General features: G+C 64.1%; 9 protein-coding genes across 13 annotated transcripts; 6 read left to right on the top strand and 3 right to left on the bottom strand.

Moving 5' to 3' along the window:
- Positions 1–1343: 1343 nt before the first annotated feature.
- Positions 1344–8455, top strand: RASIP1 (Ras interacting protein 1). Its single transcript, XM_068999255.1, is given in 14 exon segments — positions 1344–1402; positions 1822–1958; positions 2189–2629; positions 2631–2797; positions 3185–3285; positions 3287–3550; positions 3659–4429; positions 4688–4725; positions 5174–5325; positions 5483–5592; positions 5982–6222; positions 6632–6804; positions 7102–7249; positions 7917–8455. Coding segments are annotated over 13 exon segments (2907 nt in total). The 5' UTR covers positions 1344–1402; positions 1822–1824; the 3' UTR covers positions 8084–8455.
- Positions 8456–8642: 187 nt separating this feature from the next.
- IZUMO1 (izumo sperm-oocyte fusion 1) lies at positions 8643–11982 on the bottom strand. Its single transcript, XM_068999260.1, has 9 exons — positions 11715–11982; positions 11203–11277; positions 10774–10860; positions 10468–10488; positions 10299–10379; positions 9871–9971; positions 9538–9751; positions 9107–9242; positions 8643–8706 (listed from the first exon to the last, which is right to left on the bottom strand). The coding sequence occupies exons 1-9, from the start codon at positions 11980–11982 to the stop codon at positions 8643–8645; spliced, it is 1047 nt and encodes a 348-aa protein (XP_068855361.1).
- A 1107-nt stretch (positions 11983–13089) lies between these two features.
- Positions 13090–16158, top strand: ISOC2 (isochorismatase domain containing 2). Of its 5 annotated transcripts, none has more exons than XM_068999247.1 (7): positions 13090–13135; positions 13396–13416; positions 13480–13638; positions 13966–14172; positions 14627–14697; positions 15113–15230; positions 15909–16158. In XM_068999247.1, exons 3-7 carry the CDS (start codon positions 13507–13509, stop codon positions 15987–15989), a joined length of 609 nt encoding a protein of 202 aa, XP_068855348.1. In that variant the 5' UTR covers positions 13090–13135; positions 13396–13416; positions 13480–13506; the 3' UTR covers positions 15990–16158. The 5 variants fall into 5 exon arrangements, with proteins under 5 accessions (XP_068855348.1, XP_068855347.1, XP_068855351.1 ...); XM_068999248.1 differs by lacking the exon at positions 13090–13135 and adding an exon at positions 13272–13364; XM_068999246.1 differs by lacking the exon at positions 13396–13416 and having other exon boundaries at positions 13459–13638.
- Positions 16159–17052: 894 nt separating this feature from the next.
- On the top strand, positions 17053–24127 carry SHISA7 (shisa family member 7). The gene is given in 13 exon segments (XM_068999259.1): positions 17053–17102; positions 19464–19934; positions 21113–21154; positions 21156–21253; positions 21720–21776; positions 22100–22110; positions 22112–22165; positions 22167–22230; positions 22909–22961; positions 22963–23010; positions 23012–23159; positions 23162–23343; positions 24044–24127. Coding segments are annotated over 13 exon segments (1362 nt in total).
- Positions 24128–25144: 1017 nt separating this feature from the next.
- Positions 25145–28857, top strand: UBE2S (ubiquitin conjugating enzyme E2 S). The gene is given in 6 exon segments (XM_068999253.1): positions 25145–25333; positions 26001–26024; positions 26527–26674; positions 27227–27417; positions 28037–28161; positions 28163–28857. Coding segments are annotated over 6 exon segments (663 nt in total). The 5' UTR covers positions 25145–25330; the 3' UTR covers positions 28335–28857.
- Positions 28858–29936: 1079 nt separating this feature from the next.
- On the top strand, positions 29937–33481 carry LOC138101482 (visinin). Its single transcript, XM_068999256.1, has 4 exons — positions 29937–30019; positions 31161–31604; positions 32645–32756; positions 33382–33481. The coding sequence occupies exons 2-4, from the start codon at positions 31224–31226 to the stop codon at positions 33465–33467; spliced, it is 579 nt and encodes a 192-aa protein (XP_068855357.1). The 5' UTR covers positions 29937–30019; positions 31161–31223; the 3' UTR covers positions 33468–33481.
- Positions 33482–34213: 732 nt separating this feature from the next.
- On the bottom strand, positions 34214–40283 carry RPL18 (ribosomal protein L18). Its single transcript, XM_068999265.1, has 7 exons — positions 40213–40283; positions 39923–40009; positions 37767–37874; positions 36039–36137; positions 35523–35646; positions 34808–34877; positions 34214–34344 (listed from the first exon to the last, which is right to left on the bottom strand). The coding sequence occupies exons 1-7, from the start codon at positions 40213–40215 to the stop codon at positions 34269–34271; spliced, it is 567 nt and encodes a 188-aa protein (XP_068855366.1). The 5' UTR covers positions 40216–40283; the 3' UTR covers positions 34214–34268.
- A 1119-nt stretch (positions 40284–41402) lies between these two features.
- DBP (D-box binding PAR bZIP transcription factor) lies at positions 41403–46993 on the bottom strand. The gene is made up of 4 exons (XM_068999258.1): positions 46966–46993; positions 44665–44868; positions 43761–44044; positions 41403–42686 (listed from the first exon to the last, which is right to left on the bottom strand). The coding sequence occupies exons 2-4, from the start codon at positions 44864–44866 to the stop codon at positions 42471–42473; spliced, it is 702 nt and encodes a 233-aa protein (XP_068855359.1). The 5' UTR covers positions 44867–44868; positions 46966–46993; the 3' UTR covers positions 41403–42470.
- A 1076-nt stretch (positions 46994–48069) lies between these two features.
- LOC138101475 (zinc finger protein 865-like) lies at positions 48070–51316 on the top strand (the record flags this gene model as incomplete). The annotated part of the gene is given in 13 exon segments (XM_068999244.1): positions 48070–48095; positions 48222–48382; positions 48474–48554; positions 48557–48751; positions 48754–48863; positions 48865–49913; positions 49970–50211; positions 50214–50290; positions 50292–50376; positions 50379–50531; positions 50534–50793; positions 50795–50935; positions 50937–51316. Coding segments are annotated over 12 exon segments (2918 nt in total), but the record flags the coding sequence as incomplete, so codon positions are not given.
- Between the last annotated feature and the right edge of the window lie 1100 nt (positions 51317–52416).

The following is a 52416-nucleotide window of genomic DNA, read 5'->3' as shown; positions in this document are numbered from 1 at the left end:
GGGCCGATTTTGGGGTTTTGGGTGGGGGGGGGCTTTAGGACCGCGGTGGAGCCGCTGAGAAGAAGGCGTGGCCACAACAGAGGGGCGTGGCCGTGGAAAGCGGCGCGAGCGGCGCGTTAGGGCGGGGCTTGTTAAGCTCCGCCTCCGGGGCGTGGCCAAACAAAAGATCGGGTTTTGATTGGCTGCTTTTCTTCCCGCCCAAATCCTGCCGGCCCCGCCCCTCCCCGCTCTTCCCGTTGCTCTGCCCCGGCGAGGCGGGAAAGGCTCGGCCAATGGGAGAGCGGGGCGGGGCAGAGGGGGCGGGGCCTGGCTCTGAGGGAGGGGGACGCGGGGGGGGGATCGTGAGGGGCCGGGGTCACCCTGAGGGGCCTGGGCTCTCTTTGGGGGTTCTGGGGTCACCCTGAGGGGCCATGGAGGGGTCTGGGCTCTCTTTGGGGGGTCTGGGGTCACCCTGAGGGGCCATGGAGGGGTCTGGGCTCTCTTTGGGGGGGGTCTGGGGTCACCCCGAGGGGCCATGGAGGGGTCTGGGCTCTCTTTGGGGGGTCTGGGGTCACCCCGAGGGGCCATGGAGGGGTCTGGGCTCTCTTTGGGGGGGGTCTGGGGTCACCCCGAGGGGCCATGGAGGGGTCTGGGTTCTCTTTGGGGGGTCTGGGGTCACCCCAAGAGGCCATGGAGGGGTCTGGGCTCTCCTTGGGGGGTCTGGGGTCACCCCGAGGGGCCATGGAGGGGTCTGGGCTCTCTTTGGGGGGGGTCTGGGGTCACCCCGAGGGGCCATGGAGGGGTCTGGGTTCTCTTTGGGGGGTCTGGGGTCACCCCAAGAGGCCATGGAGGGGTCTGGGCTCTCCTTGGGGGGTCTGGGGTCACCCCGAGGGGCCATGGAGGGGTCTGGGCTCTCCTTGGGGGTTCTGCGGTCACCCTGAGGGGCCATGGAGGGGTCTGGGCTCTCTTTGGGGGGGGTCTGGGGTCAGCCCAAGAGGCCATGGAGGGGTCTGGGAACTCTTTGGGCGGTTCTGGGGTCACCCTGAGGGGTCAGTGAGGGGTTCTGGGGTCTCTTTGAGGGGTTCCAAGAACCCCTTGGGTGGGTCTGGGGTTACCCTTGTGGCCTTGGGGGAAGGGGGTCCAGCACCCCTCCGGCCCCCCCCCCCAGCCTCATTTGAGTCCCGGGGGTCCCAGGACCCCCCAACTTGGGGTTGTGGGGCACCCCTTCCCCTCCCCCCCCATCCTGGTGCCTCCATCCCTTCCCCTCCCCCCGCCCTTCCCGGCCCCCCCCGATTTCCTGACCCGGCTCGGCCCTTCCTGCCCCCCCCCCCCGCCGGGAAACCGGGAATTGGGGAATTCTCCGGGAACTCGGGAATTCTTTGGAAATTCGGCACCGCCGAGGCCTCGGGGAGCCAGGAGCGGGGTGAGGGGCGGCTTTTTGGGGAGTCTTTGGGGGTAAAGGGTGGAAAAAAGGGGATTTGGGGGGAAAAATGGAGGGAAAAAGGGGATTTGGGGTGGGAAAAGTGGGATTGGGGAGGAAGCGTGGGAAATGGGGTGTTTGGGGGGTTCGCGGGAGGAGTTTGAGGGGTCCTGGAGGACAAAAGGCTGGGGAAAAGGGATTTTGGGGGGAAAAAGGTGAGAAAAGGGGGATTTTGCGGGGAAACGGGGGGTTGGAGGGTCCCGGCTGGGGTGTGAGGGGTCCTGGGGGAAAAAAGGGTGCAAAAAGGGAGATTCCGGGGGGGTAAAAGTTGGGATTTGTCGGTTCGCGGGGGTGTCCTTGGAACTTGGGGTCTCGGAAGGGATTTTTCCCAAAATCCCGGTTTCTTCTCCCCCGTTTCGCAGACGATGCTTCCCGAGGAGCGCAAGGAGGGCTCGCCCCGCTTCGGGAAGCTCCATTTCCCCGTGGGGCTCTGGATCAATTCCCCCAAAAAACGCCTGGCCAAGATGAGCCGCCGCTGGCCCAGCGCCGGCTCCGTCCGGTGTGACCCCAAAAATCCCCGGAACCCCCTCAAAATCCTCCCCTGCACCCCCAAATTCCACCCCCCCCCCCCCCAAATCCACCTGTTTGGGGTTTCTCCCCGTCCTTTTCCCCCCATTTCCCCCCTTTTTTTCCCCCTATTTCCCCCATTATTTCCCCCCATTCCCGTCCCCCCAAAATCCCATCTTCCCCCCATTATTTCCCCCCCCTAATTCCCATTTCCACCCCCAGATCCACCTCCTCGGACACGCCCAGCCGCGCCAGCGACCCCTCGGACCCCCGCCCCGCCGCCCCCGCGCCCCCCAAGCCCAAACCCCCCCGCCACAAGCGCCTGTCCCACCTCTTCCACCGCACCAGTGCCACCAGTGCCACCAGTGCCGCCCCCCAGAGCGGCCGCTGGGCCAGCGAGAAGAAACTCGCCGAGCTCCACGACCCCTCGGGTGACATTTTAGTGTCCCCAAACCCCCAGCAACCCCCCAGCATCCTAAAAATCTTCGGGGGGGCCATTTCCAGGGGGGCCAACTACAAGAGCGTCCTGGCCACCCCCCGCTCCAGCGCCCGCCAGCTCGTCCGCGAGGCGCTCGAGCGCTACGGGCTCAATCCCGACGATTTCGGGCAATTCGCCCTCTGCGACGTGGTGGGGCGACCCGGAGGTGGCACTGCCACCAGCGCGGGGGGGGTGGCAGGGCGAGCACCTGCGCGAGGTGGGCGACTGGGAGCGGCCGCTGGTGCTGCAGGAGCTGTGGAAGCCCAAGGCCGGGTGGTCGCGGCGCTTCGAGATCCGCCGCAGGCAGGAGCTGGACAGAGCTGGGGACCCCGGGGACGATGGAGACACGGCGGGTGAGTGGGGACAGCCCCCAAAGTGGCGCCCTGGGGGTGGCAGAGAGGCTGGCGACAACCCTGGAGCGGCGGGAGTGGCCCTTGGGGTTGTTGTGTCGCCAGCCCCGGAGCCGCGGGAGTGCCCCCGCAGACCCTCGGCAATGTCCCCTGGGTGGGTGACCCCGGTATTGTCCCCCCCAGACCCCTGGGAATGTCCCCTGCCCGTTATTGTCCCCTCCCCCCAGACCTCTCAAAATGTCCCCTGGGGGGCGGCGGTGTCACCCCCTTAGCCACCCCAAACCCCCTCCCCACATTCCCACGCTGCCACCACCGCGCGCCCCCCTCCCCAAAACGCCACCAACGCCACCACCCCTGTCCCCTTTTTGTCCCTTTGTGTCCCCCCCCCAGGGCTGCCCCCCCAACCCCGCCGCCTCCACCGGAACCGTTCCCGGGCGGCCTCGGGGGGTCCCGCGCCCCCTGCCCCCCGCGACCCCCGCGACCCCCGGGACCCCCCCCCCGGCCATGCGCCGCAGCATCAGCGACATGAACCTGAGCACGCGACGGCGACAGCGCAAGGCCCTGAGCCTGGCGGGGGGGGGAGGGGACAGCACCGGGACCCCACCCGCGGGACCCCCGGGACCCTCGGGGACCCCCCCGGACACCGGGACCCCCCCCGGGGACGGGAGTCCCAGCCTGGAGCTGCTGTCGCAGTGTCTGATCCAGCCCCCCCGGGACCGCCCCTATTTCCTGCTGCTGCGGGGTTACGGGAAAGAGGTGAGGAAAAAACCCCAAAAATGACCCCAAAAGTGACCCGAAAAATGACCCATTCAAATCCCGGCGAAATCAGCCCCAAACCCTAAACCCCCTTTTTTCCCCTCCCAGGACTTCGTCCTCTACATCATGACCCGACCCCAACACATCTTCGGCCGCCCCGAAAAACCGGGGGTGGGGGGGAACCCAGAAACCCCTCCCGCGACCCCAGAAAACCCCGAAACCCCACAAAAGTCGGATTTGGGGCCGTTCTCGGTGGTCGACACCTTCCTGAGCGCCCCCGACATCCTCCCCCGCCACTGTCTCGTGCAGGCGACCCCTGGCTGGGGAGGGAGCGACCCCAATGGGGACCCCCCCTCTGCCACCGTGCGACCTTTTAGGGGCGCTGCCGCCACCCTAAACGGGTCCCCCTTGCTCCGCAGAGCCGCCCTAAATCCCGGCGACCTTTTAGGGTTGGGGGAGCACGTCCTGCTCCTCTACAAAGACCCCCGAATTGGGGAGGGGTCGCGACCCCCGTGGATGCCCCCTCCCCGCGCGTCCCTTGGCGTTTTGGGGGTTTTGGGGTGCGCAGGGTGCGGGAGGAGCCCCCAAGAGAGGCGGGACGTGCTTAGGGCGGCGCTGGAAACCCCAAAAGCCGAGCTCCGCTACCGACCCCAAGACGAGGGGACGCTGCTCAGGGAAATCCTAAACGTGGATTTGGGGGGGGATTTAGGGGAGGGGTCCACGGGGGGAGATTTGGGGGATTCCGGGGAGGATTTAGGGGGTCTGGCCCCCGCGTTCCTTTTGGGGTTGTGCTTGGAACACGCGGCTCGAGAGTTCCCGGCGGGGCATTTCCCGGAGCTGCTGGGGAGAGTGGCCGGGATGCTGCGGGAGACGGTCTGGGTGAGTGGGGGGACATTTGGGGACGTTTGGGGACATCGGGGGGGATTGGGGGAATTTGGGGGGAAAGGGGAGAATTGGGGGATTTTTGGGATATTTGGGATATGGGGAGAGTGGCTGGGATGCTGCGGGAGACGGTCTGGGTGAGCAGTTGAGGACATTGGGGGACATTGGGGATACTGGGGCCGTACTGGGACTGAACTGGGAGGGATGCTGGGATCATTCTGGGGCGCTGAGGGGTCTCTGGGTCTGTCCTGGCAGGAGAAGATCAAGGAAATCGGGGACCGGCAGCCAGAGAGGTGAGAGACCCCAAAACCTCCCCAAAACTAAAAAAAAAAACCAAACCAAAACCCAGAGGGGGGTATTGGGGGTCTCTGAGAGGTTTTTTGGGGAGGTTTTGGAGTCTCTGGGGGTTTGAGGGGGTCTTTGGGGAGAGTTGGGGGGTTTTTGGGGTCTCTGGGAGGGTTTTGGGGGGTCTCTGGGGGGGTTGGGGGGTTTTTGGGGTCTCTGGGAGGGTTTTTGGGGTCTCTGGGGGGGTTGGGGGGTTTTTGGGGTCTCTGGGAGGGTTTTGGGGGTCTCTGGGGGGGTTGGGGGGTTTGGGGGGTCTCTGGGAGGGTTTTGGGGGGGTTTTGGGGGGTTTTTGGGGTCTCTGGGAGGATTTTGGGGGGTCTCTGGGGGGGCTTGGGGGGGGGTTGGGGTCTCTCACCTCTCCAGCTGGTTTGGAGCTGATTTTGGGGTCCCCCCCAGCCCCCCGGACGGGGACCCCCCCCCTGCCCTGGACCTGGCCGGGGTCACCTCGGACCTGCGGCCGCTCCTGCTCTGGTTGGCCAACGCCGTGGAGCTGCTGAACCTGGCCCAGGGCCACGTGCTGGCCATGGAGAGGGAGCTGGACATCGAAGGTGGCACTGGGATGGACTGGGATGGACTGGGAGGGCTCCTGGGGTCGTTATGGGGTCAACCTGGGTGAATTTTTGGGCAATTCCCATGGGATTTAGGGTTTTATCCCGGATTTTGGGGGTTGATCCCGCATTTTGGGGTGAATCCTGTGGGATTTAGGGCCGTGCCCGGAGCTGGAGCGGGACCTGGAGAGTTGTGATGAGGCTTTGGGGGTGCTGGATGAGGTCATCATGTCCACGTTCCAGCAGAGCGTCTATTACCTGACCAAGGTGACCCCAAAACCCACCTGGGCACCCCAAAATTCACCAGGGTACTCCAAAATCCACCTGGGTACACTTCCAAACCCCTTTAAATCCCCCAAACCCCCCAAATCCCTCCCAAACCTCCCCAAAGCCACTCAGTGACCCCTTAAACCCCTCTGAGACACCTAAAATCATCCCCAATTCCTCCCAAATCCCCCCAAACCCTTCCGAGAGCTCCCAAATCACCCCAGAGCCCCTCAAATCCCCCAAATCTCCCCCAAATACCCCCCAAACCCCTTTACAACTCCCCCAAACCAACCCAAATCCCCTCTAATCCCACTCAAATCCCCCCAAACGCCTCTGAGAGCCCCCAAATCCCCCCAGACCTCTCTCTAACCCCAAACCCTTCCCCCCAGACCCTCTACTCGGCCCTGCCGGCCCTGCTGGACACCAACCCCTTTGTGGGGCCGGGGGAGCCGCGGGCGGGGCCGGATTTGGGGGGGGTCCCCGAGGGGCTGCGGCCGCCCCTGGCCGTGTTCGGGGCCGTGCTGGGACTCACCCGGGACTGTCACCTGCACCCCGACCTGGTGTCCCAAACCTTCGGGTACCTGTTCTTCTTCTGCAACGCCTCGCTCTTCAATGCCCTCATGGAGAAAGGTGCGGGATTTCGGGGAGTTTTGAGGGGTTTAGAGGGGATTTGGGGTGGTTTTGGGGGGGGGAAGGGGGGATTTGGGGGAGATCTGGGGGGAATTTGGGGGGGATTTTCGAGGGTTTGGGGGAGTTATAAAGGGGTTTGGGGGAATTCGGGGGGGATTTAGAGAGGTTTAGGGGGATTTGGGGTGGTTTGGGGGAGTCGTAAAGGGGTTTAGGAGGGATTTGGGGGGATTTAGGGAAGGATTTGGGGTGGTTTGGGTGTGATTTTGGGGGGTTTGGGGGGATTTGAGTGGGATAATCACCAATAAATCACCAAAAAAATCCTAAAAAAAAAAAATCACAAAAAATCCGAAAAAAATCTAAAAAAATCCCCCAATCCCCAAACCATTCCCGATTTCCCCCAAACCCGCAGGCAGCGCCGGCCCCTTTTTCCAGTGGTGGGTGGGGGTCCGGCTCCGCACCAATCTGGACCTGGTGCTGGACGGGCTGGGGGCGCTCGGGCTCGGGGACATCGCCGGCGACTTCTTCAGGAAGCTCTCGGCCACCGCCAACCTCCTGTGCACCCCGAGAGGCTGCCTCGAGCAGGTGGGGACACCTGGGGACAGCTGGCGGGGGTGGGACACACCTGGGGACAGCTGGGGACATGGGGGGACACCTGGGGACACACCTGGAGACACCTGGGGACATGGGGGGACACACCTGGGGACACCTGGGGACATGGGGGGACACCTGGGGACACTCCTGGGGACACCTGGGGACACCTCGGCGTGCGACGCCGGCGGGGTCAGCCCCCCGCGGGTGGCTCGGTGCCGGGCGGGGCTGTCCGAGCCGCGTCCCCTCCATGTCCTGCCATGTCCCCGATGTCCCCTCCGTGTCCCCAAGGCCACCTGGTCGCGGCTCCGCGCCGAGTTCCCGGCGCTGTCGCCGGCGCAGCTGCACCACGTACTCCGCCACTACCGCCTGGGGCGGGGCCGCGCCCCTCCCCCGGCCTGGAGCCCCCCCCCCGAGGAGAGCGCCGAGGCCACCGACGGTGCGTGAGACCCCCGGCTCCCCCCCGTCACCTCGGTGTCCCCTCGGTGTCCCCAGTGTCCCCAATGTCTCCCGGGCGCGGCGCCTTTAAGAGCGTCTCAAGCCACGCCCCCTCCCCTGACCCCCCCCCCCCTGCAAACCCCCCCCCCAATGTCCCCCCCCGTGTCCCTCTGACTCCCCCGATGTCCCCCAAGTGTCCCCTCGTGTCCCTCTGTCACCCCCCCGGTGTTCCCAATGTCCCCTCCAGGTGACAGCTTTGAGAGCTTCTCAAGCCACGCCCCCTTCTCTTGACCCCGCCCCCAGCTCCCCGACCCCCCCCGATGTCCCCAAATGTCCCCCTCGTGTCCCCTTGACCCCCCGATGTCCCCTTGTGTCCCCCTGACCCCCCCGATGTCCCCAAATGTCCCCCTCGTGTCCCCCTGACCCCCCGATGTCCCCTCATGTCCCTCTGACCCCCCCCGATGTCCCCAAATGTCCCCCTCGTGTCCCCCTGACCCCCCCGATGTCCCCAAATGTCCCCCTCGTGTTCCCCTCACCCCCCCCGATGTCCCCCTCGTGTCCCCCTGACACCCCCGATGTCTCGCAGACCCCCTGGGTGTCCCCAATGTCCCCCAAACTCCCCAAATCCCCCTCCCAATGTCCCCAAATGTCCCCAATGTCCCCCCCAGGTGACATTTTCGAGAGTTTCTCCGAGCACCCCCCGCTCCTGCTGCCCACCCGGGGGTTCCGCCTGCGCCTGGGGGGGGTCCCGGTGGGGGCGGGGGGGCTCCTGCGCCCCCTCCTCAAAATCCGCCGCCGCCTCTGGGAGCTCGAGGGGGGAGGGGCGGATCCCTGAGACCCCCCTCCCAAATTCCAAAAATTCCTAAAATCCCCCCAAATCCGCCCCTGAGACCCCCCCAATTCCCCAAGTTCCCCCCCAAATCCCTCAAAATCCCCCAAATCCTCACCTGCCCCCTACCAAATCCCTCAAAATCCCCCAAATCCCCCCAAATTCCTAAAATGCCCCCCAATCCGCCCTGGGACGCCCCCCAAAATCCACCCGGGAGCCCCCAAAATCCCCCAAATTCTCTGGGACCCCCCCCCCAAATTCCCCAAAGTCCTCCCTGGGACCCACCAAATCCCCCCAAAATCCCCCCGGAGGTTCGGGCGGTCCCCAATGTTGGGGAGGGGTCTCTGCGTGTGTCCTCCTCCCCCAAATAAAGGTGTGACGGTGACATCGGTGTGCGACCCCCGGGGGGGTTTTGGGGGGCCCTGGGGGGGATTTTGGGGAGTCTGCGGGGTCCGGGGGGGACTTTTGGGGCGGTTTTAGTGGCAGGAACCCCCCCCATTCCCCCCAGATTCCCCCAAGTCCCCCCGGGGCCCCTCCCCAAATCACCCGAGGCGCAGCGGGGGGGTCACGACTCCTTTATTTCGGGAGGATTTGGGTGATTTTGGGGGGCCCCTCGCCGGAAGCAGAACCTGAAGGAGGGGCCAGAGAGGGGGCCGGGCTTAGGCAAACAAGACGTGCCCTCAAATGGGCGTGGTCTGATTGCCCGCCCCCCAAAATCCGCTCAGGACCCCCCAAAATCCCCTCAGGACCACCTAAAATCCCTTCAGGGCCTCCCAAAATCCTCCCAGGACCCCTCAGAATCCCCCCCTCGACCCCCAAAATCCTCCCAGGACCCCCCAAAATCCCCCCCTCGACCCCCAAAATCCTCCCAGGACCCCCCCAAAATCCCCTCAGGACCACCTAAAATCCTCCCAGGACCCCCCAAAATCCCCCCCTCGACCCCCAAAATCCTCCCAGGACCCCCCAAAATCCCCCCCCTGGACGCCCAAAAATCCTCCCAGGACCCCCCAAAATCCCCCCCGGCCTTACCAAGCGATGCCCGCGGCCACCAGCACTGTTGCGATAGTCGTGACGGCGATGGCGGCGATAGCGGCCGGGGGGAGCCCCCCGGGAGGGGTCCCGGGGTGGGGCGAGGCCTCCCCGGGGACCCTCGGGCGGGGCAGAACTGCGGGAGGGGAGGGCGGCGTTAATTTTGGGGGGTCCCAGGGGATTTTGGGGGGGTCCCGGGGGGATTTTGGGAAGAGCCCCCCGGGGTATTTTTGGGGATATTTTGGGCGTCCCGCGGGTACTTTGGCGGGGGGGAGGAAATATTTCGGAGGGTTTTGAGGTGATTTTGGGGAGGGACCCCTGGGGGTAATTGTGGGGGTTATGGGCGGATTTTTGGGGAGGGGTCCCGGGGGTATTTAGGGGATATTTGGGGGGGGTCCCGCGGGTATTTGGGGAGGGGTCGCGGTGCCCACCGGTGACGTTGAAGCGCAGCTCCGAGCCCAGCTGGCCCCCGGGGCCGCGCATCTCGCACCGGTAGCCCCCGCCCGCGGCCGCCGCCGCCTCCTTCCACACCAGCACCGGCTCGGGGCCGCTCCGCAGGAGCCGCTCGGGGGCCCGCGGGACCCCCCCCCGAATTTGGGGAGAGGGCTCGGGGCGCTCCGGACCCGCCTCGGTGGGTGGCAGGCCCTGGTAGGGGGAAAAAAAGAAGGGGTCGCGTTCGTTCGAATTTTGGGGGTTTTGGGAGGGGGGGATTGAGGGGATTCTGGGGGTCCCGGCCGGAATTTGGGGAGGGGTCTCGGGGTTACCCGATAGAAGGTGTAGGTCTTGGCCCCGTGGGACCCCCCGTGCCAGGGCAGGGCGCAGTCCAGGACCAGATCCTGTCCCTCCTCCACCCACAGCTGCCTCTCTAGAGGGGGTAAAAAAGGGGTGAGACCCCTCCCCAAATTCCCCCCGAGACCCCCCAAAAATCCCTCCAGAACCCCCGAAAAATCCTCCCGAGACCTCCCAAAAATCCCCCCAGACCCCCTCCAAAATCGCCCGCAAATCCCCAATAAAAACCGAATTAAACCCCAATTAAATCCCTAAAATGACCCAAATAAAACCCCAATAAAACCCCAATAAAAACCCAAATAAAACCCCAATTACTCCCAATAAATGACCCGATAAAACCCCGGTCAAACCCAAATCAAACCCCAATCAAACCCCTACAAACGACCCCAAAAGCCCCCCGTACCCCCGCAATCGACCCCCCTGTTGCAGGCAAAGTGGGTGAGGTTGCAGAAGATGCACTCGATCCACAGCACTTCCATCCGCCCTGGGGGGAGATTTTGGGGTCACCGGGGGTGCCGGACCCCAAAAATCCCCCAACCCCCCTCCCCCCACAACCCTCCGACCCCGCTTACCGCATTTATTGGGGCAATAAACTGCGGAAAAAGGGAAAAATGGGGTTAAACGGGAAGAGTTTGGGGTTTGGGGAGGGATTTGGGGCTCGGGGGGTCCCGGGGGATTTTGGGGGGGTCCCAGTGGGGATTTTGGGGAGGAATTTGAGGGAGGAATTTGAGGGGGGGAGTTCCAAGGGGGATTTTGGGGAGGAATTAGGGGGAATTCGGGAGGGGTTTAAGGGGGGAATTTAGGGGAGGAATTTTTTGGGGGATTTAGGGGGGATTTTAGGGGTGTCCCGAGGGGATTTTGGGGGTCCCGGAGCCCACCCTGGCTCTGGAAGCGCCTCATGAGCCGCTCGAAGTCGTCCTTGATCTCACGCATGGCCCAGAGCAGCTCCTGGTAAAGCTGCTGGTCTGGGGGAGGAATTGGGGGGATTTGGGGGGATTTTGGGGGGTCGAGGAGGACCCCCCCGAGGCTGGGATTAGGAATTAACGCCCCAATTAACGGCGTTGGGTCTGGAATCAATGAGACCAAAAAATCCCAATAAACCACCCCAAAAACCCCAATAAACCACCCCAAAAATCCCCATAAATGACCCAATAAAAACCAATTAAACCCCAAAAATTACCCAATTAAATCCCAATTAAACCCCAACAAAAGCCCAATTAAATCCCAATAAAACCCCAATTAACCCCATTGGTCCCGGGGGGTTTTTGGAGTGGATTTTGGGGTCCTCCCCGCGGTTTTGTGGTCACCTTGGATGTCCTGGGCCATGACCCGGGCCAGTGTCCGGCGGAAATGGGTCGAGGCCTCGTCCAGGGTCGCCTGGTCTGGGAGGATTTGAGGGGGTCAGGGCGGGGTCCCCCAAAACCACAAAAGATCCCCCAAATCCCTCAAACGCCCCCAGATCCCTCCCCCAAACCCCTTCCCAGCCCCCTCTTCCCCTCCCCTCCGGGTTTTGGGATGAATTTAGGAGGATTAGGGGTTGGTAACAGGGAGGTTTTGAGGTGGTTTGGGGTTTTTTTTGGGTTTTGGGATCCCGGAGAAATTTGGGGTTTTTTTTAAGGGAATCCAAAGGAATTTAGGGAGGCACTGACCGATGACCCCCCCATGAGGGTTTGGGATGGTTTAGGGGGTCCTGAGGGGGTTTTATGGGGTCCCGGAGGGGTTTGGGGGTAATTTTGGGATTTTGGGATCCCAGAGAAATTTAGTTTTTTTTTTTTTTTTAAAGCGATTTAGCGGAATTAGGGGAGGGGTCTGCACTGACCGATGACCCCCATGAAGCTCTGGGGGTCCCTGGGCAGCCGCGCGAGCCCCAGGACCCCCCTGAGCACGAGGGTCCCGAGCCGCCCCCTCATCGCCGGCTCTTTGGGCATCGCCCGCGTCAGGAACGGCCCCAAAAGCTCCCCCAGGGCCGCCCCCGCCGCGGGGTCGCACAGGACGCACCCCGAGACCCCCCGGGGACCCCCGGGGACCCCCCCCCCGCCCACGAGCCACAGAGCCCCGAGCAGCGCCCAGAGCAGCGCCCGACGCATCCCGGAGCCAGCGGGATTTGGGGTTCGGGGTCTGGGGGCGGTTTGGGGTCGGTAACGGTCGGGGAAACCCCGGTAACGGTGATTTGGGGGGGGTTGGAGGGTCCTGGGGGGATTTGGGGGTCCTGGAGGTGGGGTGGGGGGATTGCAGGGGGGGATTTGGGGGGTGTGGGAGGGGGTTTATGGGGTAAGGGGGGGATTGGGGTTGGGGCTTTGGGGTCTGGGGGCGGTTTGGGGTCGGTAACGGTCGGGGAAACCCCGGTAACGGTGATTTGGGGAGGTTGGGGGCTCCTGGGGGGGATTTGGGGATCCTGGAGGTGGGGTGGGGGGATTGCAGGGGGGGATTTGGGGGGTGTGGGAGGGGGTTTATGGGGTCCGGGGGGGGATTTGGGGTGTGGAAGGGGGTTTATGGGGTCCTGGAGGGGTTTGGGGTCGGTAACGCTCGGGGAGACCGCGACAAAGGTGATTTTGGGGGGGGTGTGGGAGGTCCTGGGGAGTTCAGGGGGTGTGGGAAGGGATCTAGGAGGGGATTTGGGGTCGGGGGAGGATTTTGGGGGTCCTGGAAGGGTTTAGGGGGTCTTGGGGGGGTTTGGGGCCGGCAACGGCCGGACCCCATCCGGTAACGGAGATTTTGGGGGGCACCGGCGGGGTTTGGGTTGATTTTGGGGGGTTCTGGACGGGATTGGGGGACGTTTTGGGTGAATTTGGGGTGGATTTTGGGGTGTTTCGCGTGGGTTTTGGGCGGTTTAGATTTTTGGGGTGAATTTTTGGATGGTTTTGGGTGAATGGCGGGTGTTTTTGAGTGATTTTAGGTGGATATTGGGTGTGTTTGGGGCGGTTTGTGTTTCGGGGGTTTTGGGGCGATTTTGGGGGGATTTGGGGGTGATTTTGGGGTAAATTTCGGCGACTTTGGGGTCGGTCCTGGCGGCCCCTCACGGCAAGCCCCGCCCCCTCACCCTCTGATTGGCCGGAGCTCAGCGGCGCCTCCCGATTGGCTGAGTCGGGGTGGGCGAGCGGTTACTGCGCGCGCCGCCGGTTCCCATTGGCCGGTGGTGCTGGGGGCGGCTGTGATTGGCTGCGGATGTGGGCGGGGGGGCGCGCGCTGGCGGTCACGTGGCGCCCGGTGTCACGTGGATCGCGCGCGGAGCGGCCGCAGGTGGGTGACGGGAGGGGGGAGTGGGGGTCGAGTCACGTGCGGGGGGTCACGTGACCGCGCCCAGGTGCGTGACCCACGTGTCACGTGACCCCCCCCGCGACCCCCCACCCCCTCCAGGTGTGACACGGGGGTCCCCAGGTGTCCCTGAAGTGTCCCCGGTGTCCCCAAGGTGTGACACGGGTGTGCCGCGTGTCCCTGAAGTGTCCCCGGTGTCCCCGGTGTCCCCAAGGTGTGACACGGGTGTGCCTTGTGTCCCGCAGGTGTCCCTGAAGTGTCCCCAGGTGTGCCCAAGGTGTGACACGGGTGTGCCTTGTGTCCCGCAGGTGTCCCTGAAGTATCCCCAGGTGTCCCCAGGTGTCCCCGGTGTCCCCATGGCCGCCGCCCGCCTGGGCCGGCTCCTGCCGGGCTCCTCGGTGCTGTTCCTGTGCGACCTCCAGGAGCGGTTCCGGGGCTCCATCGTCGCCTTCCCCCAGATCGTGGCCGTGGCCGCGCGGATGCTCCAGGTGGGGCACCCCAAAAGCCACCCCAAAAGGCTCCCCAAAAATACCCCAAAATCCTCCATCAAATTCCCCCGAACAGCCCTAAAAAAAAAAAAAAAAAACCCAAAGAAAAACCCCAAAAATACCCCAACCACTCCCCCCCAAAAAACCCAAAAATCCTCCCAAAAAACGACAAACCCTAACCCTGAAAACCTTCCTCAAAAAGCCCCAAACGCTCCCCAAAAATCCTCCCCAAGAAACCCCAAAATTCCGTCCCCAAATTCCCCCCAAAACTCCCTTTAAACCCCCCCCAAAATACCCCCAAAAAACCCCAAAAATTCACCCCCTCAGGGCTGCCGGATTTTGGGGGTGCCTGTGCTGGTGACCGAGCAGCGCCCAGAAGTTTTGGGGCCGACAGTGCCGGAACTGGGGGCGCAGGACCTGCCCCGGGTCCCCAAAACCGCTTTCAGCATGGTGGGGGCTGCGGGGCCCCTCCTGGAGGACCCCAAAATTCGCTCCGTGCTCCTCTGCGGCATTGAGGCACAGGCCTGCATCCTGGTGAGGGGGCACCCCAAAATTTTGGGGCGCTGGGGGGTTTTGGGGTCTCAGGGCTGAGATCTTGGAAGAGAACCCCGAATTTGGGGGGGGTGTCTGGGGGAGTTTTGGGGAGGGAACCCCAAATTCGGGGAGTTTGGGGGATCCTAGAGGAGGTTTTGAGGTCTCAGTGCTGAGATCTGGGGAGGGAACCCAACATTTTGGGAGGGTTTGAGGGGATTTGGGTGGTCCTGGGGGGAGTTTTGGGGAGGGAACCCCAAATTTGGGGGATTTGGGGGGATTTGGGGGTCCCAGAGTTGTGATTTGGGGGGGGGTTTCCCAAAATTTGGGGTGTCCCTAAAGGATTTGGGTGAGGGTTTTCCCACCCTCCCAACCCCCTTCAACCCCCCGAGTTTTGATGTTTGGGGACTCCCAAAAACTGCCCAAATTCACCCCAAAATTTGGGGAACCCCCAAAGCAAACGGCCCTGGACCTGCTGGAGCGGGGGCTGGACGTGCACGTGGTGGCGGACGCCTGCTCCTCCCGCAGGTTTGGGGGGATTTTGGGGGATTTGGGGAATTTTGGGGGAAGATTTGGAGTCTTGGGTGGGTTCGGGAGGGCAATTTTGGGGGCTGGGAGGGATTTTGGGGGGAGATTCGGGAGGGGTTTCAGGTATAATTTGGGGAGAGGCCCCAGGTATATTTGGGGTTTCCCAGGTGTAATTTGAGGGGTCCCAGGGTGAATTTGGGGAGGGGTTCCAGGATCCCAGATGTAATTTGGGGAGGGGTCTCAGGTGTATTTTGGGGCAGGGTTTGGGGAGGCGTCTCTGTGTAATTTGGGGAGGGGTCCCAGGCAGGTGGATCGCGCTCTGGGTGGAGTCTCAGGTGTAATTTGGGGAGGGGTCCCAGCCAGGTGGATCGCGCTCTGGGTGGAGTCTCAGGTGTAATTTGGGGAGGGGTCCCAGCCAGGTGGAGCGCACCCTTGCCCTCGCCCGCCTGCGCCAGGCCGGGGCCTTCCTGAGCACCTGCGAGAGCCTCCTGCTGCTGCTGCTGCGCGACGCCGCCCACCCCCACTTCAAACAGGTGAGGGGGCCACGCCCACCAGGGCCATGCCCCAGCCACGCCCAGCCTCACCTGTGCAGCCCCAGCCCCAATTTAGACAGGTGAGACCACGCCCAGCCATGCCCAGCCTCACCTGTGCAGCCCCAGCCCCAATTTAGACAGGTGAGACCACGCCCAGCCTCACCTGTGCAGCCCCAGCCCAAATCCAAACAGGTGAGGCCACGCCCACACTCACCTGCAGGGCCACACCCTGTTAAGCCACGCCCACACAAACAACGCCCATTCGGGCCACGCCCACCTGACAGTGAAACCCCGCCCCCAAATGGGTCAATTAGGGCCTGGTTAATGTTTTAATTAGGGGGTGGTTAATGTGGTAATTAGGGGTTAATTAAGGGCTGGTCAGTTGGTTCATTAAGGTTAATTAGAGGCTGGCTAGTTACAGTTAATTAGGGCCTGGTTAATGTGTTAATTAGGGGGCGGGCATGTGGTTTATTAGGATGAATTAGAGGTGTCGTAATTAGAGTTAATTAGGGGTTAACAAATGAGGGTTAATTGGAGCATTAGGATTAATTAAAGGCTGTTTATCAGGGGTTAATTAGGCACTGGTTAATTAGCGTTAAATAGGAGCTGGTTAGCTTGTTAATGAGGGTTTAATGAGTTCTGATTAGAGCTAATGAGCGTTAATAATCCCTCCACCAGATCCTGCCACTGATCAAGGAGCCCCCACCGGACACGGGGCTGATCCTAGGGGGGCCCCTGGGGGCGCTGGAGGGGCCCTAAGACCCCTGAGATCCCCCAGAGTTACTGAAAAATACCCCGAAATCAACCCATAAATCCACCCCAATCGGGGGGGGGTCAGGGCTCCCCAAATCCCCTCAAAATCTCCTCAAAATCCCCCAGAATTCCCCCAGATTTGGGGAGTCAATAAACACTGCCCCTCCCCCCAGAACTGAGCACTTTGGGGTCTTTTTGGGGGGTCCCTGGGGGGATTTGGGGGGTCCCTGGGGGGTCTCAGGGGGGATTTTGGGGGTCCCCAAAATGGGGTTGGTGTCTCCCTTAGCTCCGCCCCCCAATGATTGACAGTTTCGGCCCCGCCCCCTGCTTGATCGACGCCACGGCCACGCCCCCGCCCCCTTGATTGACAGCGCGACCACGCCCACCTGTAGGCTTCTTAGCCACGCCCCCAAAATGATTGACAGCCACCTCCCTCGGCCACACCCCCCGCCGTTTGATTGACAGCTCCGCCCCGCCCCTTCCTCCCTTTTCTTAATGAACCGCCCGTGGGAGTGGGCGCTGGCCACGCCCCCTCCGCCCCCATTGGCTGCCCTCAGCCAATCAGCGCCCGCCCCTCGCTCCCCCCCCCATTGATCCTCTCCCCCCCCCCCCCGAGCCGCTCCGTCCTGCGGGGGCTTCGTGCCGGCACCGCGACCCCCGAACCCCCCCAAAACCCCCCCAAAACCCCCCGGCGCCCCCCTAAGCCCCCCCCCAGCATCCCCAATTCCTCCCCACAACCCCCAAAATTCCCCCCGGACTCCCCCCAGGACCCCAAAATTCGCCAAATTCCTCCCCGGACCCCTTTGGGAACCCTCGGTACCCCCAAAATCCCCCGGCGCCCCCAAAATCCTCCCCGGACCCCCCCCAGGAGCCCCCCATTCGTCCCCGGTGAGTGACAGCGGTGGCGGTTTGGGGGGGCACGGTTGCCATGGGAACGGGGCTGGGGGACAGGGACAGCGAGGGTGGCACCGATGGATGGCGAGGGGGGGGGACAGCGGGGGGGTGACAGCGAGTGTGGCACTGAGTGTGTGACACCGAGCGTGTGACAGCGACAGGGAGGGTGGCACTGATGGCAGGGGGTGGCGGCGGGGGGGGTGACAGCGAGTGTGGCACCGACAGGTGGGTGACAGCGGCGGGAGTGTGACCGGGAGTGTGACAGAGAGTGTGACAGTGAGTGTGACACCAGGAGTGTGACAGTGAGTGTGACCGGGAGTGTGACACCAGGAGTGTGGCGGGAGTGTGACCGGGAGTGTGACAGTGAGTGTGACACCGGGAGTGTGACAGTGAGTGTGACACTGGGAGTGTGACACCGGGAGTGTGACAGTGAGTGTGACACTGGGAGTGTGACAAAGAGTGTGACAGTGAGTGTGACACCAGGAGTGTGACCGGGAGTGTGACCACAAGTGTGACACTGGGAGTGTGACACTGGGATGTGACCACAAGTGTGACACCAGCAGTGTGACCACAAGTGTGACACCATGAGTGTGACCACAAGTGTGACACCAGGAGTGTGACCATGAGTGTGACAATGAGATGTGGCAGCGAGTGTGACACCGGGCATGTGACAGCGAGTGTGACACCGGGCATGTGACAGTGATGGCGGGGGGTGACAGCGAGTGTGACACTGGGCATGTGACAGCGAGTGTGACACCGGGAGTGTGGCAGGGAGTGTGTGACAGTGAGAGTGACACCGGGAGCGTGGCGGTGATGGCAGTGGGTGTGACATCAAGAGTGTGACAGTGGCACCGGGAGTGTGGCAGCGATGGCGAGTGTGTGACACTGAGTGTGCCACCGGCCCCGGGAGTGTGACACGGGGCGTGTGACACTGAGTGTGACACCGGGCACGTGGCAGTGACCCTGGGAGTGTGACACTGACGGCAGGGGGGTGACAACGAGTGTGACACCAGGAATGTGACACCAGGCCTGGGAGGGTGGCAGCGAGCGTGTGACACCGAGTGTGTGACAGTGAGAGTGGCACCAGGAGTGGGACGGGGAGCGTGTGACACTGAGTGTGTGACACCGAGTGTGTGACACCGAGTGTGTGACACTGAGTGTGACACCGAGTGTGTGACACTGAGTGTGTGACACCGAGTGTGTGACAGTGAGAGTGGCACCGAGTGTGACACTGTGGGACACTGAGTGTGACACCGAGTGTGTGACACTGAGTGTGGCACCGAGTGTGTGACACCGAGTGTGTGACACTGAGTGTGGCACCGGGCGTGTGACACCGAGTGTGGCACCGAGTGTGTGACACCGAGTGTGTGACACCGAGTGTGACACCGGGCGTGTGACAGCGGCGCTGGGAGGGTGACACTGAGGGTGACACGGGCCCCGGTGTGACAACAGGCGTGACACCGATGGCAGGGCTGTGGCACTGGCACTGCGTGTGTGACACCCGCGGCCTGGGGGGAACAGGGGGGTGACACTGGGGGTGACACTGGGGATGACACCGCGCGTGTGACGCTGACACCGACGGGGGGACACCGACGGCCTGGGGGTGACACTGGGGGTGACACCGAGTGTGTGACGCCGACAGTGACACCAGGGGCTGACGCCGGGATTTTGGGGGGATTTGGGGGGGGTCCCGGGGGGGTGTTTTGCGGGGGAATTTTGGATTTTTTGGGGAGGATTCAGTGGATTTGGGGGTTTTAGGGGGGGATTTGGGTTTTGAGGAGGAATTTTGGAGTCTTTTTGGGGTATATTTGGGTTTATTTTGGTGGTGTTATGGTTACTTCGGTGTTTTGGGTGTATTTTGGTGGGCTTGGGGTATTTTGGGGGTTAGTTTTGATGGTTTTGGGGTGATTTTGGGGGGTTTGGGGTTGTTTTGGTGATTTCGGGGCTATTTTGGTGGTTTGGGGGGTTATTTTGATGGTTTGGGGGTTATTTTGGTGGGTTTGGGGTATTTTTGGTGGTTTTGGGGGTTATTTCGGGGTGGGGGAGGGGCGCTGGCGGCTCCGGGCGAGGGTGGGGGGAGGGGCGCGGTTGCCGGGCGCGGTTTCCGTGGCAACGGGCGATGCTGCCTTGGAGACGGGGGGGGAGGGGAGGGGCGCGCGCGAAGCACGACGGGAAACGGGGAGACCCCTCCCCCCCCCATCATCCCCTCCCCCCCCCACAGGAGCGACGGAAACCCCCGAGACCCCTCCCCTAATTACCCCTTCCCCTCATTGGGATCCCCCTCCCCTAATTGGGGTCCCCTCCTCGAATTACCCCTTCCCCTAATTACCCCCTCCCTCTAATTACCCCCCAATTCCCCCCCTCCCCTAATTGGGGTCCAGTTAGGGTCCCCCCTCCCCCTAATTCCCCCCTCCCCTAATAAACCCTACCCCTAATTGGGCCCTCCCCACCCCCACCATGCCCCCACCCCTCCCCCCCCCTCCTCCTCCTCACCCTCCTCCCCCTCCCCTCCCCCTCCTCCCTCCTCCCCCCTCCCTCCCCTTCCCCTTTCCCCCCCTCCCCCTTCCCCTCCCCCCCCCGCCGCAGCCACCTCCGCCACAGCGGCGGGGGCGGGGCGGCGGGGGGGATTCCCCGGGATTCCCCCGACGTCAGAGGGGATCCCCCGGAGCTGTGCCACGGCTACTATGACGTCATGGGCCATTACGACGCCGCCTTTAATTGCTCGACGGGCGCGTTCCGCTTCTGCTGCGGCACCTGCAGCCTCCGCTTCTGCTGCGAGCACCGGGCGCGCCGCCTGGAGCAGCGCCGCTGCACCAACCTGCGCACCCCCCCCTGGGCCGCCACCGCGCCCCCCGCCCCCTCCCCGGGCGCCCCCGGCCACCCCCGCGGCGACCCCCGCCACCCCCGGGCCGCGCTGGCGGCGGGAGGGGCGGGCGGGGTCCCGTACGTGGTGTGCGGGGTGGTCAGCGTGGCGCTGGCCGTGGCCGTGGGGGCCAGGGCGGTGTGGGGGAGGGGGGGCCGGGGGGGGCGGGGGAGGGGCGGGGGGGGCGCGGGGGGATGGGACAAGGTGGGATATTGGGGGGGGGGGAGGGCATGGGGGGAGGTGGGGACGGGGACCGGGGACATGGGGACAAGGACAGGGATGTGGGGACAAGGACAGGGATGTGGGGACAAGGCTGGGGACAAGGCTGGGGACATGGGGACAAGGACAGGGATGTGGGAACCAGGAGAGGGATGTGGGGACAAGGCTGGGGACAAGGACAGGGACATGGGGACAAGGGCAGGGATGTGGGAACCAGGACAGGGATGTGGGGACAAGGCTGGGGACAAGGCTGGGGACATGGGGACAAGGACAGGGACATGGGGACAAGGACAGGGATGTGGGAACCAGGAGAGGGATGTGGGGACAAGGACAGGGACGTGGGGACAAGGAGAGGGACATGGGGACAAGGACAGGGACACGGGGACAAGGAGAGGGATGTGGGAACCAGGACAGGGATGTGGGGACAAGGCTGGGGACAAGGACAGGGACATGGGGACAAGGACAGGGATGTGGGAACCAGGAGAGGGATGTGGGGACAAGGCTGGGGACAAGGACAGGGACATGGGGACAAGGACAGGGATGTGGGAACCAGGAGAGGGATGTGGGGACAAGGACAGGGACGTGGGGACAAGGAGAGGCATGTGGGAACCAGGACAGGGATGTGGGGACAAGGCTGGGGACAAGGACAGGGACATGGGGACAAGGACAGGGACGTGGGGACAAGGAGAGGGATGTGGGGACAAGGACAGGGACACGGGGACAAGGACAGGGACGTGGGGACCAGGACAGGGATGTGGGAACCAAGACAGGGATGTGGGGACAAGGCTGGGCACATGTGAACCAGGACAGGGACATAGGGACAAGGACAGGGACATGGGGACAAGGACAGGGACACGATTGTGGGGCCGGGGACAGAGCGGTGCCACGGCCAGGGGGGCACAGGGTGTGCCACCAGCTCTGGGCCCAATCCTGACCGTGTCCCCCCGGTGTCCCCCCGGTGTCCCCCCACTGTCCCCCCTCTGTCCCCCCGGTGTCCCCCCGGTGTCCCCCCACTGTCCCCCCCTCTGTCCCCCCGGTGTCCCCCCGGTGTCCCCCCACTGTCCCCTCGCTGTCCCCCCACTGTCCCCCCACTGTCCCCTCGCTGTCCCCCCGATGTCCCCCCAATGTCCCCCCGCTGTCCCCCCGCTGTCCCCAGGGCGCTCGTGGACGTCCTGCGGCACCAGGCGGGGGGGGGGCGGAGCGCGGCCCGAGCGCCGCAGCAGCAGCGGGGTCCTGCCGCCCCCCCCTCCCGACACGGGACCCCCCCGGCCCCCCAAAAACCTCTACGGCACCGGCAAGTGCGGGCGGGGGAATTGTGGGGGGGTCCCGGGGGGGTTGGGGTGCTCCCAAGAGGGTTTGGGGGCTTCTGGGGGGGGGGGTCCAGAGGGGATCTGGGGGGGGGGAATTGGAGGGATCCGGGGGGGTCTGGGGAGAATTTTGGGGGTCCCTGAGGGGATTCGGGGATCCCGGGTGGATTTCGGGGAGTCCCCGGGGGGGTCTGGGGGGGGGATTTGGGGACGTTTGGGGTGGTCCCAGGGGGATTTGGGGGGGGTCTGGGGGGTTTGGGAAGAATTGAGGGGGCCCCAGGGGGTCTGGGAGGGGTTTGGGAGGGTCAGGGGGGAATTTGGGGGGGGGGGGGGTCCCAGGGATTTCGGAGGGGCTTGGAGGGGTCCGGGGGGATTTAGGGGATTTTGGGGGGGGGGGGGTCTCCTGGGGGGGTTATGCAAATGAGGCGCTGACGACCCCTCCCCAATTAACAGAGAGCAGCTACGTCCACCTGGGCTTCGGGACGCCCGAGCACCGCGGGGCCACCCTGGGTGGGTTTGAGGGGGTCTGGGGGGGCTTTGGGGGGCTTTTGGGGGGTCCTGGGTGGGTTTGGGGGGGGTCTGGGGGGGCTTTGGGGGGTCCTGGGTGGGTTTGGGGGGGTCTGGGTTTTTTTTTCAGGGAAGATTCGGGGTATTTTTGGGGTCTTTTGGGGGAGGTTTGTGGGGTTTTTTTGTGGATTTTTGTTTTGGTTTTTTTGCGGGGCTCTCAAGGAAATTTTTGGGTTTTTTGGGGGGGGATTTTGGGGGACTCGGGGACTGTTTTTTAGGGGGAATTTTCCCTATTTCTGATCCCCCCCCCTTTCCCCTCCCCCCAGACTGGCGGGTGCCCCCCCCCCGCCCCCCTGAGCTGCTCCCGCTCCTTCCACAACCTCTCGCACCCGCCCCCCCCCCTACGAGAGCCCCCCCCGGGCCGACGGCGCCCGCTGGGCCTCGCTGCGGCGCCTGGGTGAGACCCCCGACTCAAAACACCCCAAAATACCCCCAAAACCGCCCCCCCAAAACCCCCCGGAAATCCCCAAATCCAACCCAACCCCCCCCCAAAATCCACAGTAAAAATCCCCCGGGACCTCCCCCAATCCACTCAACCCCCCCCAGTGTGGCGCCTGCGTGAGACCCCCACCCAAAATACCCCAAAAAACCCAAAAACCTCATCTAAAACCCCCCAAACCGCCCGAAAACTGCCCCCAAATCCCGCCGAGGCGCCTGTGTGAGACCCCCACCCAAAATACCCCAAAAAACCCAAAAACCTCATCTAAAACCCCCCAAACCGCCTGAAAACTGCCCCAAATCCCGCCGAGGCGCCTGCGTGAGACCCCCGAACCAAAATACCCCAAAATACCCCCAAACCTGCATCTAAAAACCCCCAAACCGCCCCAAAACCGCCCCCAAATCCCGCCGAGGCGCCTGGGTGAGACCCCCCGACCCAAAATACCCCCCAAAACCCCCAAACCCACCCCAAAAAACCCCGGGACCCCAAGAACCCCCCAAACCCCCACGCCTAATTCCCAAAATCCCCCCCCAAAACCCCCTCAGGACCCCGCCCCAATCCCCACCCAGTTTGTCCCAGTTTGTCCCAGTAACCCACCCCCCCCCCCCATTAACCCTTTCCCCCCTCCCCCTGCAGCCGACCGCGACCTGGAAGATTTCGGGGGTCCCTGGGGCCCCCCCTGGGCCGCGCCCCCCCCCCCCGAGGGGGACGCTGCCCCTCCCCCCCCCGCGGGGGGGGGGGACGCCGGGTCCTTTCGCAGGAGTTTTTGGGGGGAGGGGGCGGGACGCTCCCCCGGAACCGGGCGGGACCCCCCCGGCGCCCCCCCCTGTCCCACGCGGCCTCCCAGAGCAGCCTGGGGGGGGGGTGGGGGTCCCGCTTTGGGGGGGGGGTCCCGGGACCCCCTTTTCGCCCCCCCCGCAGTCCGGGGGGGCCCCCTCGCGCCGGGCGATTTTTGGGGGGCAGAGGCAGAACACGGCCGAGCTGCAGCTGCTGCCGGGACCCCCCCCCCGGGCCGCCCCCCGCGCCCCCTCCCCACCGGCTGCGCACCGGGAGCCGCACCGAGGTCACCGTGTGAGGATTCGGGGCGAAACCGGCGGGAATTGGGGAAAAACGGGGGGGAAAAAGAGCGAAAATTGGAGGGGAAAGGGTGGGGAAAAAAAAAATGGGGGGGGGGAAGGGCAAAAAACGGGGGGAGGGGGGCCCCGAAAATTTGGGGGGAAAGCGGAAAAAAAAAACTGGGGGGGGGGGGAAGGGGTGGAAAGAATGGGGGGAGAAAGGGGAAAAAACTGGGGGGGGAAAACCCCGAAAATTGGGGAAAACCCCAAATATGGGGAGGGGAAAAAAATCGCCCAAAATGGGGGAAAAGGTGAAGATTTCAGGGAAATGCCCCCAAAATTGGGAACTTCCTTCAGTGTCGCCCCTCGGATACTTGGGGGGGGGCCTCCCCCCCGTGTTTGGGGGGCGTTGGCTCCCCCCGGCGATGACGTCACAACCCTGGTGATGACGTCACCGCCCCAATTACGGACACGAGGAAGCGATGACGTCACGGCCCCACGCCGCGGCCTTGCGATGACGTCACCCTCCCGAAGCGCTGAGCCGATGACGTCACGCGGCGCCGATGACGTCACGGCGCCGTATGAGCCTGAGCGATGACGTCACCGCCCGATGATGTCACACCCCCAAATATGGCAGCTGGTGATGTCACAGCCCCGCCTGGGGTGCCGGTGACGTCACACCCCACCGATGATGTCACAGCCTCCTCCCCCTTCAGCCGATGACGTCACAGACCTGCGAAGTCGTCAGCGCCACCGATGATGACGTCACTGCCTCCCCTCTCCTCCTGAGCAGCCGATGATGTCACAGCCTTGCCCGATGATGTCACACAGCCCCGATGACGTCAGCACTGTGGATCCCCGCCCCCTCCCTGCCATGACGTCACTACCCGAGGGGCGGAGCCACCCGACGATGACGTCGCCGATCACTGCCAAGGCCCCGCCCCCTTCCTTAATGACGTCACGGGGGGCTGGGCCCGCCGATGATGTCACCCCCTCCGCGATGACGTCACGCCCACACCGAAGCCATAGCGGGGGGAGGGGGTCCCCGGAACCCCCCGTGACCCCCCCCGTGACCCCGTGACCTCCCCGTGACCCCACGTGCCTTAGAGCCCCTCCCCCCGCCCCTCCCCCCCTCGGGATCCGGACCCTCCCCGGGCTGGGGGAGGGGTGGGGGGAGGGGGAATAAAGTGACGTTTCCTGCCCTCCGAGCCTCGAATTTTGGGGGATTTCGGGGCATTTTGGGGGGGTCCTGGGCGGGGTCTATAGGGGAGGGGGAGGGGCTATTTCGGGGGGGGGGGGGATTTGGGGTCTCAGGTGGATCTTGGGGGCTCCCATGGGGGAGATGGGGGTGATTTGGGGGGGCCTCATGAGGTTTTTGAGCCTTTTTTGGGGTGGGGGGATTTTTGGGGTGCCTGGAGGGTTTTAGGACCCCCCCCCCCCCCAAACCCCAGGCTCTGATTGGCCGCCGCACTTGCCAATCGTGCACAGCCTCGTCTCCCGGAAGCCCCGCCCTTCCTCTCCGAGTCCGCGCTTCCCATTGGCGGCCGTGCCCGCCAATCAACGCCGTTCAAACCGGCGGCCCCGCCTCTTCCGCCGACCGTTACGGCGCAAACAACGCGCCGAGGCCACGCCCCCCGCGCTCTTCCCCTCACAAACCCGCCAATCAACGCCCAGAGCCCGCCTTTTTTCTCGCTGCCCATTGGCCGGCGGAGTAGCTGCTCAGCGCTGATTGGTTACCGATTAGGTAGGCGGGGCTTAACGCGGCCGAGGTAATAAAAGCGGCGGCTCGGCTGGGGGGGGCTCTCAGCGCGGCGGGCGGGCGGCGGCGGCGGAGGAGGGACCGCGCTGCCGGGGGAGGGGGAGAGGGGGCGACCCCCGGCCTCCCCCCGCCCGAGGGGTCACCCCAACACCGCGGGGACCCCCGTCAAAACCCAGGGGACACCCCCAGGAAGCCGCTTCCTCCTCGGGGCCACTCCGGCAACGCTGGGGCCCAGCCCGGCGCCATGGTGAGAGAGGCCTGGGGGAGGCTTGGGGGGGGTCTCTGTGGGAATTTAGGGAGAAATGGGGAGGGTTTCGGGGGTCCCAGGATGGGGTAAGGCCGCTCCGGGCCTGGTCCGGGGGGTTCGGAGCTGTCCCAGGCCTGGGCCGGGCCCAGAGGGTCGTGAGGGGGTTTGGGGGGTCCTGGGGTGATTTGGCTGTAATTTAGGGAGTTCTGAAGGATTTCGAGGGGATTTGGGGGGTCCTGGGGTGATTTGGGTGGAATTTAGGGAGTTTTGATTGAATTTTGGCGTTGCGGGAGGTTTTGGGAGGTCATGTGGTGATTTGGGGAGAAACTAGGGAGTTTTGATGGATTTTGAGGGAATTTTGGGGGTCCTGGGCTGATTTGGGTGGAGTTTACAGAAATTTAAAGGAATTTGAGGCAATCTGGGGGTCTTGTGGTGATTTGGGGGAAATTTAGGGGAGTTTTAAAGGGTTTTTATGGGGTCCTGAGAGAAACTGGGATTTGGGGATTCTGGGGTGATATTTGGAGACATTTTGGAGGAATTTGGGGGAAATGTATGGGGTTCTGGAGGGGGCGGGGGGATTCGTGGCCTCCTAGGCGGATTTTCTGGGCATTTAGAGAGTTTTGGGGGGTTTTGAGGTCAAATTCACCCCAATTTTTTATCCCCCCAGGAGCCTCGAGGCGGTGCCTGGCAGGTGAGTGGAGGGGGGAGGACGTGACACAAATTTTGGGGTACCGGGATGGATTCTTCCCCCAAAAACCACTTGGAGGGTGACCTTCCTGACCCCCCCTTTTGGGGTTTTTTTGGGCGGGTTTGAACATTTTGGGGCGTTTTTGGTCGCCCCTTTTTTTTGGGGGGGGGGGATTCTTTGCTTCCTGCTTGGATTTTGTGGGGAGGGGGTAATTTAGGGGGGTCCCAACTCCCCTTTTTCCACTTCCTCGGGGGCTCCCAGATTTTGGGACTCCCCCCCCTTCCCTTTTTAAGGTATTTCTAGGGGTTCCAACCATTTTGGAGGGGGTTTCGATCCCCATTTTTGGGTGATTTTCTCACCGATTTTAATACTTCCCACTTCCTGCTTGGGTCTAGTGGGGAGGGGGCGATTTCAGGGCGGGGTCCCACTCCCCCTTTTTTTCCCCCCTCCTGGGGTGTCCCCGGGTTTGGGGACCCCCCCTGAGGCCCCGGATTCTCCCCCCCAGACGTCGAACGCGGAGAACCTGCCCCCCCAGACGCTGCGGCTGCTGTGCAGGGAGGTGTCGCTGCTCAGCGCCGACCCCCCCGACGGCATCAAGGTCTTCCCCAACGACGAGGACGTCACCGACGTCCAGGTGGCCATCGAGGGGCCAGGTAAGGGGCCCCCGAAATCCCCGGGGACCCCCAGAATTCCCACCCGGAACAAACCCCCCCCCCCCAAGATCCGGCTCTGATCGAGGTCACCAAACTCACGCTGGGTTGTTTTATTTTTGGGGGGGAGGGGGGTTTGACCCTGAGTTTTGGGATGTTGACCTCACAGAGAGGTCCCCCCAACACCCCAAAGATTTCCTGAATCCCAGGGACACCCCAGTGAATCATCCCAAGTCAAAAATCACCCCAAACTCCTCATCCCACCCCAGTTGGGAGCCAGAGGCATTGCCCAGGTCGGGTTTTGGGGCTTTTTTGGGGTCTCCCACCCCCCGATCTCACAAACGTTGGGGTTTCCCCATTCCACATCCTTTCCCTCATCCCAAAGACCCCCAAAATCTTGTGAATTCCCCCGAAATTCTCCCAACCACAACTCCCACCCCAAACGGGCGCCAAAGGCAGCGCCCAGCTCTGGTTTGGGGGGGAACTGGGGGGGGGGGGTTTTGGGGGTTTTTCGGGGTCTCCCGCCCCCCTGACCCTTCGCTTTCGGGGTTCCAGAGGGCACCCCGTATGCCGGGGGGCTGTTCCGGATGAAGCTGGTGCTGGGCAAGGATTTCCCGGCCGCTCCCCCCAAGGGATTTTTCCTGACCAAGATTTTCCACCCCAACGTGGGGCCCAGCGGCGAAATCTGCGTGAACGTCCTCAAAAGGGACTGGAGGGCCGAGCTGGGGCTGCGCCACGTGCTGCTGGTGGGACTGGGAGCCACTGGGAGGGGGTTCGGGGCAGCTTTGGGGGGGTTCGGGGCAAATTTGGGGTGGTTGGGGGCAGCTTTGGGGGGTTTGGGGCAGCTTTGGGGGGGGTTGGGCAAATTTGGGGGGTTTGGGGCAGCTTTGTGGGGGTTCGGGGCAAATTTGGGGGGTTTGGGGGGGAGTTCAGAGGGAGCCCGGAGGGAGTGGAGGGGGTTGTGGGGGGAAGGTGGGACTGGGAGGGGGTTTGGGGCAAATTTGGGGGATTTTGGGGCCAGTTTGGGGAGCTTTGGGGGGTTTTGGGGCAAATTTGGGGGGTTTTAGGGGGGGTTCAGAGGGAGCCTGGATGGAGGGGAGGGGGTTGTGGGGGGAAGGTGGGACTGGGAGGGGACTGGGAGGGACTGGGAGGGGGTTTGGTGGGCTCGGAGTGGAATTTGGGGGAGTTTGGGGCAAATCTGCAGAGGTTTGGGGCAAATCTGGGGGAGGAGCTTGAATTTAGGAATCTTTTGGGGCAGAACGAGCGGGATTTGGGTGCGGGGTCTCGACGAACCCGGGGCGTTTTCGGGGGGCCGTTTTTTTTGGGTTTTCCCGGGGGGTCTCACGGGGCTCCCGCCGCCCCCAGACCATCAAATGCCTGCTGATCCAGCCCAACCCCGAGTCGGCGCTGAACGAGGAGGCGGCGCGGCTGCTCCTCGAGGACTTTGAGCGCTTCGCCGCCCGCGCGCGGCTGCTGACGGAGATCCACGCCCGCGGGCCCCCCCTGCCCAAGCCCGACCCCCCCCCCGGGCCCCTCGGGGGGCTCCCCCCCGGCCCCCGGGACCCCCCCCCCCGACGGCCCCGTCCCCAAAAAGCACGCGGGGGACAGGAAGCCCCCCCCCAAAAAGAAGGGGGACAAGAAACGGGCCCTGCGCAGGCTCTGAGTGGGGTGGGTGGGGGCGGAGACCCCCAGACTCAATTTTGGGGGGAGGGTCCCAGACTCATTTTGGGGGGGGGGGGGCAGTGGGGGGTCTGAAGCCTCCCAGACTCATTTTGGGGTTTGGAAACCCCTGCCCAGAATCAATTTGGGGGGGGGCCCCGAAGCACCCCCAGGCTCAATTCAGGGGGGTCTGAAACCCCCCCAGACTCATTTGGGGGGTCCCAGGCTCATTTTGGGGGTCCCCAAGCGCCTCCAGAGCCGTTTAAGGGGGGAGCGGGGTCCGAAGTCCTCATTGGGGTGGGGGGGGGGGACCAGAAGCCTTGGACCCCAAAATCCCCTTGACCCCGGCAGAGTCATTTTGGGAACCCCAAGACCCCCCCCCCCTTGATGCCCCCCAGACCCATTTTGGGGAGTGGGGGTGTCCCCAACCCCCCCCCCGGCCACCCCAGACCCATTTTGGGGGGTGGGGGAGGGGAGGAATAAATTGTCCCTTTTGGCGCCACTGCCGTGGTGGTTTTTGGGGGGGGAGGGGGGATTTTTGGGGGGGTCTGGGGGTTTTTTGGGTGAGGGGGGCGGGGCCGCCCCTCCCCCCCCTTTAAGTTATTTTAAGTTATGTGGGAAAAGCCCCGAAAAGGTAGAAAACGCCCCCAAAAAATCCCCATTAAAGGCTTGGTTTTGTAGCAGAGTTTGGTGTGTGATGCAGGAGGGGACGGGGGCGCCTGGGGACAGCCGGGGGACACCTGGGGGGCACCTGGGCACACCTGGGGGGAACCTGGGGACATCTGGGCACACCTGGGGGGGACCTGAGCGCACCTGGGGACAGCCAGAGGACACCTGGGGGACACCTGAACGCACCTGGGGGGGACCTGGGGACATCCAGGGGACACCTGGACACGCCAGGGCACACCTGGGCACACCTGGGCACAGGCAGCGCCCACCCGGGGGCACCTGGGCACGCTCAGGGCTCACCTGGGCTCACCTGTCCTGTCCCTTTCCCTCCCTGCCCCCTCCTTACACAAGCACCCCTCCCCCCCCCCCCCGCGTGATTAATTAACCCCGACGTTAATGAGGCTTTAAGGAGCCCCTCCCCCAGCGCCATCTGCCACCCCCCGGGGGGGGAGGGGGCGCACGTGCCGGGGGGGGAGGGGTGGACACCCCGGGGGGGGAGGGGGAATTTTGGGGGGGGTCTCGGAGGGGGGAGGGGCCGGTTTGGGATGGGGGAGGGGAGATGGGGGGGGAATCTCCAGGAGGGGGGAGGGGCCGATTTGGGGAAATTGGGGGGAGGGTCTCAGTGGGGGGAGGGGGAGGAATTTGGGGGGCTCAAGGTGGGGGGGGAGCTTGGGGGGGTCTCACGGGGGGGTTGAATTTGGGGGGGAGTTGGGGGGGATTTTTGGGGTACTTTTTTGGGGGGGGGTCAGTCCCCAATCCGGGGGTTCCCCGTTGCCAGCCCAGCTCCGGGGTGGGGGATGGGGCCTCCCCCTCCCCCCCTGCCCCTCCCCCTCGCCACGTGCCCCCGCTAAGCCAGGATCACCTTTATCCCCTCCCCCACCCCAAATCCCCCCCAAATCCCCCCCCCAACCCCACCTGATAAAGGCCGGACCCGGGGCCGGCCCCGTGAGAGGAGCGGAGCCTTCGTCACCAGCCTCGTCCTCACCCTCCTCATCCTCGGCCGCGCTCCGGAACCTTCCCGTAAGGACCCTCCTCGTCCTCGGCTTTGAGCCTGGAGCCTTCCTCATCCCCGGCTTTGGGTCTGGGATCCTCTTCATCCTCACTTTCGGGGTCCAGGACTTTCTTCTGCTTTGTTTTTCGGGGTTTGGGATCTTCCTCAGTCTCGGTTTTGGGTCTGGAATCTTCCTCATCCTCATTCTTGGGGCTCTAGGACCTTCCTCATCCTCGTTTTTGGGGTTTGGGATCTTCAGCCTCGGTTTCAGGGTTCCAGGACCTTCCTCATCCTCGTTTTCGGGGGCTCAGGATTTTCCTTATCCTTGGTTTTGGCTCTGGGACCTTCTTCCTGCTCGTTTTTGAGGTCTGGGACCTTCCTCCTCCTCCTCATCCTCAGTTTTGGGCTTCCAGGATCTTCTTCGGCCTCGTTTTTGGGTCTGGGACCATCCTCATCCTCCTTTTGGGGTGTTCAGAATCTTCCTCCTCCCCCTTTTGGGGTTCAGGATCTTCTCCAGCCTCGTTTGGGGGTTTGGGACTTTCCTCATCCGTGTTTTTCGGTCTGGGACCTTCCTCATCCTCATTTTTTGGGTTTGGGATCTTCTGCCTCTTTTCAGGGTTCCAGGACCTTCCTCCTCCTCATTTTGGGGTCTGGAACCTTCTCCTTATCCAGAGCCTTCTTCCTCCTCCTCCTTTTGGGATCCACGACCTTCCTCCTCCTCCTCACCCCACTCAACCCCTTTTCCCTTTCCCTTCCTGACTCTTCCTCCTCCTCCTCCTCCTCCTCCTCCTCCTCCTCTTTCTCTTTCCAGGATCCAACCCCTTCCTCTTCCTCCTCGTTTTCGGGTCTAGAACCTCCTTCCTCCCCTACATTTTGGTGTCCAGAACCTTCTTCCTCCTCGCTTTGGCCTCTGAAACTTCTTCTCTTTCCCTCCCAGGCTCTTCCTCCTCGTCCTCCTCGTCCTCCTCCTCCTCGTCCTCGTCGTCTTCCTCCTCCTTCTCATTCCAGGATCCAAACCCTTCCTCTTCCTCCACATTTTGGGGTCTGGAACCTTCTTCCTCCTCCTCTTCCTCCCAGGATCCAAACCCTTCCTCTTCCTCCGCATTTTGGTGTCCAGAACCTTCTTCCTCCTCGCTTTGGGCTCTGAAACTTCTTCTCTTTCCCTCCCAGGCTCTTCCTCCTCCTCCTCCTCCTCCTCCCCCCGCAGGCCGCGGGGGCCTCTTCTCGCCCGCCATGGGCAACGCCAAGAGCGGGGCGCTGTCCAAGGAGATCCTGGAGGAGCTGAAGATGAGCACGCGCTACACGGAGGAGGAGCTGTGCCGCTGGTACGAGAGCTTCCAGCGCCAGTGCCCCGACGGCCGCATCAGCCGCGCCGAGTTCGAGAAGATCTACGGCACCTTCTTCCCCAACTCGGACCCCAAGGGCTACGCCCGCCACGTCTTCCGCAGCTTCGACACCAACGACGACGGCACCCTGGACTTCCGGGAGTACATCATCGCCCTGCACCTGACCTCGTCCGGGAAAACCCACCTCAAGCTGGAGTGGGCGTTCTCCCTGTTCGACGTGGATCGCAACGGGGAGATCAGCAAGAGCGAGGTGCTGGAGATCATCACGGTGAGTTCGGGAGTCCGGGATTTGGGATCATCACGGTCAGTTCGGGAGTCTGGGATTTGGGGGTTTGGGATCATCACAGTGAGTTTGGGAATCTGGGATTTGGGGATTGGGATGTGGGGCTGGAGATCCTCACGGTGAGGAGATTCGAGATCCCTGGACAGGGATGCATGGCCGGGGGGGTCCCATGGAAAAAGGGATCCACAGGAAATGGGATCCATGGAAAAGGGGATCCTGTAGGAAAAGAGGATCCCATGGAAAAGGGGATCCATGGAAAAGGGGATCCTGTAGGAAAAGAGGATCCCATGGAAAAGGGGATCCATGGAAAAGGGGATCCATGGAAAAGGGGGTCCCAAAGAAAAGGGGATCCATGGAAAAAGGGATCCTGTAGGAAAAGAGGATCCCATGGAAAAGGGGATCCATGGAGAAAGGGATCCCAGAGAAAAGGGGATCCATGGAAAAGGGGATCCCAAAGAAAAGGGGATCCATGGAAAAGGGGATCCTTTAGGAAAAGAGGATCCCATGGAAAAGGGGATCCCTGGCCTGGGGGAATCCCCTGGATCTGGGAATTCCCATCGGGATCTGGGGGAGGGGCTCCGACCCTCCAGCCCCTCCCTGCCCCCCAAGATCTGCTCTCCCCCTCCCCCCAATTAACACCGGGGTGGGGGAGGGGCGCTAATTGGCTTTGCCCCTCCCCCGCTGCCCCAATCCCGGATTTTCAATCCCGGAAGGAAAAAGCCCCGGGGGGGGCGGGGTGGGGGAGGGGCGAGATAAACGGATCGGGGGGGGGAGGGCGGGTTAATCCCCTCCCCCCCCCGCTGAGCAGAGCCCGGTTTTGGGGTCCCTTCGATTTTGGGGTCCCCCGACCCAGTTTGGGGCTCCTCCGAGTGATTTTAGGGTCCCCAGGTCGATTTTAGGGTTCCCCCGCTGGTTCCGGGCCCCCCAAATCCCATTTTTGGGGTTCCCCAGAGCCATTTTTGGGGTCCCTGGTCCCGTTTTTGGGGTCCGGGGGCGGTTCCTGAGGGGTTTTTGGGGTCCCCCAGGCGATTTTCAAGATGATCCCGGTGGAGGAGCAGAAGCTGCTGCCGGAGGACGAGAACAGCCCCCAGAAACGGGCGGACAAACTCTGGGCCTACTTCAACAAAGGGGAAAACGGTGGGGACCCCCCAAGCCCCCCCAAAACCCCTCTCGGGACCCCCGAACCCTCCCCCCGAAAAAAAAAAAAACCTCTGCTCCTTGAAACCCCCCAAAAAACCGCGCCTTAAAACCCCCCAAAAACCCCCTAAAACCACCCCAAAACCTCCCCTCAAGCTGCCCCAAAACCGCCCCAATTCCCCCAAAAGACCCTCCCAGAGACCCCCAAATTTCAGGGGACCCCCAAACTGCCCCAACCCACCTTTGCAGCACCCCAAAACCCCAACAAACCACCCCAAAACCACCCCAAACCACCCCAAAACCCCAACAAACCACCCCAAAACCACCCCAAACCACCCCAAAACCCCAACAAACCACCACAAAACCACCCCAAACCACCCCAAAACCGCCCCAAAATCCCCCAAAAGACCCTCCCACAGACCCCCAAATTTCAGGGGACCCCCCAAACTGCCCCAACCCACCTTTGCAGCACCCCAAAACCCCAACAAACCACCCCAAAACCACCCCAAACCACCCCAAAATCCCCGTTCACGGGGCCCCCCCCTGAGTTTCGGGGCCCCCCTCCCCAATTTCGGGGCCCCCTCCCTGGTTTCGGGGCCCCCCTGACGGCCCCGTTCGCCCCCAGACAAGATCGCCGAGGGCGAGTTCATCGAGGGCGTGATGAAGAACGACGCCATCATGAGGCTGATCCAGTACGAGCCCAAAAAATAGGGGAGGGGTCCCCAAAAAGGGGGGGAGGGGCCCCAGCGGGGGCAGGGGGAGGGGCGGGGGGGAGGGGCAATAAAGAGAATCCCCCAAAAAGCGCCGCGGGTCTTTTTTTGGGGGGGGGGAAATGGATTTTTTAGGGGAATAAAAAGGGATTTGGGGAGGGGGGGGAAAGGATTTTGGGGGAGGGGGATTTGGGGTTTTTGGGGGTGAAGGGGTTTTTGGGGGTGAAGGGGTTTTTGGGGAGAAAAAGCAGTTTTTAAGGGAAAAGAGTTTTTTTTTTAATTGGGAAAAAGGGATTTTTAGGGGAAAATAAAGGCTTTTTAAGGGTAAAAATGGACTTTTTTGGGAAAAAGCAGCAGAATTTTAAAGAGAAAAAAAGGGGAATTTTAAGGAGAAATAAAAGGATTTTGGGGTGGGAAATTTGGGTGGTTCCAAGCAAAAAGCTTTGAGGGAAAAGAAGAATTTTTAGAGGAAAAAAAAAGGGATTTTTAGGGGGGCAAAATACGGGGTTTTTGGGAAGAAAGAGGAGTTTTGGCAGAAAAAATGCATTTTTGGGGATTAAGCTGCGGTTTGAGGAGGGAAAGGGGCATTTTGGGGCCGCCACGATGAATTTTTGGGGCAAATCGGGGAAATTTTGGGGTTTTTTTTACTGTCAGCACCCCCGGATGGATTTTTGGGGCGGTTTTGGGGTTTTTCGGGCGATTTCCACGGGGTTTTTTTTGGGGTTCGCAGCAGACGCAGACTCGGGGTGACGTTTTGGGGGGAGGGGTCTCCCCCCCCCCCCGTTTATTTTGGGGAGGGGGCTCAGTTCTTGTAGCCCCTGCTGGCCCTGCGGCCCCGCGCCCGCTCGAACTTCGGCCCCTTGGAGCGCACGTAGGGCCTGGGGGGGAACGGGGTCAGCGCGGCCAAAATCTCCCCAAATGTCCCCAAATCCCAGCCCAAAATCCCAAACGTCCCCCAAATCCCAGCCCAGACCCCCCCAAAATCCCAAATGTCCCCCCAAATCCCAGCCCAAAGCCCCAAAACCCCAAAATCCCAGCCCAGACCCCCCAAAATCCCCAAATGTCCCCCAAAATCCCAGCCCAAAATCCCAAATGTCCCCCGAAATCCCAGCCCAGACCCCCAAAAACCCCAAATGTCCCCCAAAATCCATCCCAAACTCCCACTCCAGCCCCCCAAACCACCCCCAAATTCCCCATAACCATTTAAAATCCCCCAAATCCCCCTTGAGACCCCCCAGACCTCCCCCAAACCCTTCAAAATCCCCCCAAAAATCCCCCAAATCCCCCCAAAAATCCCCCAACCCCCCCCAAAATCCCCGCAAATCCCCCAGCCCCCCGTACTTGGTGTGGCTGTGGGGGGTCCCCGGCGCCTTCCCGAAGTGCCGATAGACCTCGCGCGCCTTGCGGGGTCCTGGGGGGAATTCGGGGGAATTTGGGGGAATTCGGGAGGATTTGGGGGTGTTTGGGGGAATTTGGGGGGTCCTGGAGGGGTTTGGGGAGCCCTGGGAGGGGCTTGGGGCTGCCAAAAGTGATTTTGGGGCGATTTGGAGTCATCTGAGAGGGGTCTCTGCCCCACCCGAGAGCAGCTTTGGCCTTTGGGGTGGGGATTTGGGGTCATTCCGGGGTTTTTTTGGGGTTTGGGGTATTTCAGGGTTATTTGGGGTCATTTCACGGGGGTTTAGGAGTTTTTGGGGTATTTGGGAAGGGGTCTCCACCCCACCTAAGAGCAGCTCCATGCTTTTGGCCTTGGGGGTGGGGATTTGGGGTCGTTTCGGGGTTTTTTGGGGGTTTGGGGTATTCTGGAGTTCCCAGACACCGTTTTGGGATGAATTCAGTGGGATTTTGACATTTTTGGCATTATCTGGGGAGGGATCTCTGCCCCACCTGAGAGCAGCACGGTCCCCTCGTCCTTGGGGGTGGGGATTTGGGGTCATTCTGGGGCTATTTGGTGTTATTCTGGGCTTATTTGGGGTCTGGGTTGCTTCAGGGTTATTTGGGGTCATTTCACGGGGATTTAGGGGTTTTTGGGGTATTTGGGGAGGGGTCTGTGCCCCACCTGAGAGCAGCACGGTCCCCTTGCCCTTGGGGGTGGCCATGGCCAGCTGGTCGAAGGTCAGGATGGAGCCCCCGGCCCGCAGGATTCGGGTCCGAGCGCCCCGAGTGACCCTGAGGGCGCAGACCTGGGGGGGAAAAGGGGGGGTCAGCGCCCCAAAACCACCCCAACACCCCCAAAAATCACCCAAAACACCCCAAAATACCACAAAATCCTAAAAAACCCTCCCAAACCCACCCCCAAACCTACCCCAAATCCCTCCAAAACTCCCAAAATGCCCCCAAAACCCCCCCAAACCCCTCCAAAACTCCCGCAACCCCCCCAAAACCCTCCCAAATCACCCTAAACTCCCCAAAAACCCTAAAAAAAATAATCCCCCCAAACTCCCCCCGTAAAACCACCCAAACTCCCCCAAAGTAGGAAAAAATAAAACCCCAAATTTCCCCAAGTTCACCCCAAACTCCCTCGAAATTCCCCAAAAGTCCCAAATTCCCCAAGAACCCCGAACTCCCCAAGGACCTTGAGCTTGGGCACGTCCTGGATGCGAACGTCGTCGGTCACCGTCCCCACCACCACGGCCGTCTTGTCCCCCCGGCCGGGCTTCCGCATCATCCGGATCTGCCAGGGGGGAATCCCAGGGAATTCCAGGGAAAATCCCCCAAAACCCCAGGGAAAAACGCCCAAAATCCCAGGGAAAACCCCCAAACTCCCATGGGAAAAAAAACGAAAAATCCCATGGAAAAACCCCCCAAATTCCCATGGAAAAACCCACAAAATCCCATAAAAAAGCACCCCAAAATTCCAAGGAAAAACCCCCAAAATCAGGGAAAAGCCCCCAAAATCCCATGGAAAAACCCACAAAATCCCATAAAAAAGCACCCCAAAATTCCAAGGAAAAACCCACAAAATCAGGGAAAAGCCCCCAAAATCCCAGGGAAAAACCCCCAAAATCCCAGGGAAAAACCCCAAAATCCCATGGAAAAAGCCCCAAAAACATCCCACAGGAAAAACCCCGAAACTCCCCAAAAAAACCCCAAAAAAATTCAGAGAAAAATCCCCCCCCAAAAAACCTCCAATGGAAAACTCCAAAATCCCACGGAAAAACCCCAAATTCCACAGAAAAAACCCAAAAAACTCCACGTTTTAAAACCCAAAAAATTCCATGGAAAAACACCAAAAATCCCTCAAAAAACCCCCAAAATCCCGCGGGCCCCATTTTTGGGCCGAAATGTGGCGATTTTGGGATTTTTGGGAACGGAAAAAGTTACTGGGAATTCCCAACCCCCTCTGGAATTTCGGGACCCCCTTGCGAATAACGGGGACCCTCCCAGAGAGAAAACAAGGCCCCGATTTTGGGTCCAAACGCGGCAGATTTGGGACTTTTGGGAAGGGAAAAAACTCCCCGGGAGCTCCGGAGCCCCCCTGGAATTTCGGGAACCCCCCCAGGTGACCCCAAATCCCACCTGGAGGGGAGGGGGGGCGGGGATCCCGGAGTTTTGGGGGGAATCCTGGGATTTTGGGGGGAATGCCGGGGATTTTGGGGAATCCCAGGGTTTTGGGGGGAATCCCGGGGTTTTTGGGGGAGAATGCCGGGTTTTTGGGAGGAATCCCAGGTTTTGGGGGGAATCCTGGGGTTTTTCAGGGGAATCCCAGGGTTTCTGGCAATAACCCTGGGGTTTTTGGGGAGAATCCCATGGTTTTTGGGAGGAATCCCGGGGTTTTGGGTGGAATCCCGCAGTTTTTGGGGTGAATCCTGCGGTGTTTGGGGTGAATCCCAGGGTTTTTGGGGTGAATCCCGCGGTTTTTGGGGTGAATCCCGGGGTTTTTCAGGGGAATCCCAGGATTTTTGGCAATAACTCCGGGGTTTTTGGGGTGAATGCTGTGGTTTTTGGGGTGAATGCCGCGGTTTTTGGGGTGAATCCCGTGGTTTTTGGGGTGAATCACGGGGTTTTTCAGGGGAATCCCGGGGTTTTTAGCAATAACTCCGGGGTTTTCGGGGTGAATCCCGGGGTTTTTGGGGTGAATCCCATGGTTTTTGGGGTGAATCCCGGGGTTTTTCAGGGGAATCCCAGGATTTTTGGCAATAACTCTGGGGTTTTTGGGGTGAATGCTGTGGTTTTTGGGGTGAATGCCGCGGTTTTTGGGGTGAATCCTGGTGGTTTTGGGGTGAATGCTGTGGTTTTTGGGGTGAATCCCGGGGTTTTTGGGGTGAATCCCGGGGTTTTTGGGGTATTTTTGGGCGCTCACCAGGCGGGACAGCGCCAGCGGCGGGCGGTTGGTTCGGCTCATGAAGAGGCGCTTGAGGATCACTCGGTTGAACGGGGCGTTGGTGCGGCGCGCCAGGAAGCGGTACAGCTGGGAAAACGGGAAAATCCTGGTGGGAACGGGCAAAAACGGGGAAAAACGGGGAAAATCCGGGTGGGAACAGGGAAAAACGGGGAAAAACGGGGAAAATCCGGGTGGGAACAGGGAAAAACGGGGAAAAACGGGGAAAATCCGGGTGGGAACAGGGAAAAACGGGGAAAAACGGGGGAAATCCGGGTGGGAACAGGGAAAAACGGGGAAAAACGGGGAAAATCCGGGTGGGAACAGGGAAAAAACGGGGAAAAACGGGAAAATCCGTGTGGGAATGGGGAAAATCCGCGTGGGAACGGGCAAAAACGGGGACAAACGGGGAAAATCCGGGTGGGAACGGGGAAAATCGGGGAAAAACGGGGAAAATCCGGGTGGGAACAGGGAAAAACGGGGAAAAACGGGAAAATCCGTGTGGGAATGGGGAAAATCCGCGTGGGAACGGGGAAAAATGGGAAAATCGGCGTGGGAACGGGGAAAAACGGCGTGGAAACGGGCAAAATCCGCATAGGAACGGGCAAAAACGGGGAAAAGCCGTGTGGAAACGGGCAAAATCTGCGTGGAAACGGGGAAAAAGGGGGAAAATCCGCGTGGGGACAGGCAAAAATGGGGAAAATCGATGCGAAAATGGGGGAAATCCGCATGGAAATGGGGAGAATCCGCGTGGGAACGGGGAAAAAACGGGGAAAATCCGCGTGGGAACGGGGAAAATCCGCGTGGAAATGGAGAAAAACAGGAAAAACGAGAAAAATCCGCGTGGGAACAGGGAAAACCGAGGATAAAGGGGAAAAAACATGGAAAAATGGGGAAAAAACAAGGAAAAGCGGGAAAAACTGGGGGAAAAAAACAGGAAAAAAACGGGAATTCCGGGTGCAGGGAATAAAGGAAATTGGGAAAAAAAGGGAGGAAAAGCCAGCGGAAGTCGGGGAAAAAAACGGGGTTATTGAGGGAGCTGGAAATGGGAAAATGGGGATGGAAATGGGAAAATTGGGGATGAAAATGGGGAAATTGGGGTGGAAATGGGGATGAAAACGGGAAAATTGAGGTGAAAATGGGAAAACTGGGGTTGAAACGGGGATGAAAATGGGAAAATCGGGGTGAAAATGGGAAAATTGGGGATGGAAATGGGAAAATCGGGGGGAAAATGGGGATGGAAATGGGGGAAAATGAGGATGAAAATGGAGAAATCGAGGTTGAAATGGGGATGAAAATGGGGAAATTAGAATGGAAATGGGAAAATCGCGGTGAAAGTGGGAAAAATGAGAATGGAAATGGGAAAATCGGGATAAAAATTGGGATGAAACTGAGGAAGAAAATGGGAAAATCAGGGTGGAAATCGGGAAAATGGGGATGCAAATAGGAAAATGGGGGTGAAAATGGGAAAAATCGGGATGGAAATCGGAAAATGGGGGTGAAAATGGGGATGAAAAAGGCAAAATCGGGGTTAAAATGGGAATGAAAATGGGGAAATCGGGGTGGAAATGGGAAAAATTGGAATGAAAATGGGGAAAACGGGGTGGAAATGGGAAAATCGGGGTTAAAATGGCGAAATTTAGATTAGGGAAGAGGAAATGGAGCGGGAAAAGTGGGAAAGGGGGAAAAGGGGAAAAAACCGCGGGGAACGGCGGAAATCGGGGGGAAAAGGGGGGAAAAAGGGAAATCGGGGTCAGTGAGGGAGCGGGACAGGTGGAAAATGGGAGAAACCGGGAAAAAACCGGGAAAAAACCCGGGGAAAACCGGGCTTAAGGAGGGACTCGCCCAGCTGGAAACGGGAAAAACGGATAAAAAACCCCCACGGGAATGAGAGAACCGGGAAAAGCCGGGATTGACCGGGAGACAGGAAACCGGGACCGCTCAATCGGGAATACCGGGATTACCGGAGGAATGAGCAGAGAAACGCGGGAATCGGGAAAACCGGAACCGCCGGCAGTTACCGGGGCCGCTCCCGCGAGGGGATCAAGGCCGATACCGGGAAAAGCGGGCCCGGGACGGCGGCGGGGGCCCCGCGACCGAGCCCGGGGTGGATCCCGGCGGGACCGGGCGCGCCTCACCTTGACGAGCAGCCTCAGGTAGATGTCCTGGCTCTTGGGCTCCTTCCGCCGCACTTTGCGGTCCCGGTCGTGACGGATGTCGATGCCCTGAGGCGACACCGGGCCCGGTCACCGCGGGGGCCGCCCCGGGCCCCGCTCACACCGGGGGCCGCATCGGCCGCCCCGGCAGCGCCAGCGCCGCCGCCCACGCGCCCCGCGGGCCCTCCCGAGCCTCCCGAGCCTCCCCGGGCCCTGCTGGGGCCCCCCCCGGCCGCGGATGGCGGCGGATTCAGACCCCCGGCGGGACCCACCATGGCGGCGGCGGATGGAGAGAGGCGGCAGAGCGGCGGCGCGGGGGGTTATGGGATAGAGACGGCATTTCCGCTCTTCGCCGGAAGTGTGCGCACGGAGCCGCTCTGCCCGCCACACTCCATGGCGGTGGAGGACCGAGCCGTTATGACTCTGCCGGCTCCTTAATGAGCGCTGTTAATTAGCGGGAGGGCAAGGCGGGCGCGCGGTTAATTCGCGCTGTTCATTGTGGCTGCCCCGCCGCGTCCTGCGGCGCAACGCGGGGCTTCTCCTGGCAAAGCCGCCCTTGCCCTCAGCCGCCATGGCGGCGGCGGCCAAGGCGTTGCCATGGCTACTGCGCTCCCATTGGTCGAGCCTCGCCCTCAAAGATGGCGCCGCGGCGGCTTCACCCTTCACTGCTCCCAACGGCGGCACCGCCCGCAACAAAGATGGCGGACGCTACACCGCCTCCCATTGGCTGCGCGCGGAGAGGAGGCGGCTCGTGATTGGCTGGGCGGGAGGGAGGAGGGGAGCGCTTCCGGGTCAGGGGTCAGGGCGGCGGGGGGACCTCGGGACAAAAAGGGGGGGCCGGGGGGGGGCGGTGCTTTGGGGCTTCCAAAGGGAATTTTGGGGGTCCCGGGTGGGTTTTGGGTGTTCCCGGGGATTTTTTGGGGTCCCTGGGGGGGGATTTTAGGGCCGCCGGTTTTTCAGTGCGATAAAACCCAACCTCGGAGCGACCCCGAGGTTTTTTTTTTGGGGGGGGGCCACGCGCGCCCTCCCCCCCTCACCAGCCCGCCCCTCCCCCCTCCCATTGCTCCCAGTTTGGGGTTCCCAGTTCCGGCTCCGATTCTTTGTTGTTGGTTTGTTTTTTTTTTAATTCTGTACAAAAAGCCCTCCCCCACCCCCGGGGGGGGGGGGGGGCCGCGACCCCCCCCCCAAAATCCGACGTGCCGGGGGGGGGGGGAGGGGCGGTAAAGTGGTCAAAGTGCGGGGCGGGGGGAGGGGGCTTGGGGAGGGGGAGGGGTGGTGGGGGTGCCCCTCCCCCCATCCCTGTAACGCTACTGGCCTGAACTGGGAATGGTCACTGGGGCGGGGGGGGGGGAGGGGAGACCCCCGGGACCCCCCCCCCCAAATTTGTGCTTTGATCCAGCCCGGGGGGGGCCGGGAATAAATAGGGAAGGGGGGGGGGGAGGGGAGAGGGATCCAGGGGGGGGGTCGGGAATTTGGGGGAGAGGGGTGGGGGGCGGTGTCAGTCCCATCGCCCCCCCGGGGCCGGGCTGGGATTGGGGATCCTGGGGCTGGATCCCAGAGCTGGATCCCATCCTGGATCCCGGGGCTGGATCCCGGAGCTGGATCCCGGAGCCGTGTCTGGGTGCTGGATCCCTGCTGGGATCCCGGGGCTGTGTCTGGGTGCTGGATCCTTGCTGGGATCCCGGAGCTGGATCTGGGGGCTGGATCCCGGAGCTGGATCCCATCCTGGATCCCGGAGCCGTGTCTGGGTGCTGGATCCCCGCTGGGATCCCGGGGCTGGATCCTGGGGCTGGATCCCATCCTGGATCCCGGGGCTGGATCCACTCGGTGACCCCGGTCCTGCAGCCCAGAGCGCCGGGATCCCACCTGGATCCCCCCCGCCGGCTCCGCGCTGTCCCAGGAACGTTCTGGATCGCTCGAACTGGCCCAGATCTCGCTGAACCGCCCCAAATTCCTCCAGGCGCTCCCAGATCACCCGGAACTGTCCCAGATCCCTCCAGGCTGTTCAGGACCACCTGGAGCCATCCCAGATCCCTCCAGAGCGTCCCAAAATCCCTCCGGGCAGTTTGGGATCACCTGGAGCTGTCCCTGATCCCTCCAGGCTGTCCCCGATCCCTCGGGGCAGTTTGGGATCACCTGGAGCCATCCCAGATCCCTCCAGAGCACCCAAAATCCCTCCAAGGCAGTTTGGGATCACCTGGAGCCGCCCCCAATCCCTCCGGGCTGTTCGGGATCACCAGGAGCCATCCCTGATCCCTCCAGAACATCCCAAAATCCCTCCAGGCAGTTTGGGATCACCTGGAGCCGTCCCCGATCCCTCCAGAGTGTCCCAGATCCCTCCAGGCAGTTTGGGATCACCTGGAGCCATCCCAGATCCCTCCAGGCTGTCCCACATCCCTCCGGGCAGTTTGGGATCACCAGGAGCCGTCCCCAGATCCCTCCAGAGCGTCCCAAAATCCCTCCAGGCCGTCCGGGATCACCTGGAGCCGTCCCAAGCCCCTCGAAGCCGATCCCGGAGCCCCGGCGTGGCTCAGATCTGCCCGTGCCGGGCCTCGTAGCGCGCCAGGATCCCGCGGAAGCGCTGGAGCTCGCGGCGCGCGGCCGCCACCTCGACGCGCAGCGCGGCGTTCTCGCGCTCCAGGAACGCCGCCCGCACCGAGATCTGGTTCTCCTTGAGGCGCCGCGCGTCCCGCGAGCGCTTGGCCGCCGCGTTGTTCCGCGAGCGCCGGCTCCAGTACTTCTCGTCCTGCCGGGAACGCCGGGAACGGGCTCGGGGTGGGGCGGGGAGTGCGGCGGGGGGGGGTACCGGGGATCACCCCGGGGACACTGGGGAGAGCCTGGGGACACTGGGAATCACCCCAGGGATACTGGGGGACAGCCTGGGGACACTGGGAATCACCCCGGGAATCACCCTGGGGATACTGGGGGACAGCCTGGGGACACTGGGAATCACCCCGGGAATCACCCCGGGGATACTGGGAATCACCCTGGGGATACTGGGGGACAGCCTGGGGACACTGGGAATCACCCCGGGAATCACCCTGGGGATACTGGGGGACAACCTGGGGACACTGGGAATCACACCAGGGACGCTGGGAATCACCCCAGGGACATGGAGGGACAGCCTGGGGATACCGGGAATCACCCCGGGGATACTGGGAATCACCCTGGGGATACTGGGGGACAGCCTGGGGACACTGGGAATCACCCCAGGGACATGGAGGGACACTCCTGGATACTGGGAATCACCCCAAGGACACGGGGAGACAGCCTGGGGACACTGGGAATCACCCCAGGGATGTGGGAATCACCCCAGGGACACTGGGGGACAGCCTGGGCACACTGGGAATCATGCTGGGGATACTGGGAATCACCCCAGGGATACTGGGAATCATCCCAAGGACACTCGGAACCATCCCAAGGACACTCGGAATCACCCCAGGGATGTGGGAATCACCCCGAGGATACTGGGAATCACGCTGGGGATACTGGGGAACAGCCTGGGGACACTGGGAATCACCCCACGGACACTGGGAATCACCCCAGGAATACTGGGAATCACCCCGGGCACACTGGGAATCACCCCACGGACACTGGGAATCACCCCAGGAATACTGGGAATCACCCCGGGCACACTGGGACCCTCCCACGGATGCGGGGATTCCACGGGAACAGGCAACGCGCAGACCGGGGGACACCCCCGGACCCCGGGACCCTCCCGGGGATCCCCCGGGACGGAGCCCACGGACCCCAGACCCCCTCCCAGGAATCCCAAACCCCCAAACCCGCCCGCCCTGAGCCCAAATCCCAAATTCCCGACCTTCTGCTCCTCGGGCACGTGCACCTTGCGGGCCTTGCGGGCGATCGGCTGCGGCCGCAGCTCCTCCTGCGAGAACCGGAGCCGCCGGGGGTCGAACGGGCCCCCCCCGGGACCCCCCCCCAGCGCCTCCGCCTCGGGCAGCGCCTCCGGGGGGCCCCGGGGGGGGGCCGGGGGCTGCGGGAGGGGCGGGGTTAACGAGAGAGGCGTTTCTGTCGCGATATCGGGGGGGGGGTTTCTGTCGCGATAGGGAGGGGGGACGGTGGGGAGGGGCGTTAGGGGAGGCTCTGTCGCGACAGGAGGGGGATATGGGGGGGCCCTATCGCGATATGGGGGGAGCCCCGTAGTGGCGTCTCCCGTTCCTGGGACCCCCCCCCCCCCTCAAAATCCCCATAGGAGCCCCCCCCCCTCAGTTCTGTGTCCCCCCCACGAATTCCAGGGGACCCCTAGAATCAGCCCAAAAAAGTCCTTTTGGAGCCCCAAATCCCCTCCCAAATGTCCCAAACCCCCCCCAGAATCCACCACAAAACGCCACAATCCCCCCCAAACCCCCCCAGAATCCCCCTCAAATCCCCCCAAAACGCTGCAATCCCCCCAAACCCCCCCCAGAATCCCCCCAAATCGCTGAAATCCACCCCAAATCCCCCCAGAATCCGCCCCAAACCCCCCCAGAATCCCCCCCAAAATGCCACAATCTCCCCAAACCCCCCCAAAACGCTGCAATTCCCCCCCAAACCCCCCCAAACGCCACAATTCCCCCCAAACACCCCCAGAATCCCCCCAAATTGCTGCAATCCCCCCCCAAATCGCTGCAAACCCCCCCAAAACCCCCCCAAAACGCTGCAAGCCCCCCCAACCCCCCCCAGAATCCCCCCCAAGCCCCCCCCAAACCGCGCCCCGCACCCACCGGGCGCCCTCTCGGGGGCGGGGGGCTCGGGGGGGCTGGGGGGCAGTCCGTGCTCCCGCAGGAACTCATCCAGATCCACGTATTCCAGCTCGCCGCCCCCCCCGGGAATTGGGGGAGGGGGCGGCCCCGGCCGCTCCCACGGGGGGGGGGGAGGGGCCGCGACCCCCACGAAGCCCCCGCGGCTCCCGCCCGGCTCGTCCATCCCTGAAACGGGGGGGGGGGACACACACGGTGGGACCCCCCCGAAATCACCCCAAAAAGGCCTTTTGGAGCACAAATCCCACCCCCCAAAATGCCCCAAATCCCCCCCCCAGTCCCCCTCAAAATGCCCCAAATCCCCCCAAAATGTCCCAAATCCCGCCAAAATGCCCCAAATCCCCCCCAAATCCCCCCCAAAATGCCCCAAATCCCCCCAAAATGTCCCAAATCCCCCTCAAAACGCCCCAAATCCCGCCAAAATGCCCCAAATCCCCCCCAAAATCAGCCCTAAAATGCCCCAATCCCCCCAAAATGCCCCAAATCCCCCCCAAATGCCCCAAATCCCCCTCAAAATGCCCCAAATACACCCCAAAATGCCCCAAATCCCCCCCAAACGCCCCAAACCCCCCAAAATGCCCCAAAGCCCCCCAAAATCCCCCCAAAATGCCCCAAATCCCCCCCAATCCCCCCCTCCTCCATTTCCCTTCCCGGCCCTCCCATCCCCCCCCCGCCCCCCCCCCCCAATTTGGGGTCCCCCAAATCCCCGCGCGGCCCCGGCACGTGACCGCCCCACGTGACCGCCCCACGTGACCGCCCCACGTGACCGCGCCACACGCGTGGGGGACACGGGACACGCGGGGGGGGGGCGGGGGGGGACACGCACGTGCCGCGGTCACGTGGGGGGATCCCCCGCCCCCACGTGCGGCCTCACCTCGGGTGAACCCCCCCGGAGCGGGGGAGGGGACACCGGGAATGGGGAACGGGAATGGGAACTGGGAATGGGAACGGGAATGGGGACCGGGAATGGGAACGGGAATGGGAACGGGAATGGGGACTGGGAATGGGAACGGGGACCGGGAATGGGAACTGGGAATGGACACCGGGAATGGGAACGGAGACCAGGAGTGGGGACTGGGAATGGGAACCGGGAATGGGGAACGGGAATGGGAACGGAGACCGGGAATGGGGACCGGGAATGGGGACTGGGAATGGGAACCGGGAATGGGGAATGGGAATGGGAACTGGGGATGGACACCGGGATAGACCGGACACTGGGACCGGACACCGGGAATGAGGACCAGGAATGGGAACGGAGACCGGGAATGGGGACCGGGAATGGGGACCGGGAATAGGAACTGGGAATGGGAACTGGGAATGGGGACTAGGAATGGGAACGGGAATGGACACCGGGAATGGGAACTGGGAATGGGGACCGAGAATGGGGACCGGGAATGGGGAACGGGAATGGGAACCGGGAATGGGGACCGGGAATGGGGACCGGGAATGGGGACGGGAACCGGGAACAAGGACGGGAATGGGGATGGGAATGGAGACCGGGATTGGGGAACGGGAATGGGAACCGGGAATGGGCACCGGGAATGGGAACAGGAATGGAGACCGGGAATGGGAACGGGAATGGGAACAGGGAATGGGAATGGGAATGGAGACCGGGATTGGGGAACGGGATAGACCGGACACTGGGACCGGACACCGGGAATGGGAACCGGGACCGGACACCGGGACCGGACACCGGGAACGGACACCGGGAATGTGAACTGGGACCAGACACCGGGACTGGACACCGGGACCGGACACTGGGAATGGGAACCAGGAATGGACACCGGGACCGGACACCGGGACTGGACACCGGGACCGGACACCGGGAATGGGAACCAGGAATGGACACCGGGACCGGACACCAGGAATGGACACCGGGAATGGACACCGGGAATGGGAACCGGGAATGGACACGGGGACCGGACACCGGGAATGGGAACCAGGAATGGACACCGGGACCGGACACCGGGAATGGGAACCGGGACCGGACACCGGGAATGAGGGGGGGGGCTCAGGGACTCCGCGCAGCCCCGGGACGGTCCCCGGGCGGTCCCACCCCTTCCGTTCCCGGTCGCCCGCCCGGTCCCGCTCCCCCTCCTCCCGGTCCCGCTGCCACCCCGGAGTCCCCCCGCGCCGCCGTGTCCCCCCCGCTCCCGGTCCCCACCTGCCGCCGGGTGGGTCCCGGTGTCCCCCCGGCCCCGGTGCCCCCCCCTGGGCCCCGATGTCCCCCGTGGCCGCCGGTGCCGGTCCCGGTCCGGTCCCCACCTGCTCCCGGGTGGGTCCCGGTGCCCTCGGCCGCTGCCCCGCGGGGGGGCGCTGCGCCCGTCAGGGGGCGGGGCCCGCGCTGGCCACGCCCCCCTCGCTGCGGGCCAATCGCCGCCCGCGCTGTCAGAAGCGCGCGCCCTCCCGGGACCGAGCCCCGCCCCCTCCGCGCACGCTGCGCGCTCCCCATTGGTCGGCACCGCCCCAAGCCCCGCCCCCGCCGCGGGTGAGGCCCCGCCCCCGCACGCGCCCTCGGGCGCCCCGCCCATCTGGCCTCGGCCACGCCCCCTCGCGGCCGGCGCAGCCAATGGGAGGGCGGCGGGCGGGGCCGCGGTCAGGCGGCGCGGCCATGCGGGGGGCGTGGCCTGACCTACATTGGGCCAATGGGAACGCGTCTGGGGGCGGGGCCTGACCCAATTTTGGCCAATGGGGAGCGGGCAAAGCCGGAGGGGCCGTGAGCACGTGGGGCCGCACGTGCGGCGCTCTTAAAGGGGCCGTACCGGGAAATGGGGGCTGGGGGATGGAAACAGGCGCCCCCCCCCCGGTCCTGCGGGGCCCCCCCGCAGCTGCAGTGACGTCACAGACCCCCGACCCTTCCCCAAATCCTCCCCCCTCCGGGGGTGCCCCGGGGGGCGTGGCCAGCTCCGGTCCCGCGGCCCTGACTGGGCACGAGCATCGCCCCCCCCCCCCCCCCCCGTTCCCCCCCTTTCCGCGCCATTTTTTGGAGCGGTCCGAGTCTCCGGCCGCCATCTTGGTTGAGGGCAGCGGCCGCCATCTTGTCCTCGCGCCGCCATCTGGCCGGGGAGGCGGCGCCGGCGCCATCTTCGCTGTGGGCAAGGCCCCCCCCCCCCCCCCCGCGTCCCCCTCCCCCTCCGGGCCGTTCCGGCCGTCCCGGGGCCTCCCGGTTTAGGTGCTGGGGACCGCGCAGCCCCCGGAGCGGCTCCGGGCCCGCCGGGAAGGACGGCGGCGCGGGGAAGGGGGCGGGGAGCGAAGCCGGGCCTGCCTCACGTGACCCACCCCGCGCGCGGCTTCCGCTTCCGGCGGGGCGGCGCGTCCGGCCCGGCCCGGCCGAGCGGGGCTTGAGGGCCGCCCCGGCCCCCCCCGGGACCCCCCGCACCCCCGGGACCCCCCAGGTGAGTGACGACCCCTCCCCAGCCCCGCGCTGGGCGCTGCCGCCCGCCCCGCAGCGCTGCGGGGACCCCCGAGCTCCCCCCCGGCCTCAGGGCTGAGGGGACCCCGCGCTCACGGCCCCCCTTCAGCGGCTCCCCGCCGGCGATGGAGGCGAACGTGAGCGACGAGAGCGGCCACTTCCAGGCGTATCCCTTCGATTTCCTGGATTTCCTGACGCACCAGCGCCCCGAGCCGCCCGAGCCCTTCGAGCCCCCCCCCAAATCGCTGCCGCTGCCCCCGCCCCCTTCGAGTATCCCCCCCCCACCGGCGCCCCCCCCTTCGACCGCGCCCCCTCCCCAAGCACAAACCCGAGGCCTCCTCATCCTCCTCCTCCTCCTCAGCCCAACCCCACCCCAAAAAGCCCGAGGGGTCCCTGGGGGGCTCCCCGTACCCCCCCCCGCCCCTCCCGCCCCCTCCCCAGCCCTCTTCGAGGCCTCCGGCGCCTTCCCCGCCCCCCAATGGGGCATCGTGGACCTCTCGGGCCACCAGCACCTCTTCGGGGGGCTCAAGCGCGGCGCGGCCGCCGCGGCCACCGCCGGCCCGGCTTCCCCCGCGGCGCCGCCGGAGCCCAAGGAGGAGCGGAGCTACTTCAGGCGCCTCAAGTACCTGGTGGAGCGGCGCTTCCGTGCGCGGCGTGCCCCAAGGCGTTCCGCGCCGCCTCGCACCTGGTGCAGCACATGCAGGCGCACGGCGGCGACGCGCGGCCCTACGAGTGCCGCACCTGCGGCCGGCACCTACAGCCACGGCTCCAGCCTGGTGCGGCACCGCCGCTGCCACCGCGAGCCCGCCGATGACCCGGCCGGCGCCGGAGGAGCGGCGGCCACCAGGGCCGGCGGGGCGGCCGGAGCGTTGGCGTTGGCCAACGGGGTCGGCGCGGCGCCCAACGGGGTCGGTGCGGTGCCGGGCGGGGTCGGCGCGGTGGCGAACGTCAGCGCTGCTCCCAACGGGGTCAACGGGGTCAGCGCGGCGTCCGGCGGGGTCAGCGCGGCGTCCGGCATCAACGCGGCGTCCGGCATCAACGCGGCGCCCAACGGGGCCAACCCCTTGGCCGGCGCGGTCAGCGCGGCGCCCGGCGTGGGCGCGGCGCCCGACGGGACCAACGCGGCGGCCAACGTCGGCGCGGCGCCCGGCGGGGTCAGCGCAGGACACGGCAGCGTGGCCACGGTGACGCCCGCCGGGGTCGGCGCGTCCCCCGCCGTCGGCGCCGTGCCCAACGGCGTCAACGCCCTGGCGGTGGCCGGCGGCGTCAACCTGGTGGCCCCCGGCGTGACGGTGGCGCCGGCCGGCGTGGTGGCCGTGCCCAACGGGGTCAACGCCGCCCTGAGCGGAGTGATCCCGGTGCCGAGCGGCGTCATCCTGGCTCCCGGCGGGGTGCCGCTGGCGCCCGTGGGGGTACCGCTGGCACCGGGCGGGGCGGCGGCGGCGGCGCCGGGCGCAGAGGGGCCGTTCACGTGCCCGCTGTGCTGGAAGGTGTTCAAGAAGCCGAGCCACCTGGCGCAGCACCAGATCATCCACACGGGCGAGAAGCCCTTCACCTGCGCCGCGTGCGGCCGCAGCTTCAACCGCCGCGAGAGCCTGACGCGCCACGTCAAGACGCACGCGGGGCCGCGGCGCGTGCCCTGCCCGGTGTGCGGCAAGGAGTTCCGCGACCCGGCCTACCTGCTGCGGCACCAGGTGAGCCACGGCGCGCCGCGCCCCGCGCACCGCTGCGACGTCTGCGGCAAGGCCTACGCCGCGCCCCAGAGCCTCCTGCGACACCCGCCGCGCCCACGCCGGGGACGGCGCCGCCGCCGCCGCCGTCCCGCGCCGTCCCTCCGGCCGCCGGCGCCGGGCGCAGCTTCGGGTGCGGGGTGTGCGGCCGCGCCTTTGGCCGGCGGGAGACGCTGCGGCGGCACGAGCGCATCCACACCGGGGAGAAGCCGCACGAGTGCGCCGTGTGCGGGAAGCGCTTCCGCGAGTCCTTCCACCTGCGTAAGCACCGCGTGGTGCACACGCGCGAGCGGCCCTACCGCTGCGAGCTGTGCGGCAAGACCTTCGGCTACCCGCAGAGCCTGACGCGGCACCGCCAGGTGCACCGGCTGCCGCCCCGGCCCCGCCGAGCCCCCGGCCGCTGCGGCCGCGGCCCGCGCTGGGCTGCGGCTCCTGCGGGCAGCGCTTCCCCCGACCTGCTGCGCGCCGTGGCGCACAAGGACGCGGTGACGGCGGCCGAGCGGCCCCAGGGCTGCGACACCTGCGGGCAGGTCTTCGCTTCCTGGAGAACCTGGTGTGGCACCGCCTGGTGCACCCGGCGGCCGCGCCCGAGCGGGCCCCGACGGCGGCGGCGAGCGCGGAGGCGCCGGGACCGGCCGAGGAGCCGCCGGTGGCACCGAGCAGCGAGCGCTTCACCTGCGGCACCTGCGGCAGAGCTTCAAGCGCTTCCTGGCGCTGGTCACCCACAAGTACGTGCACCTGGCGCCGCGGCGGCCGCCGGCCTGCGGGGCCTGCGGGCAGCGCTGCGCCGGCGCCTACGAGCTGCTGCTGCACCGGCGGCGGCACCTGCGGCAGCGCCCGTCGGCCTGCGGCGCCTGCGGCCGGCGCTTCTGGGCGGCCGCGCTGCTGCGGCGGCACCGGCGCTGCTGCCCCGCCCGCCGCCGCCCGTTCCGCTGCCGCACCTGCGGCCGGCGCCTTCCTGCGGGCCTGGGCGCTGCGGCAGCACCGCGCCGGCCACGCCGGCCAGCGCCCGCTGCGCTGCCCGCTCTGCGCCAAGCGCTTCGCCCACGCCGCCGGCCTGGCCGAGCACCAGCGCCGGCACCGCCCGGCGCGGCCCGCGGCGCTGCCCGGACCTGCGGGAGACGTTCCGGTTCCGCTCCAACCTGCTGGAGCACCGGCGCGGGCACCTGGGCGAGGACGTGTACCGGTGCGAGCGCTGCGGGAAGAGCTTCTTCTACCTGAGCTCCATCCTGCGGCACCAGCGGGCCCACGAGCGGCGCCGCCGCTGCCCCCGCTGCCGCCGCCGCTTCGCCGACGCCCGGCTGCTGCGCCGGCACCTGGCCGGGCACGGCGCCGGCCCGGGCTGCGGTCCCGAGGGGCCGCGGCGGCACCGGCAGCACCGCGACGAGGGGACGGCGGCCGCGGGGGCCGGGGCAGTGAGGGCGGCGGAGCGGGCCGCGGCGCGGCTCGGAGGTGGCACACGGCTGGACACGTGGTGGGACTGGACTTGCAACGGTGCCTCCTGGTGTGACATGGCCCAAAAATGGCTCATCTGGGCTTAAAATGGCTCATCCTGGCCTAGAATGGCTCATCCTGGTCCAAAATGGTTCATCCTGGCCCAGAATGGCTCATCGTGGTCCAAAGTGGCTCATGCTGGCGCAGAATGGCTCATCCTGGCCCAGAATGGCTCATCTGGGCCCAAAATGGCTCATCCTGGCCCGAAATAGCTCATCCTGGTCCAGAATGGCTCATCCAGGCCCAGAATGGTTCATCCTGGCCCAAAATGGCTCATCGTGGCCGAGAATGGCTCATCAGGCCCAGAATGGCTCATCCTGGCCCAGAAATGGCCCAACGCGCCCCGGCCCGGCCCCTCGTGGACTCGCCAGCCCTGAGGCCAAGCGCAGCCTGTCCCGGCTCCGCGCCTCGCCGCGTCCCTCCCGCCGGGACACCTGGACGCGGCCGCCAGCCCCGCCGGACACCGGGGAGCCCCGGCGGCCCCGAGCCCCTCCAGTGGCGCGGCCGTCGCCGCCGAAAGCGCCAGGAATGGAATCTCTGCGCTCGCGGCCCCTCCCCCACCCCGGGGGTGTCCCGGAGGGGGGGGGAGGGGCGGGGGGAGGGGCGGGGCGGGGGAGGGCTGCGGCCGCGCTGTACGGAGGGAGCCGGAATAGACCGGAATAAACCGGAATAGACCGGATTAGACCGGAGTTACCGTGGGCGGGGGAGGGGCGTGGGGGGTCGGGGATGGGGGTGGGGTTCCCTGGGTGGGGTTTGGTCACGGAGGGCCGGGCCGGGTCGGGCAGGGTCGGTTGGGCAGTGGGTCGGGCGAAGGCTCCGGTGGCGGTCAGTTGGTCAAGGGCTGGGTTGGTCATGGACCAGGTGGGGGTCACGGGGTCAGTTGGGGTCACGGGGTCAGTTGGGGGGTTTTGGGTCACTTTGAGGGGTCAGTTGGCAAAAGCTCGGGTGGGGGGGAGGGGTTGATGTCGCCCGTGGCCCCTCCCCCAGCACGAGGCCAGGAGAGAAACCGGAAAACAAACCCGGATTTTTAATAATTAAAAAAAAAATCAACATCAAGAGGGGGGACCTGGCCCCAGGACG

This window comes from Aphelocoma coerulescens, unplaced genomic scaffold (assembly GCF_041296385.1).
Source record: "Aphelocoma coerulescens isolate FSJ_1873_10779 unplaced genomic scaffold, UR_Acoe_1.0 HiC_scaffold_307, whole genome shotgun sequence".
NCBI lineage: Eukaryota > Metazoa > Chordata > Aves > Passeriformes > Corvidae > Aphelocoma > Aphelocoma coerulescens.
Note: the sequence above shows the minus strand (reverse complement) of the source record. Positions and strands in the feature narration are given on the sequence as shown.

Bases quoted from the DNA above. Each gene is read 5' to 3' on its own strand.
- LOC138101482 (XM_068999256.1), top strand. From the start codon at position 31,224: ATGGGCAACGCCAAGAGCGGGGCGCTGTCCAAGGAGATCCTGGAGGAG. The intron at 31,605-32,644 runs GTGAGTTCGGGA...GGGGTCCCCCAG, and splicing joins AGGTGCTGGAGATCATCACG to GCGATTTTCAAGATGATCCC. The intron at 32,757-33,381 runs GTGGGGACCCCC...GTTCGCCCCCAG, and splicing joins CTTCAACAAAGGGGAAAACG to ACAAGATCGCCGAGGGCGAG.
- ISOC2 (XM_068999246.1), top strand. From the start codon at position 13,507: ATGGCCGCCGCCCGCCTGGGCCGGCTCCTGCCGGGCTCCTCGGTGCTG. The intron at 14,698-15,112 runs GTTTGGGGGGAT...GAGGGGTCCCAG, and splicing joins GACGCCTGCTCCTCCCGCAG to CCAGGTGGAGCGCACCCTTG. The intron at 15,231-15,908 runs GTGAGGGGGCCA...TCCCTCCACCAG, and splicing joins CCCACCCCCACTTCAAACAG to ATCCTGCCACTGATCAAGGA.
- IZUMO1 (XM_068999260.1), bottom strand. From the start codon at position 11,982: ATGCGTCGGGCGCTGCTCTGGGCGCTGCTCGGGGCTCTGTGGCTCGTG. The intron at 10,861-11,202 runs GTGACCACAAAA...TTCCTCCCCCAG, and splicing joins CATGGCCCAGGACATCCAAG to ACCAGCAGCTTTACCAGGAG. The intron at 9,752-9,870 runs GTAACCCCGAGA...TCCCCCTACCAG, and splicing joins AGACCTACACCTTCTATCGG to GGCCTGCCACCCACCGAGGC.
- RPL18 (XM_068999265.1), bottom strand. The intron at 34,878-35,522 runs GTGGGGCACAGA...AATTCCCCCCAG, and splicing joins GGGGACCGTGCTGCTCTCAG to GACCCCGCAAGGCGCGCGAG. The intron at 34,345-34,807 runs GTACGGGGGGCT...GTTCCCCCCCAG, and splicing joins ACCCCCCACAGCCACACCAA to GCCCTACGTGCGCTCCAAGG.
- DBP (XM_068999258.1), bottom strand. From the start codon at position 44,866: ATGGACGAGCCGGGCGGGAGCCGCGGGGGCTTCGTGGGGGTCGCGGCC. The intron at 44,045-44,664 runs GTGGGTGCGGGG...CTGTCGCGACAG, and splicing joins CGCCCCCGAGAGGGCGCCCG to AGCCTCCCCTAACGCCCCTC. The intron at 42,687-43,760 runs GTCGGGAATTTG...CGTTCCCGGCAG, and splicing joins ACGTGCCCGAGGAGCAGAAG to GACGAGAAGTACTGGAGCCG.